Source organism: Heterodontus francisci, chromosome 34 (genome assembly GCF_036365525.1).
Source record: "Heterodontus francisci isolate sHetFra1 chromosome 34, sHetFra1.hap1, whole genome shotgun sequence".
NCBI classification, from domain to species: Eukaryota; Metazoa; Chordata; class Chondrichthyes; order Heterodontiformes; family Heterodontidae; genus Heterodontus; species Heterodontus francisci.
Genome location: NC_090404.1, coordinates 26,180,300 through 26,252,388, shown reverse-complemented (window position 1 = coordinate 26,252,388; position 72,089 = coordinate 26,180,300). Strand labels below are relative to the sequence as shown.

The 72,089-nt window shown below is 42.5% G+C and overlaps 2 protein-coding genes across 2 annotated transcripts in view; both read left to right on the top strand.

Annotated features, from left to right (window-relative positions):
- The window catches only part of LOC137348751 (probable G-protein coupled receptor 139), a 3,292-nt gene extending 1,234 nt beyond the window's left edge, over window positions 1-2,058 (top strand). The window contains exon 2 of the mRNA XM_068014004.1: window positions 1,145-2,058. Within this exon, the coding sequence (XP_067870105.1) occupies window positions 1,145-2,058 (914 nt within the window). The remainder of the gene's footprint in view (window positions 1-1,144) is intronic.
- A 29,753-nt stretch (window positions 2,059-31,811) lies between these two features.
- Window positions 31,812-55,618, top strand: LOC137348750 (neuropeptides capa receptor-like). Its single transcript, XM_068014003.1, has 2 exons — window positions 31,812-31,998; window positions 54,711-55,618. The coding sequence occupies exons 1-2, from the start codon at window positions 31,812-31,814 to the stop codon at window positions 55,616-55,618; spliced, it is 1,095 nt and encodes a 364-aa protein (XP_067870104.1).
- The last annotated feature ends 16,471 nt before the right edge of the window (window positions 55,619-72,089 follow it).

The following is a 72,089-nucleotide window of genomic DNA, read 5'->3' as shown; positions in this document are numbered from 1 at the left end:
CACAAACGACCAGTTCCAGCTTTCTCTGCTGCAAACTCCTCTCATCCAAAAATATTGTTCTGCTCCTCGCACTAGTCCCAGTTCTTGATGATTCCAATTCCAGATCTTTTTTTTTCTGATCCAGGGCGCAGGCTAAAACTGTCTGCATGACAGTTACACTTTTAATCAATTATTCATTTGGAAGGCCAAATCTGAATGGAGCCTGGACATTTGCCTGCCCAGGTCTGCACTGCAGTTCCATTTGCCATTTCTCCAGTGAGCCTGGATGTCCTTTCAGGCGCCGTTCTGTTGAATGCCATGCAATTATTTCCAGTTTTATGATTTTAGTTCAGTTAGTAACACCGTGTCCTCTTAGTCTGATTGCTATCGGTTTTACACCTCAGTCAACAAGCATAATGCATAGCTCAGTTTGGCTGGGAAGTATTGAGGGAGTACTACATTGCGGGACTTGTGGTTCACCCAGGAGGCAGGTATGGACACCCTAGTTCAGGATTATATCAGACTTAAAGAAGGACTGGCAGATCTTCTGGTACTCTGGCCAATCATATTTTTCAAGCAATGCCGCCATTCCTGAGCTAACTGGTTAATGGCTGCACTGTTGTTTGTGGTGCCTGGCTCATAAAAAAAAACTGGCTGCTGGATTTCTCAATGTGAAGTTGTTATGATATATTAAGAAACTATTCAGATTGTTACATCGATAACAGGCTTCACAATCTTGGAGTTTCATTTCATTTTATTTTTATTCCATTTGTTACTGTGCTGTTTGCACGATTTTTTAAATTATTGATCATCATTATGTGTTGCATACTGATTTATTTTCCTCTTGATTTATTTATCATTATACAATCAAATATTTTTAAGGTATTTGTATTTCCACATTTATTCAATGTATTTTGTTTTCCTGTGATTTAAAATGCATTTCAGTTCCCTGAAACTGTTCTATTCCAATGCATATATCAGCTGCCATCACTTCAAGTATCAAAGCTGTGAACTCCATATAATACTGGCCAATGTAATAATTTTCTGGAGCTTTATTCTGTAACTTCTCTTCTTTCTCTCTCTGTCCCTGACACCACAACCATCCCCACCCCCCCACCCCCCGGTCCCTCACCCCCACCCCCACCCATGTCTCTCTCTCCAACAGTTAACTTAATGGCGATTGTGATTCTCTCCCGAGGAAGATGTGGTCTCTCCAGATGTATAACTCGGTATCTGGTGTCCATGGCGGTGACGGATCTCCTGGTCATTATTACCTCAGTGGTAATAAACCGAATCAGCGGAATTTATTTCCCAGGGAGTTTCTTGTCCATTACTCCCGTCTGCAGTGTCAGCATTACGCTAACTTATGTAGCTAGAGTCTGGTCTGTCTGGCTAACAGTCACTTTCACCTTTGATCGATTTGTCTCCATTTGTTGTCAGAAGCTGAAAACAAAATATTGCACTGAGAAAATGGCGGTCGTGGTTATAGGAACGGTCTGTGTGCTGGGCTGCTTAACCAATATCCCCTGGTATTTTATACACGAGCCGATTTACATAATTGACAATGTACCGTGGTATTGCCGACTAAAGGATATCCGTTATACTTCACCCATATGGACAGCATTTGACTGGTTCGACAATATTTTGACCCCATGTATCCCATTCCTCATGATTCTGTTGTTCAATTCTCTGACCGTCAGACACATCCTAGCGGCCAGTAGAGCTCGCAGGAGACTCCGCATCCACAGCAATGGAGAGAGTCAGAGTGATCCAGAGATGGAGAGCCGGAGAAAGTCCATCATTTTGCTCTTTGCCATCTCAGGGAGCTTCATGCTTTTGTGGATGACGTATGTTGTACACTTCTTATATGTACGCATCACAAATGATTACAACATCAAAAGCTTCAGTGAACCCAAATTTATTCTCCAAGAAACTGGAAATATGCTTCAACTTCTGAGTTCTTGCACCAACACATTTATTTATGCAGCAATTCAGAGAAAGTTCAGAGTTGAGGTTAAGAATTTTGTCAAATTTCCATTTGATCTAATTGTAAAATTAATTATGCAGAGAAAAGAATAAATTAATTCTGCTTTATAAAATAATAACTGATCTCACTTGTTAACAATCTGGGAAACAACAATACTTTTTTTCCTAAACAGTGATAAATCAGAATGAAAATATATTCTTGTTTTTTTTTAATCTCTGCAAGCTAATCACCACGTACATACCTGTAAATATAAGAATCATACAGTAGTTTCAGAGGTGTCATGATGCACTGTGGGGGCCGTCACTTTGCTAGAACAGTAAGGCAAACATCCCAATTCAATGGAAGATGATTTTCCTGTACAGGGGCACAAACATCCCAATTTATTGACAGGTGAACTTCCTGCAACATTAAGACAAATATTTCAAATTACGGACAAGTGGCCTCCTGTACTAGTGAGACAAACATCTCAATTCACTGACAGGTGACTTTTCTGTACTAGAGACACATATTTCCCAATTTGCAGATGTTGTGCTGTGATTCATGAACTACCACTCGGAGACTCAGAAGTCAGATCAAACATTAGCTTTATTCTACAACACGCATGAAGGAGGACACGACTAAGAAGCAGGCTCTGAAGCCGACATCTCCCGGAAAAACAGATACAACCACTTTTTCTGTTTAGGTCACGTCACACGACATGATTCAATTTGAAACAAACAACAGCTGATCGTGACCGATTAGATATGTTCCAACGGAAGTGTTCTAGGCTTCGTTCGAACACATCCCCCAGTCTCTCTAAATCAGTTCCTAACCAGTTTCTGTTAACTCAATTAGCTGTTTCCTCAGTCTAATGCAATCAAGCTCCCTTTTCTTACAATTAGTTTAAAGCTAATCCCTGTAATGCATATTTTACAATGCAAAGCTTATTGAAGTTAACCTATTAGTTCCCACAGCAGTCCCTCCTTTAGCCATATCACACTCTAGTGATGGTCCACCCAGAGACCCCACTGATCAAGCGGAATCTCGGTGATTCCCATCCTATCCTCTCCTGCTTACCTCTCACTGTGCTGCTAGTCAGCATGTCCGAACTGGGGATTTGGGCGGTTGGCCCAAGGCATCCTGTTCCATAGCTATATTCATCCTACCTTTCCCATTTCTCATTGATGATGGTTTGATATACTCAACCCCAATGGCGACCTGTGTTCATTTGATTTTGTGGGTTTTCTTGAATCTGTACAAGAGTATAATAAGTATTAGTAACACCAGCAGTTGGACCACGACCAAGAAATAGGATATAATCTTGATCCATAGATGGACTGCATATCCAGTCCCCAGTTCCACAACTCATCCTACCACGATGTTTCCTGTATTTCTTCTACCTCCCTCATGATATTATATGCCCTTTGCATTAGGTGCATACATACCTTCTGTGCTCTCTCAAGCCTTTCCCTTTGTCTCCTTAGGTGCTTGGGGAGGAGCGGTATTGGATATATATATTTCTCGATGTACTCTGTCAAATGGCTTTGTGCTTGCTCTACCAGAGTGATGTTAGCAGAGCAAGTAAGATGTATGTGTACAATTTCTAGGCTATCTACCCGAAAGGGTCTACTGGCTCTCATGTACACCGTGGTATTGGTCAGGGGACACTGAAGATTTACATGTCTGAATGCTGGCAAGGTCGTGGTTAGGTCGTATACTCCGTTCCCCTTATATGTTACCCACAGATGTCAATTGAGGGTGGCAGAATTTCAAGGGTATAGTTCACGGCACTGGTAAAGTCACAGGTCACCTCTTGGGTCTCAGATACTAGGTGTGAGCATATTACTACAGGGTATCCTGTTCACATCCCTCAAGGGTCGTTCCTATTGTCCTCCCCTCCCTTTGTCTGGCAAATGGAGGGTTCTATTAATACTGGACATGGTATTCTTCCCTGACCACCCCAATATTTTCGACTCTATATACCTTACTTCGTACAATATGCTCAGTAATCATGGGATGGCTAGGACGAGCCTGAGTATTACACTGTTTATTTTTACATCACATAACGCTACAGCAAGGGATACTCACGTCAGTGCCTGGATCTGGCATCCCGTCACGTTCATCCCCTCCTGTTGGGAAATCACTGTTAGATTGGCATTCGTTATCCAAGTTGGTACCTCTCCTTCATGTATCTGCCGTAGGTTCTCCCTCATTTGTACTCTAATCCACCCACCTTATGTGGCGCATACTTCACCCCGACCTATTTTATCTATTGATAGTTGGAGATCCTTAATTACCTCTTTAATGGTTTTAGCATGAATTTCTAGAATGCCTACTACATCTAGGTCTCCTCGCACTAACTCCTGGTCATTGACCAACTGGTCTTCTGTTGCAAGCTGTTGTTACCTGAAGATGTTCTTCACTTGATGGGTCACAGTCCTGCCCTTCTCATCCAAGGCGACTAAATCTAGGATATTAACTATGCCTGCTCCTGCATTAAATACCGTGGCTATGTCACTCTCCAGACCTGTCGGCCTCACCGGGGTTGTTGCCCAACTGCTCCAGATGTTGTGGCCTGATCGAACACCTGCTTCATCAGTATACTGTGCAATACCCTTACTGGAGCTGAGCACCGTTCGGGTAGTCCCACGGCAGACACATTCAGGATTACACTCATAAGTTCATCTGGTATATTCTTGAAAACCTCCTTCCCTTCATCCGTTAATACTAGTCCATTTGCCAGTCCGGTTTGTTAAGCAGGGCATTCCAGGTCTGCCTCAATGCCTGTTGTGGCCCTCTTTGTCACGTTGGTAGGGTCTGAATCAAAATGAAAATACTGCAGATGCTGGAAATCTGATATAAAAACAAGAAATCCTAGAAATACTCAGCAAGTCTGGCAGCATCTGTGGAGAGAGAAGCAGAGTCAACGTTTCAGGTCAGTGACCTTTTATCAAAACTGGCAAATGTTAGAAGGGTCTTAAGTAAATAAAACAGGAGGTGGGGCAATAGTTAACAAAAGGGAAGGTGTTGCAAGGTCAGGGTCACAGACTCTGACAAGAAGGTCATGAAGCAAAGGCAAACGATATGTTAATGGCTGAAAGACAAAGCGTTAGTGCAGAGAGGGTGTTAATTGACAGAAAAATGAAGAGCCCTAGCTCAAAGCATAAAAATGAAAAAAATACAGTAGGCAGGCCGATGATAAAAAAAATGAATGATGAAACAAACTAAAGTAAAATAAAAAGAAAAAATGACTGAAAATAAAAGGATGTGCCCATCATGCTCTGAAATTATTGAAGCCAATCCGGCAGGCTGCAGCATGCCTAATCGATAAATGAGGTGCTGTTCCTCGAGCTTGTGTTGATGTTCACTGGAACACTGCAGCAAGCCCAGGACAGACATGCGGGCATGCGAGGAGGCGGGGCAGTGCGGGGGGTGGGGGGGTGGGAGGATGCTGAAGTGGCCAGCAACCGGAAGCACGGGGCTATGCTTCCTGACTGAATGGAGGTGCTCCAAAAAGCGGTCACCCAATCTGCGTTTCCTCCTTCCCAATGTAGAGGAGACTTCATTGTAAGCAGCGAATACAGTATACTAAATTGAAAGAAGCACAAGTTAATCGCTACTTCACCTGGAGGGAGTTTTTTAGGGCCTTGGATAGTGGGAGAGAGAAGGTAAAAGTGCAGGTATTACACCTCCTGCGATTGCATGAGAAGGTGCTGTGGGAAGTGGACGAGGTGTTGGGGGTAATGGAGGAGTGGACCAGGGTGTCGTGGAGGGAATGATCCCTTTGGAATACTGATGGTGATGAGAGGGGACGATGCATTTGGTAGTGGTATCACGCTGGATGTGGCGAAAATGGTGGAAGATGATTGTTTGGATGTGGAGGCTGGTGGGGTGGAAAGTGAGGACAAGAGGAACCCTGTCAGCCTATCCCCAGAGATGGAGACAGAGACGTCGAGGAAGGGAAGGGAAGTGCCTGTAAAGGTGAGGGAAGGGTAGAAATTGGAAGCAAAATTGATAAAGTTTTCCAGTTCGGGGTGGGAGCAGGAAAAGGCATCGATACAGTCATCAATATACTGGAGCAAGATTTTGGGAGGGGGCCTGAGTAGGACTGGAACAAGGAATGTTCGACATATCCCACAAAAAGACAGGCGTAACTAGAAACCATGCGGGTACCCATAGCAACACCTTTTACTCGAAGGAAGTGAGTGGAGTTGAAGGAGACACTGTTCAATGTGAGAACAAATTCAACCAGGCGAAGGAGTGTGGTAGTGGATGGGGACTGATTTGGCCTATGTTCAAGGAAGAAACAGAGAGCCTTCGAACCGTCGTGGTGGGGGAGGGAGAGATTGGACGTCCATAGTGATGAGGTCAGTGACAGTCCTTTGTACAGTTTCTTGATGTTCGGTGGTGTGGTCATGGTCCAGGGGAGGTAGGAAGAAGTGTCTGAGTGTTGGCCTGAGCCTCTACAAGGTGGAGTTCCCCCATACCCGGCAATGTAGGGTCCTGCTTTTCTATTTCTTTCTGGTCTTTGGCCTACCTGTCTTGTTGGTACCGTACTTCTTGTCTCATGTCACGTAACTGTCAGCATAAGACTTTAACATGTCTGCAGACTCTGTCCTTTGCTTGTCCGACATCATCACACCCTCCCACTATTCCTTCTGGCAGTCTCATGGCTGTCCCTGTATTTAACAGTTCTACCAAGGTATGTCTCAAATGTAACACGATTTGCCGTGTCATGACTTCAGGCTTGCAGACCCTAACTGCCCAGGCTGCGCAGTCGAGTGCTCATGTACGCCAGTCCATGCCGGCGGCCACGGCAGAATTTTTGGCGGCGTAATGTGCCACGGGATGCTTCCGATCCCCATGGTCTTGCATCACAACTGCGTTGTTGTATGGTCCATCCTGACTACAATACAGATGAAAGGGTTTCTCCTGATCCAGGAGCCCAAAGGCTGGTGCCTGTGACAGAACTTCATTTATATTTCAGTCTGTGTTTTCCTGTTTCGGCCCCAAAGTTGTAGTTTCTAGGGCTGCTGGTCTTTCTTTGACTAAGGCTTGGATTGGCTCTACGAGATTCACATGGTTAGGAATAAAATTTCTGCAATAGTTAAAATGTTCCAAAACCTTTCATACTCCACTAACGTTCTCAGGCCTTGGCAGATTTTGTGTGGCTGCTTTCCTGTCTGCAGATAGTGACCTCTTCTCTTGACTTGTCACAAGTCCCAGATAGTTTATTTCAGATATTCCAATCTGTACTTTCTTGGTGCACAGGTTAAGTCATCCTTTCTGGAGGATTTTCAGTACAGTTATTAGGGTTCCACCATGTCCTGCGTCTGTACGTGAGACTATCAATAGGTTGTCAATGTATTGTCGAACTGTGCTCTCAAATGGGCTCACGTCTATATCTTCTAATATTTCATTCATAACTCAGTGGAAATTCCGGGGCTATTTTGGAATCCTTGGGGTAATTGGGTCCAGGTATATTGTTTGTCTCATTTGACTCCCTGTCCAATGATATTGCCCAGAACGTTTTTGCTTTATCTAAGACACTAAAGATCTTATGTTCGGGGTTCAATCCATTAAGTCTCATGACAAGGCTAGCCACGATATGATCTTGCCAGGGAATAACTTAGTTCAGTTCTGTATATGGTGTGGTGGTAGGCTTTATCTGGCTTAGGTACTGGCCATATGGGGGAATTGGTGGTAGATTCTGTGCAGCTGATTACTCTCTGCTTTGGGAGATCTTGCACTATATCCCTGACTGCCTGCATTGTGGCCACTTTGACGGTGTACTGCCTCTTGGGAGTATGCTGTGAACATGGAACTTTACTGGGTGCCATGCTTACTCTTCCACTGCCAGTTTTGTCTGTGCCTTGATGCCTGTCGTTTGGGAACATATTAACCCAAAGACTCCCTCCTGTTTACAATTCCTGATAATAGCCTTTGCAGTGTCCACTTGGACTGTACAAGTTATTGGTTGTTGCACGCTCTCTTTCCTATCATGGATGGCCATATGACCTTTTTTTTAAATTCATTCATGGGATGTGGGCGTCGCTGGCAAGGTCAGCATTTATTGCCCGTCCCTAATTGCCCTTGAGAAGGTGGCAGTGAGCTGCCACAGTCCTTGTGGGCTAGGTACACCCACAGTGCTAGCGGTTGGATGCAACTGAGTGGCTTGCTAGGCCATTTCAGAGGGCATGTAACAGTCAACCACGTTGCTGTGGGTCTCGAGTCACCTGTAGGCGAGACAAGGTCAGGAAAGCAGATTTTGTTCCCTGAAGGACATTAGTGGACCAGATGGGTTTTGACAACAATTGACAATGGTTTCATCGTCATCATTAGACTAGCTTTTTAATTCCAGATATATTAATGGAATTCAAATTCCATCTTCTGCTGTGGTTGGATTTGAACCCATGTCCCTAGAGCAATACTCTGGGTCTCTCGAATTTTAGTCCAGTGACAATACCACTTCGCCACCGCCTCCCCTCACAGTCTGGAATCTACCAGGGCTCCTACCTCACATAATTTATCTGATGTCCCCTTCGTGTCACTGTCGCTATAGGAGCTGTAGATGCTTTGGTATTGCTCACATGTTGATCGAACTCACTTACCCAAGAGATGATTTGACTGAAAGAACTTTCCGATGTTTAGCACTGAGACCTTCCTTCAGCACCTTAAGAAAGACTTTATCATTTCTGTCCGGGTCCCCTACTCATACATATTTAACATAAGTATTATACTTCCTCTCTGCATATTCAATAAATGGTTCTCCTGGCTTCAGCACTATTCCCGTAACTGCACCACAGTTACATTGGCCTTCTCTGAACGCCACTCTAACTTATTTTTAAAATTATCTGTACTCTCGCATACCATTGTCTGTCCAACTCCCAGTCCTGTATTCAGTTGGGAGTTTCAGCTGTGCCCCCTTTGGCCTCGTAACTTATACGAGGGCGTTCTCATCCTTTATTTGCATGTCATGTATCTCATTTGTTTATTTTATATTTTTCCAAAATTCTAAGTTATTTTGATATAATTTTAGAACCCCTAAATCTTTCAAGATCATCTGTTTTTCTGCTGGTGTAAAGGGTCTGTAAACCGGTCTTATTACTGACTTGGAACCCGATACCCCTTCCTGTATCGAGGTCCCTTCCATTTCATTGCAGTATCTCTGCCCTTTTTTATTGTGTTGTGTCTTTTCTTCAGAGTCCCCTTCATTGGTATAAGTATATTCACTGTGAATTGGAGCCGCCGACGATGATGGATATAACGGGGGTGCCAATGGTCCCAAGAATTTCTTTATTTGTTTATTGATACCGTAAGTGGGTGGGTCGTCATTCCAGTCATCTTGTCATGTCCATAAAAAAGCAAAATACTGCGGATGCTGGAAATCTGAAATAAAAACAGAAAGTGCTGTAAGTACTCAGCAGGTCTGGCAGCATCTGGATAGAGAGTAGCAGGGTTCAAGTTTCAGGTCTGAGACCTTACATCCGAACTGTTCTGATGAAAAGTCACTGACCTGAAATGTTAACTCACCATCACACCCATATACTGCTGCCTCTTTTTCTAAATCATCCTGGGCAGATACGTCACTGTCCTTAGATGACTATCTCCATCTGAATACAGTACTTCCTGTTCTCCAAAGTTGTCGTTTACATAAACCTGACATAATATTTTAATTCCTTTCTCTTCCTTATCTTTATTTTGAATTACCCACCAATCTAACCGTGTCTTCTCATCCCACTTGGGAATCCACCCACTCTCTTTCATTTTTGTTTCCACTTTCTTACCTTTTCCTCGTAAATATTTAAATAGGGTTGGCCCCTCACTCGAGTCCTCACGTTTCTTACCACTTTACGCTTCCTTCTTTGACATATCTCTCACAACTACGACTCAAACTATCTAAACACTTCTTCTAACCTTTGTTGCAGACCTCTACAATTGCTTTGCCTTTTAGACCTTACGTAACCGCGTTACAGATCCCTGGAATCACTTTGCTTTATAGACATTTTACAATGTAACCGCGTTGCAGACCCGTGCAATCGCTTCGCCAGCTGGCCTCCTTATGCTACTTTAACCTCCTTAGCTAATACAGTCTCCCATTCGAATCCAACCAGGACGGTCTTACCCTCTTTTACTACAGAATAAAGAAGTACATGTACTTACCCGTCCGTGTCTTTGGAGCGCCATCTGTCGTATTGGATCCTGCTGACTAGGCTAATTGTTGTGGTGGATTTCATGACTTAGCACCCGGAGACTCAGAAGTCAGGTCAAACGTTAGCTGTGTGCAACAACATGCAAAAAGACCCAAACCCGAGACCTCCCGTGAAACAGATCCTCCACCTTTATATATTTAGGTCGTGTAACACTACATAATAAAAAAAAATCCAGGCTTTGTTCGAACACATCCCCCAGTCTCCTGACTGGTTTCAGCTAACTCAATTGGCTGTTTCCCCAGTCTAATGTAATCAAGGTCCCTTATCTGACTATTAGTTGAAATATACATATTTTGCAAGTCAAGCTTATTGAAGTTAAACTATTCGTTCCCACATCAGTACAATGTTAGCAGTCCTCCAATTCTCCAGCACCACACCTGTATCCAGTGAGGACAGGAAAATGATGGTCAGACCTTCGGCTATTTCATCCCTGGCTTCTTTTAATAGCCTGGGGTACATTTCATCTGGCCCTGGTGATTTATCCACTCTCAGGGATACTAATTCCATTAGGACTTCCTCTCTCCCTATGTGCATCACATCCAATACATCACACTCCTCCTCCATAACTACAATATCTGCATCGCCCCCTCTTTTATAAAGACAGACGCAAAGTATTCCTTCAAACTCACACCAACATCTTCCACTTCTACACAGAGGTTACCTTTTTGGTCTTTTATGGGCCCTAATCTTTCCTTAGTTATCCTCATTATTCTTGATGTATTCACAAAACATCTTTGGGTTCACATTGATTTTGCTTGCCAATATTTTTTCATGCCCTGTCTTTGCTTTCCTAATTTCCTCTTTAATTTCATCCCTCCACGTTCGATACTACTCTCAGTTTTCTGTAGTATTGAGTTCTCAGTGTCGGACATAAGCTTTCCTTTTCTGCCTTATCTTACCCTGTAAGCTTCTTGACATCCAGTCGGCTTAGACTTTGTCATCCCACCCTTGTTCTTTGTGGGAACGTGTTTACTCTGAACCCCATGAATCTCCCCTTTGAATGCCTCCCACTGCTCTGACACTGATTTACCTTCAGGCATCTGTTTCCAGTCCACTTTCACTGAATCACTCCTCAGTTTACTGTAGGAATTGGCCTTGCACCAATTGAGAACTCTAACTCCTTTCCTATCCTTTTCCCACGCGGGGCGATTTGTTCATGCTATTGGGGAAGGTTTAACCTAACTTGGCAGGGGTGTAGGGATAAGCAGGAAATATCAGAGAGGAATACCAAGGGGCACTGAACACTGGTCAAGCTGGATAACACCAGAGCAGAGAATAGTAAGTTATTTGGTGGGGGTCAAAATAAAGAAGAAAGTAATAAAGTCAAAATTAGTGCTAATATGCATATTTATGAATGCTCGAAGTGTTGTTAATAAGATTGGTGAGTTAGAGGCGCAGATATGTATGCAGAAATATGATGTTGTGGCTATAACAGAGACCTGACTTAAAGAAGGACAGTACTCCGTATTGAATGTTTCTGGATACAGGGTGTTCAGGAATTATAGGAAAGTATAAAAGAGGAGAGGTGGCAGTATTAATTTAGGAGAGTATTGCAATGCTGGTGAGAAAGGATGTCCCAGATGACCGAGGACAGAGTCAATTTGCCTAGAGCTAGGGAACAAAAAAGTTGCAGTTATCATTGCTCAGTGTTGTCTATAGGACACCAACAAGGAAATTACAGAGAACTGCAAAATTATAGGGTAGTTATAATGGGGGACTTTAATTGTCCAAACATAAACGTGAATAGTAGTAGTCTAACGGGCAGTGATGGGAAAAAAGTTCCTAGAGTGTATTCAGGAAAATTTTCAACAGCAGTATGTTTCTAGTCCAACAAGAAAGGAGGCACTGCTAGATCTGATTGTTGAGAATGAGGTGGGCCAAGTGGATCAAGTATTAGTAAGAGATCATTTTAGGGAACGTGATCGTTGTAACATAGATTTAGGCTGACTATGGAAAAGGACAAATAACAATCCAGTGTCACAAATAGATGAGAACCCACCTGCAAATTGTATTTTGTGAATTTAAGTATGAATGTCGACCGCCATTTTATACAGCATGTTTTAAGTCTTATTTTTATTTTCTACTTGTTACAATGGAGAAGGGAAATCATGTGATACAGTTTGTCCAAGGGACCACCTTTTTCAGCCTGCTGAATTTGAAACTGTAACAGTAGTTGAGGGAACATCTGGTTTGGAAGTCACAGCTGTCTAGCAGAGAAGACACAGCCTGCCTGCTGCTGCACAGCTCTCTCGAAGTCACAGGCTGCCAGAAGCCATTAAAATTAAAAGGAAACCACAGACCGCAAACAGTGAACAATAATTAAAGGCACAGTCTGTAAACATAACAAGAAAACCTGCCTTCTGCTAGCTTCCTCTCCACCTAAGTAAAAGGTGACATCAGCAAACATCGAGCTACCTCCATTTATATCAAAGAATGCAGAAAAGAATTCTGGAAGGGAAGAAATATTTGCAACAGCTTACCATATTCGGCATTTCTAATCTGTGATCTCCAATTTTTGAACGTATTCTGCTAATTTAACGGACACTAATTTTAACTGAAATTGATGGTAGTTTAAATTTCTATTTAGGAAATATCTTTGCCTTTTTTATGCCTTAACATTTTCCTGAATGTTTGGAAGTGTGTGTGGCGAAGTTAAAACTTTCCCGAGTTTAAGAGTGTATAAATAAATCCTACTTCATTGTTCTAACTTTAAAAACCGTGTTGTTGATGCTGTATATTATTATTAGGGTTAAACGGAGGGAAAGAATTAAAAAGTTAATATCTTTACGGTCAGGTGGTTGAAAAACGAATTAACTGCCTGGTCATAACAATACAGAGAGCGTAGCTTCCATTTATATAGTGTCTTTCATCACATCAGGACATCCTAAAGTGCTTTACAGCCAATGATTTACTTTTGAATGCAATCCCTGTTGTAAATTAAGAAACACAGCAGCCAAATTACGCACGGCAAGATCCCACAAACATCAATGTGATGACCCCATTTAAAGTGATGCTAATTCAGGGATAAATGACAAACCCCCACTTCTCAAAATTTCAGCAAGAGACAGACAATGAGACTGATTTTAGAAACTGGACTGAACAGGTAGATTACAGATACATTTTGACTCTGATGACACAGAATCGACCGATTCCTTTTCCTGTTCAGTAAAGAGAGACTGGCAGACGGCTCCCAGCCACAGCTCAGGCCGGGACTGAAAACTCTCATCTGGTAGTCGCTGGATTAGGGAGTAGGGATCGTTCAGTAAGGCAGCTCCCAGAAACAGCTCACATCTTGACCAACAGCGGCTTAATTCAGGAGTAGGAATCCTGAGTTGTTGTTGAAGCCAGACCCTATGTGATGCACTCTTAATTGCACTCTGAAATGGCCTAGCAAACCATTCACTTGTCAAGAACAATTAGGGAAGGACAACAAATGATGGCCTTGTTAGTGATGTTCACATCACATGAAAGAATAAAACAGGCTGGAGTACATTCGTAAATTGCATTGCATGCATTTTTCTGGCTTACCTCTGTTTGCTCAAATTAGCAAATAACTGATTGGTACCATCGAGAATTGAGGTTCTAAAATTTTCCCTATTGTATTCATTCATGGAAGTGAGCTTCACTGCCCCATCAGTAATTACTCTTGAGAAGGTGGTGGTAAGCCACTTTCTTGAACTGCTGCAGTCCATATGGTGTAGGTACACCCACACTGCTGTTAGGGAGGTAGTTGCAGGCTTGTGAACCAATGACTGTGAAAGGACGATGATATAATTACAAGTCAGGTTTGTACATGACGTGGAGGGGAACTTGCAAGCGGTGGTCTTCCCGTGAATCTGTTGCCCTTGTCCATCAAGGTGGCAGAGATCCCGAGTTTGGAAGGTGCTATCGATGGAGCCTTGGCCTTGTGGTTGCTAATGAACAAGAAAGTGTGGACCGCAGTAAAATATCAAGGGACAGATGGGCAGAACAGTTGCAAATAGAATTCGATCCAGAGAAGTGTGAGATCATACATTTGGTGGAAGAGTGACAAGCCAAGGAATATACAATAAGTGGTAGAAGGAGTGAAAAACAGAGGCACCTTGGAGTGCATGTCCACAGATCCCTGTTAGAATTAGAATTAGTACATTACAGTGCAGTACAGGCCCTTCGGCCCTCGATGTTGCGCCGAACTGTGAAACCATCTGACCTACACTATTCCATTTTCATCCATATGTCTATCCAATGACCACTTAAATGCCCTTAAAGTTGGCGAGTCTACTACAGCTGCAGGCAGGGCGTTCCACGCCCCTACTACTCTCTGAGTAAAGAAACTACCTCTGACATCTGTCCTATATCTATCACACCTCAACTTAAAGCTATGTCCCCTCGTGTTTGCCATCACCATCGAGGAAAAAGACTCTCACTACCCACCCTATCTAACCCTCTGATTATCTTAATTGTCTCTATTAAGTCACCTCTCCTCCTCCTTCTCTCCAACGAAATCAACCTCAAGTCCCTCAGCCTTTCCTCGTAAGACCTTCCCTCCATACCAGGCAACATCCTAGTAAATCTCCTCTGCACCCTTTCCAAAGCTTCCACATCTTTCCTATAATGTGGTGACCAGGACTGCACGCAATACTCCAGGTGCAGTCTCACCAGAGTTTTGTACAGCTGCAGCATGACCTCGTGGCTCCGAAACTCGATCCCCCTACTAATTGTTGTAGTACATCTTTAAATGGGCATGCCCATAATTTGTATACAACATTAGATACAATATGATGTCGTACACCACGTGACACAGTAGTTAGATTGTGTTAGTTGACCAAGCAAGATGCACTAGTAAGAACTGTCCAGCAATATTTATATACTACTGTCATCTTCGAATAAAGAACTCATAATATAGGTTACCAGTCCTAGCTGAATGATTGGTAAGTTTGCGTTTGAAGGATAGAAGGAAATAAAATGTGGTGGCTGTGAATGAGTTTTTGAATATTTCGAGCTTTTAAGGAACATCGGGAAAACATCAGATTCAACTTGGGACTACAGCAGCATTCTACAAGGGAAGCTGAAGCTAACAACAGTGCTCTGAGAGGTGAAGCACTATCAGCAGGTAGTACTCCATGTGAACAGTGAATAACTGTACTAAGGGACAACTAGTTTGGTAGCAAAGTTGATTTGAATTAGGACAGTGCAGGTTGATTCAAAGGCAGTTTTAAAAAAGGCTAAAAGACGCCAGTGCAGGTCGATTCAAAGGTAGGCTGCAATGTCAGAGGTCCCACCTTTCTGATGACACCTTCAACCAAGACCCCATTTGTCCTCTCAACTAGATGCAAATGAGCTGATAAAGTTATTTTTCATCAAGATATGAAGGCGGGATGTGAGGAAGAACTTTTTGTTTCGCAGTGATTTTTAATGACCTTGAACTTGCCTACGAGGGTGGTGGAAGCAGAGACAATCAATAATTTCAGAAGGAACTTGTACCGGCACTTGAGGGAAATAAACCTGCACAACGACAGAGTGGGGGAATGGGGCTGACTTGATTGCTCTACAGAGAGCTGGCGTCAACACAATTAACCGAATGGCCTCCTTTTGTTCCATAATACCTCTTTGACTCTATGACTATGAAATATAGAAGAACGTTTTCTTCTGATTGTGGAGTCCAGGACAAGGGGACTTAATGTGCAATTAAAACTAGGCTGTTCAAGGGTGATTTCAAAAAGCATTCCTTCACACGAAAGTCGGTGGAAATCTGGGATTATCTCTCCACACAGCTGTTGAATCTGAAAATTTGATTATTGGAGTTGATGAATCTTTGGTTAGGCAAAGATATGAAGGATTATAAATGGAGATAATAGACAGATCATCCATGATCTAATTAAATATGCAACAGTCTCTAAGGGCTAAAGCTCTCCTTCCATGTAGAAATGCAGCAAGACCTGGACAATATCCAGGCTGATAAGTGGCAAGTAACATTTGCGCCACACAAGTGCCAGACAATGACCATCTCCAATAAGAGAGAATCTAACCATCTCCCCTTGACATTCAATGGCATTACCATCGCTGAATCCCCCACTATCAACATTTTAGGGGCTACCATTGACCAGAAAATGAATTGGAGTCGCCTATAAATACCGTGGCTACAAGAGCAGGTCAGAGGTTAGGAATCCTGCGGCGAGTAACTCACCTCTTGACTCCGCAAAGCCTGTCCACCATCTACAAGGCACAAGTTAGGAGTGTGATGGAATACTATCCACTTGCCTGGATGGGCGCAGCTCCAACAACACTCAAGAAGCTCGACACCATCCAGAACAAAGTAGCCCGCTTGATTGGCACACTGTCTACAAACATTCACTCCCTCCACCACCGCCGCACAGTGGCAGCACTGTGTACCATCTACAAGATTCACTGCAGCAACGCACCAAGACTGCTTAGACAGCACCTTCCAAACCCGCGAACTCTACCACCTGGAAGGACAAGAGCAACAGATGCATGGGAACATCACCACCTGCAAGTTCCCGTCCAAGTCACACACCATCCTGACTTGGAACTATAACGCCGTTCTTTCACTGTCGCTGTGTCAAAATCTTGGAACTCCCTTCCTAACAGCACTGTGGGTGTACCTACCACACATGGACTGCAGAGGTTTAAGAAGGCAGCTCACCACCACCTTCTCAAGGGCAATTAGGGATGGGCAATAAATTCTGGCATAGCCAATGACGCCCACATCCCATGAATGAATAAAAAATTTCAGATGTTCCTTCATAACAGTACCTTCAGGGAAAGGCGAGGGAGGGTATTCCTGAATGTACTACTGAACCGAGCAAAGAAGGAAGCAGTGTGTCTGTTATGCCTGTGGGAAAATACTTCAAACATCACTGTGGCAGGAAATGCACCAGAATGACAGTGTTCCAGTGCACTGAAGGCGAAAAGAGCTTTAACCAGTTAAATTGTCTGAAAAAAACATACCATTCTGCGTGTCGACAAGGATTCAACTGGTCATCCAACCACATCCGTACCATGGAGAAACCATGAAAATGTGGGGACTGTGGAAAGGGATTCAATTGCTCAATGGAGCTGGACTCTCATCAACGTCGTCATACTGTAGAGAGGCCATTCACTTGCTCCCCAGTATATTCACAAGACAGTGAGGGAATTTAAACATTCCATGGGTAGGGAGGGATTCAATGCTTTGTACCAATTGCAGAGTTTACCTGTGACTGCATGGGTTGGATTTTGCTATCATTAACGATGTTAATCGTATCCAGGACTCTTTAACATTCTGGATAATTATCAGATAAAGTAAATGGCAATGGGACAGGCTCAAGCTTTGAAAGGCCGAACCCATGATAGATGTAAGTTTAACATAACTTCCATGCTTTTGCTCTTTATGCCTCTATTTATAAAGCCCAGGTCCTGGTATTTCTTAACAACCTTATCAATTTGTGCTGCCTCCGTCAAAGATTTGTGTACACGCACCTCAGATCTCTTTGTTCCAACATCCCTTTTAAAACTGTACGATTTAGCTAATATTGTCTCTGCTAATTCTTCTTACCAAAATTCCTCAGTTCACGCTTCTCTGCATTAAATTCCTTCTGTCATGTCTTTGCTCTTTTCGCCAGTCTATCTAAATCCTCCTGAAGCCTGCTGGTATCCTCCTCACAGTTTACTACATTTCCAAGTGTTGTGCATCCGCAAAGTTGTACACAGTGCACCCAAATACAGAAGTTATAAATATACATCAAAAAGGGCTAGTGGTCTTAATGTCAGCCCCTTAGTGACAGAACCGTATACTTCACCAGCGTCTGAAAATAAAAATTCAGCACTACTCTCTGCTGTCTCTCATTGGTCAATTTTGTATCCACGCGGCCAGTGCCTCTTTAAGCCCATTAGCGTCAGCTTTTCCAGCAAGTCTATTTCAGGTCACTTTATCAAACACCCTTTGGAAGTCCATACTGATATTAAACATCATCAAGCCTTTTTATTACTTCATGAATGTACTAATTCAAGTTTCCCGAACACAATTTGCCTTTTATAAATCCGTGTTTGTTGTCATTTATTAACCCATGATCTTCTGAGTGGGAATTAACTTTGTATAGGATGTTGCTCACTCGAACATTTCCTTCCACTGATGTCAGGTTGGTGGCCAATAATAACTGATTTATCCCTCTCCGTTTTTGTTGAACATCCGAGTAACATTTTCAGCCCTCCAATCCTCTGGCACCTCTGTTATATCCACAGAAGGTTGAAATATTGTGATCAGAGTCTCCGCTATTTTCATCCTTACTCCCTGCAATGGTCAAAGATCCATCCCATCAAGACCCGGTGACTTTTCTATGTTGATCACTGCCAAGCTATTTAGCTATTTTTATCTTATCCAATTCGATGTCCTTCTTTTCTTACCATGACATTGGTAGGTTTCTCCTCTTTTGTGAAGACAATTTCAAACTAATCACGTATTATCTGAATTTAATTTAAGTATTTAAAGATTTTACATGATAAGTCAATGTGTAGTTGACAACAATTTACTATCAATTATTTAATTATCTGGTATTATTAATGAATTTCTGTTTCCATCAACCAATGTACAACTCCAGAACGTCTGTGCCTTGATGTGCTGGGAAGGCTTGTCTGCTACCATGACCCTGAAAGCTGTGCTGCCATGAGTACAATGAACGAAATAATAAGTTCATTTGGTAAAATAACACAGAATTAAGATGGATTCAATACCTAAAGGCATGCCCGGAGATAAGTGAACAGAGAGCCGCATATCCAAATTTGCTGATGAATTTATTAGGTGGCACTGTAAGCAGTGTAGATGGATGCAATGCCAAAGGCATGTCTAAAGTAGAAAAAGGCATAACGATGGCAATGAAAAATTTCGATTTGAATATGACAAGAGGTTAGAAGGCAAATGTTATTTTTAGTTACATTAAGAGAAAAATTAACAACGAAGGATGCAGTGTGGCAACAGATGTTACATAGGCTGCAAAAACATTAAACACTTTTTTGCCTCAGCTTTGATCAAGGAGGGTAAAAGGTAATAGATTTGATCTAGAAATGGTAACTAGAGGGTGTTTCAGAAGGATGTTGTGACACTATTCACATCACCACCAGCATGGTTGAGGAACAGCTGTGCAAACTAAAGATGAATCAGGGGGTCGATGTAATCTATCTGATGATCAATATGGAAATAAACAAAACATAGAAGCACGTTAGGCATAAATCTAGAAAAAAATGAACACTGGAGAGGTGTCTGTGGATTAGAGAAAGGCAGATGCCACGACTATATTTATTTTTCAAAGTTTGGAAAAGTAGCCCAGGAAACTACAGACCAGTGAGTTAGACATCCATTGTGGGAAAAGGTGGGGAATAGCTTATTAAAGATTGCATCATGCAGCATCTGGATATAAATAGAATCTTAAAGTATAATCACTTTGTGTTCAGGAAGGGGAAGCCTTTTCCAAACTGGTTCACTATTTTTTTTTGAGCATGTGACAGAGGAGCTTGATAGGGACCAGCTGGTGACGTGGAGTGTTTGGACTTCTGTAAGCCTTTTACACACTTCCTGTTGAAAAGATGGGACTGAAAAGAAATATAACAGAAATCAAAGACAATATTTTAAAATGGATTTGTAACTGTTTGTTCGGAGAACCCAAAGGATGATACAGGGGTTGTCATCGCCCTAGGAAAATGTTTCCATTTTCTTCTATGGAGATCTATTTTGGACTGCTTTTGTATAGTATCTTTACAAATGATCTGGAACTATGGTTCACAAGAACACAGACTCCGTTTATGAAACAAATTTATTTATTTAGAAACAGGTCCTTCGGCCCACCAAGTCTGTGCCAACCATCAACCACCCATTTATACTAATCCTACACTAATCCCATATTCCTACCACATCCCCACCTTCCCTATATTCCCCTACCACCTACCTATACTAGGGGCAATTTATAATGGCCAATTTACCTATCAACCTGCAAGTCTTCAGTGCAGGTGGTAGACTGCAAAGCTGAAGAGAATAAGCTGCTGGAGGATTAAATTACTAGAAAATTGGGCAGACAGGCGACAGATGACATTCAATGAAGAGAAATGCAAAGTACGTCACATGGAGATAAAAATTCAATACGGGACTCTTACTTGATTGAAAAGAAATTCATTTGCATGGAAAATAAAGTAGATCTTGGTTTCTGATTTACAATTAATTGAAGCAATTGCAAGAAAGAGGACAGCAGATAAGACATTGAGGTGTATTAACAGGTCATTATAAATCCCAGATATTGAGGTAATCATGCCAATTTATAAATCACTGGTGTCCAATTCTGGACCTTTGAGGAGATTGGAGCTATTGAATCAACGCAGAAGAGAGTACACAGAATGATTGATTGGCTGGATTAGATTTTATTCTGAACTTTCTAAACTCTCAGCAAGACATAGCTTGGCTGGCTGTGAGAAGGGTCCTTCAGATCCTCCTCCACGCCCGGAGTCTCACGGCCTTCACACGTTGCCCTCGAGGTGGCTGTGGTGGGGAAGAGACCATCGTTCCACCTCCTTCTGGAATGTGTAAAGCAGGTCTGGAAAGCGATGCAGTGCTCCTTGTCGAGGCTCATCCTGAACAGCTCTGTAACTCAGGATTCTGTGCTCTTTCTCAAATGTCCTATTTAGATTAGATTAGATTAGATTAGAGATACAGCACTGAAACAGGCCCTTCGGCCCACCGAGTCTGTGCCGAACATCAACCACCCATTTGAATTGTTTTGTAATGTATTTTTTGTTTTGCAAATTTTATGAATAAAATATCATTATGGAAAAATGATTGGAATTTCAGGAACGATTATCTAAATTGAGCATGTTTTTTATTGTAAAAGTGAAGTGCTATACTTTCCGTTTTTGCTTAGATTGAGATCGACATGTTAACTCACTTTGTCCAGAGCAGTACAAAGAGAGATCACAGGCTGCAATTAAAGGGAGTAAATTCAGAACCAATCTGCTTAAACAATATTTCACTGAGTGCACGATCTATGGAGAAGACTCTCTAACTATATGATGAAAGCAGTTAATGTTGATTTCTGCAAAGCAAATCAGATAGATTTCATTCACATATTATCGTTTTGGGATACAGTACCTTAGTAATTTGAGATATGACATGTGGCAAGTGCAGCATTGCTTGGGTGGAACAAGTGACAGTGGTCCGATGGATCTTAAAGTTGTCTACCAGTGTGGCTGTTCTCACCTCATGCCCCGGTCTATTGTACCTAATTGATAGAGATCAATTGTTGTGATTAGTCAACAACTTCACTATAATGGGACTGCCAGGATGGTCTAAGGCAAATTGACTAGATTGCATAGTCAATAGTAAAGAGAGTATCCACATTTAGTTTTCTAAGTTTGTTTTTTATTTTCTTCATTGTTGTGACCTTTAAAAAGGGTATGTTTTTGTTAGTTTTTTTTAGTTCGATGACACTGTTGGTGTTGTCCTATTTAGCCAATGGAAAGTGTGTAAGGTGAGCTAGATAGTGTTTTGCCTTTTTCCTCCAGCAACATCCTGTTGCGATGTTTATGGACACAAGAGTGTGGCTGCGGCATAACACCTAGTAGCGGAGAACAATGCATGGGGACAGTGTGTGTTTGCATTTCGGAGATTATTCAACCTTAAATCCAAACCATTCCCAGCAGGGATATTGCGATTCCTTCACTAAACAGTTAAAAATTGATATCCAATAACTGATCGGAAGTAGGACTCTCTGTCAACCATATGAATGTGCAGATACACCGAGGTCCTCTGGGTTGGTCGGAACGTACCAGGCCTGAGTCAGCAGCAGCAACAGAACTGGAAACTACCTGACAACAGGTTACAACACTGAACTGTACGCAGATGCAGTGTTCCTTATATATTCTTAAATTCATATGCAGGGAAAGGATCTCAAAGCGAGTGACTGCGAGTATGGGAGGGAAGGTCGTGTATAACATGGACTAGAATACAATGCGTACTTCATGGTGGATTTTGTTGCTTTCATTATTTGACTGATTTAACAATTAGAGTCAGTGAATATTTTACTGCATTCTTTAACTCCTCTCTGAATTTACTCTGGGCCCCTGCATAAATAAATGGATTGTTGCAGCGACTCAAAAGCTGAAGCATATATCCGTTTTCCTCCAGAATAAATGCTGATTCACTGAAATCGGAACCTGAAAAATAAGTAGGATTCGCAATTCGGACAAAGAGGATCGTTATAAAATATAACAAATACAACAGGATGAAACTGCCCGAGATACAGAAGAGTAAAACGATGGACCTTCTCCTCTTCTCCTTCTCTGGGTCACTCTAACTTTCTCCATTGCTGTGGGTCCGGAGTCTCCTACGGACTCCATTCAGCACTAGAATGTAGCTGATGGTCAGAGCATTGAGCAGTAAAATCAAAATGCATGGAGACAAGGAGTTGAAATGTGGTAAATCCAATCAAATGCGGCCCATGCAGGTGACGTATAAAATATTAATTTTAAGCCACAGAATCAAGGTATATTGTTCATCATGTACAAAGGCTCAAGTGCAAAATACCAGAAGGTATTTTTAGACCACTGAGTATGGACACTATTCCTATAAGCCGCACCACTGTCTTCTCAGTGCAATATTTTATTTTCAGCTTCTGGCAACAAATGGCCATAAATCGATCAAAGGTGAAAGCCACCGTTAACCAGATAGAACTGTCCATGGCTACAAAGACCAGGACAGAACGGAGACTGCATACCAGTGTGATGGACAGGAAACTGAATGGATAGTAAATACCAGAAATCCCTTTTAATATCACAAGCAGTGATAATGAGCAGGAGATCAGTCACTGCCATGGACACCAGGTAGTAAGTGATACATCTGGAGAGGCCGCATCTTCCTCGGGACATGATCGTAATCACTACCAATTTAGCTGTAACAGCGAGAGACTGATGCGAGAAAAAGGGAGAATGTCTTTTTTTAAGTGAGCAAGAAGAGGAGGGTTACAGGTCCAAATCCCAGCAATATCCGTTTTACAGGATTCGTTGTGAAATTTACAGCTTTGACATGAATTGGAAATGATCGTTTATCCTTCGGACTTTTGTTACTGTGTTTAAATTATTATCTGGATTAAAAATAAAACCGATCCAATGACACCTAAATGTGAACTAATACAATGAAACGTAATTGAGAACAAGAAGACTGGAAACCCATTGAAACCAACATGGTAACATCAAATAAAGAAGAAAATAACATCAGTAAAGGTATCCTGCTGAGGACCTGAACTGCCCACATCGGATTAATTACAGGAAAACTATTCACTGTTGGAAAATTCGTAAGCCAATTTGGTCAAAAAGATCCTCAAACAGTGAGGAGTGAACGGACAATTAACTTTTTCTGACTTTGTGAAGAGGATGTTGTTGAGGATACAGTCATAACTCCGGTGTCTTCACCTGATAGTCACGAGGGATATTCAGTATCGATCTGAACGACCGGAACTGGCAGATGATGAGGTCTCATTCGGGAAAGGTCCCTCTTATAATTCAGCACTTCCTCGGTACTGTGCTGTGCTGTTGGGATAAATTATCAGCTTCGTTCTACAGAGGATATTGAAATTAAAACTTAGTGGCTAAGATGTGAGATACACCGCCAGGTATGTGGTCTCACTCAAAGTGAAGAAAATGGTGAAGACGAAATAGTCTGGGATATTGTCAGGTGCTCGGAGCAGAAGGAAAACCCCGGACTCAGCAGCAGTCATTGAGAACTGTCGGCAGCAGCTAATCTGGAAGAGGACAGTCGGGCTGAACCAGTGAGAGTTGGAGACTGACAGCAGAAACACTGTGCTCTGAAGTTTTGGGGCCAATGCAGATCATTAATGAAATGACCACTGTTACATTGCTTACATTTCTGTCACCAACTTGATGGGGAATATCATCCTTTCAAGAAATTCAATCTTAACTTGAGTCAGCAATTAGTCAATGTTTCAATACTCTAAATCAATGAACTATTTGTGGGAATTATTCTGTCACTGTAAAGTCAATGACACAACATTTACACCATGATAACAGTCTGACAATTCAACCACCGTAACATTGTGAATAAAAGAACAGAACTACATTTACACATTGATAATAATGAGATAATGTGATCTTCCCTCTATCAAAAGATCAGAAGTGGGGATGTTCGCTGATGATTGCTCAATGTTCAACACCATTCACAACTGCTCAGATATTGAAGCAGTCCGTGTTCAGATGCAACAAGACCCAGGCAACATCCAGGCTTTGGCTTATAAGTGTCAAGTAACATTCACGCCACACTTGTGCCATGCAATGACCATCTCAAACAAGAGAGAAGCTAACCATCTCCCCTTGATGTTCAATGGCATTACCATCGCTGAATCCCCAATATCAACATCCTGGGGGTTACCATTGACCAGAAACTGAACTGGAGTAGCCATATAAATACCGTAGCTATAAGAGCAGGCCAGAGGCTAGGAATCCTACGGCGAGTAACTCACCTCATAACTCCCCAAAGCCTGTCCACGATCTACAAGTCACAAGTCAGGAATGTGATGGAATACCTGGCTGGGGTGCAGCTCCAATAACACTCAAAAATGCTGGCCTACCCAGCGACTCACACTTCCCATTAAAAAAAATCCTCCACATTAACAGTGTCCAAAAAACAATGTATCTACATTTACATCGTGAGATGGTAGCAGTAACTCGATGAAATTATATAATTAATGGGATGAAATGGTACTGGTAAAGGAAATGTAGTGTAACATTAAAGGAGAGAAATTATACCAGTAATGATGAGAAATTATGCTAATAAAAGGAATAATTTATGTCGTTAACATGGAGGATTATTTGTGATAAAATGGAAAAAACGGATACCACAAAAGCGAAAATCTACACCAGTTGAAAGGGACAAATTGTCCTGTTTAAAGGAGAAAGGACATCAGTAACATAGAGAAGTAATATTTGCCAATGGCAGTGATACAATAAACAATGATTCTCGTAATTAATAACTAACTGCAATATTTTACCAGGAACTCCAATAGCTGCAGGCATGGTATAGCAAATGGCACACAGCAAACCTTTTCGTGATCAATGCATTTCAGAGCGTGTTCTTCACTACACTGAAAGATTGTCACATACTTGATGTTAGGTTCCAGGGAGGACATTTTGATGGTTTGATCTTTTACATTCATTACACGATTTCAAACAAGCACAATGGTGAAGCCGACGTCAGTCGATATGTTTTGATGGAATGGAATGTTTTTCAAGGGCACTCACACGGCTCTAATGTGAAATATCCAGATACCACAGTATGATCCTAGTTCCAAATCTCCCTAAGGCTGTAAACCCACTTTAATGCAACTTTCTGTGTATTCAGTGTGGACAGGTCCAGTTAGTGCAGTTACATGCGGTGTGCACAGGTCCAGTTCTTTGCGATTGCCTTCAGTGTCAACTTGTACAGGTCACGGCCTTTATATTCAATGTGGGCATATCCAGTTCAGCATTAACCAACCAGTTCAGCACAGTTATATTCGGTTTGAACATGTCCAGCCTCAGCACCATTGCATTCGGTGTAGATAGGTCTTATTCAGAATTTTTAAATTCAGTGTAAACTGTTCAAGTTGAATGTAGTTAAAGTCTGTGTGTACAGGTTCCTATCAGCGCGGTTACATTCACTGTTGCAGGAAGGGTACATGCAGGAAAGGACAGGTCCATGCAGCATAGTTAAATTCAGTGTGGACAGGCCCAATACAATGCAGACATAACCAGTATGGGCAGATCCATATTCAGGTCAGGGTGATTATAGTCAGCATGGAAAGTCATTTTAGCACCGTTAATTACAGTGGGAACCAATCTGGTTTAGCAAGATTAAAGTCAGTGCAGACATCTCCAGATCAGAGCAGTTATAACTCTGGTGAACAGGACCAGTTCAGTAAACTAACATTCAGTGTTGACATGTCCTCTTCAATTCAGCACAGTATCATTGGCCTGAATTTTACCAGTGCGCTGCACTCGGTAGTGGTGATATTATGCGCGGGGGCTCATTTAACTGGAGGGGATGGAGCGGCTGCCCCCGATGATGAAGAGGGGGCGGCCTCTGCGTCCCCAGTAGCAGTGTCTGGCGACACCGCGCAGACACCAGCACCATTTTTAAAGGGATCGAAGCCCTTCAGAAGATATTTGCATTTTGAACATGACACGATTTTAATCCAATTAAAATACATTTTTATTGAAACTTTGTTACAGGGAGTTCAATCACTCCCCTTTGTGTTTCTACCGTAGGGGAGTTCAAACGCCCTCCCAGACTGCTAGTCCCCTGGTACCTGCGGGAGTTCAATCACCCTTCCTGTAGCAATTTCTAGGAGTTTAATCACCCTCGCAGTTTTTGCTACCTGTGAGAGTTCGCTCTCCCTCTTCACTTACAAGTATTTACCAGGCAAAACTCAAAACTCCAGTTACTTTGTTTGAATACCGGTTTATTCAAGCATGCAATCAAGTCTAAACGTGCAAGCACGCCGAAACACAATGGTCATACATTTGTATAGGGTCACTTATCAGACATTTATTACATACACCAATCAGATTATACAGAGTGCTTTAAATAAACCAAACAAGACTCGTACGTTCCTGTGCCATATTTAATATAATCATTATAAAGTAGTTAGTTGTTAGTAGTTAGAGGGGCCACTCGGTGGTCATCATGGCAGCCTATCCGAGGGGCTACACATACACATTGATAACAAAACTCCAATTAACAATTAACACACACACATCTTATGAGCACCAGTTTATTTTCAGAAAGCCAGACCTCCTCGTGTTCATCCGATTCTGCCTGTCTCAGTAATTTCGCACATCCAAGGTCCTTTTAAAGCCTATCCTTTGTATCTTTTAGCTTATTCTTTGTGTCATATCTTTTTAGCATATTTTTCTTCTTATTTTCCCTTTTCAATCTTCAAATCCCCGCTCCCACTCCAATGCATAAGTAATTAGTTTTATGCCCTATCCCCCGCCCCTGAAAAAAGTAAGTTCTCAATCACAATCTTGCCCCCCCCCCCAACGTTTATTCCCTTTGACCCAAAACTCCTTCCCACCATCCCCACAGCCAATAAGCATTGTTTTATCCGCTCCCCCCACCCCACCCCCCGCTGCTCCAGCCCTCATAATTTTATCCCTCCCCCTCCCCACCAGTGTCTCGCCTCGGAACTCCGTATATTTTCACAATATGTCTAAGCAGGAAACAGCGGGTGCTGGAAATTTGACTATTTGCAGCATTTTATGTTTCCCTATGGCGTTCCAAAGGCGCGCGAATTCTGGCCGGCAGCTATGAAATCGGCATGGGACCACCGCCAGCAGCAGCTTAAGTTCATTTGCATGTTAAGTGAGCTCATTGCAATATTTTAATGACGGCCACGCCGCCAAGCAGGGGGTGGGTTGAGGGGATAGGGAGGGGGACCGCACCGAGACCTCGCCGCCACCACTAATATCCGGCGGGGCCTTTTCAGCATCGTGGGTTATAGCGGGTTGTTCCCACAAGCATTTTACGGGCCTCCCTGCCATGATTCACGATGATAAAATCCAGCCCATTCAGTGTGCATTGGTACAGTTCAGTATGCTTACATTGAGTGTTGACAAGTCTGCACAGTTTACATTCTGAATTGACGAGATCGCATTCAGCAAGATTACTTGCAGTGTACACAGGTCCAGCTCAACATGGTTACTGCCAGAGTGGGCTGGACCACGTTCGAGAGGTTATATTTCATCTGAAATGAAAACATAAAATGCTGCAAATAGTCAGTAGATCTGGCAGCATCTGTTGCCAGTTCAAATTTCCAGCACCCACTGTTTCCTCTTCAGACAAATTGTGCAAATATCTCATTTGTTCTCTTCTCACCTTCATCCATGACTCTTCTGATTCCCTTCGTAACTTTGACAGTTTCCAATGTCCTGACACTAATCCTCGCCTTTCCAACATGAACACCCATTCTCTCTACCCCTCCATCCATTATCAGGGTTAGGTTTAGGGTTAGGGCTCTCTCTGTCTTTCTTGAACAAAGCCACAATCAGTCCCCATCCAGCACCACAGCACTCCACCTGGGAGAACATGTTCACAAATTGAACAAATTCTCCTTTAACTCCACTCACTTCCTTCAACTGGAAGTTATTGTTGTATGTAGGTTCATGGCTTCAGACCCCCATCCTCACCGCTATTCCAGTGCATTGATGACGGTATCAGCCTGCTGTCACCCTGAAATCGGAAATGTCATTAACTTTTCCTCCATTTCCAGCCTACACAAGACTTCAGATGGTCCATCCCTGACTTTTCCCTTCTATTCCGTAATTTCATTGTGTCCAATCCCGGGTGTCGGTTATGGAGCAATATTCACAAGAAACACAATAACTCCGACAACTAACTTGACTGTACTTTGTCAAACCCAGTTCCTGCAAGGACTCGATTCCATCTCCTAGTTTTCCATCTCCATAGCATCCGTTCTGATGATGCAATCTTCCATACTCGCTCCTTCAATACCCAGCTAGTGGCACATTACCGCTCTGCCTTGAGGGCATGCTCTTAATCCAAAGGCTAGGAGAAGGACACTTCAATATCATACCTACAGCTTTGCAGTTGGTGCAATCATCTCAGCCTTCTGAGCCACGGTGAAGGAACATTAACTTAAAGAGTGTGATTAGTCTGCGCTACTGATCTCCACTTTAAGCAGACTTAGCGCAGGTGGAAATAGAATTCCTACAGCGATAGGGGAGAGGCAAAAACGGCAGGTGCAAAATGGCACTGGCGGCCGCAGCTTCAATCCCGCATGTAGGTCACTCAATAAGTATGGGTCGTTTGATTGCTGACCTAAGACAACAACGTCATTCAGCAGGAGACATCCATCACAAAGTTCTCCCAGAGGGCAGTGATGTCTGAACTGGATGAACCACCAACTCGTGAAGAGATGAAAACTACTACAACACATTTAAAATTACACAAATCCCCAGGAATAGATGGGATTCCAGCTGAGGTCTATAAACAGTAATGAGATGTGATTCTTGATTGGCTTACAGATCTGTTTACAGCATGCTGAGAAAAAAGAGACATTGTCTCAGGACCTTGGAGATGCCCCGATTGTCTCCCTCAACAACAACAAGGGCGAGAAGTCTGACTGTTCAAACTACAAATTAATTACCTCATTCTCCATTTCAGGTAAAATCTTGGCCAGAATACTTCTGAATAGACTTGTTCCAACAATAGCTGAAGAAGCCTCCCTGAAATCAGCACGGATATAGATCCAATAGGGAAACTACAGACATGACCTTTGTGCTCAGACAGTTCCAGCAGAAGTGTAGACGATGAAATGTGGATATGCACGCTACTTTTATAGATCTCACCAAGACGTTTGATACAGTCAGCTGGAATGGACTTTGGAAGATAATATCCAGAACGGGTTTCTCTCCAAGTGTCCTTATTATTTTCCATCAAGTACATGGAGGACAGAATATTGAGGTCAACCAGAATGGAGTCTTCTCAGACAGCTTCCCTATCTCCAATGGTGCTAAGTAAGGTTGTGTTTTAGCACCAATCCTATTCACTATGATGCTACAAGAGGTAAAGGCAGGCTTGACAGAGGCATATACATCTGCTTCTGAACAGATGACACTCTCTTCAACCTACAATGACAACAAGGGCGTACCAAAACCCAGCAGAGCATATCGTGGAACTACTGTTGCTGATGAATGCGCCCTTCTGGCTCATATGCAGAAGGAAGTACAGCTCATTGTGGACTGTTTCTCTGAGACAGCAAATGTCTTTGGAATTACTCTTAGCCCAAATAAAACAGAAATGCTGTAAAACACAGCCCCGAAGAAATTATAATCCATAGAAAAACAGCATTGACAGCGACAACCTCAATGCAGGAGAGCAGTTTACGTACCTAGGCAGCATTATCTCAAATGATGCCACTGTCAACATGGACATGGACAATTGACTGTCCAAGGCCAACATCTCCTTTGGCTGCTTCTCAAAGCTTGTCTGGTAAGCCATTCACTACACATCTCTACAAAAATTCAAGCAGACAGAGTGGTTGCCAGAACAACTCTCTTTTATGGGTTGGAATCATGGGCTCCGCACAGGAAACAAATGTGACTTCTGGTCCACTTCCATCAACGCTGTCTTCGATCCATCATGAACATCAAATAACAGGACTACATCACAAATAATGAAGTCCTCAACAGAGAAAATCTATCCAGCATTAAATGCATTCTCTTAAAAAGTCAATTGCCCTGGGCAGGACATGTGTCACGCATACAGGATTCCAGTAGTGCTTTATGATGACCTATGCTCGACAGAGAGCTGAAAAGAAAGCTCTTTCTGGCTGACATTGCCCAGACGGTGTGGGAGCAAGAGGCTGCCCACAGCGACAGCTGGCGCACAAAAAACAGATAAAGAGCCTACAAGTTTGAAACAAACAGAAAAGGGGCTGCTGAAGAAAGGAGCAGAAAACAGAACGAGTCTGCTTTATCCAGAGCCCCTCCAAAACAGGAGTTCTTGTGCTCCAACTGCTGAAGACTTGCAGATCAATATTCGCCTCTTCAGTCACAAACGATCATGTAAATTACCACAGAGACAAGCCATCCCATGATCGTTACCTGAGAAGAATCTGATATCATCATCACACTGCTGGAGAATGAGGATGTCCGAGAGTGACCAAGGACAGAATCTATTTGATTAGAGCTACGAAACAACGCAGGTATCATTACATTGCTGGTTGTATTCTATAGGCCACCAACTAGTGGGAAAGATATCTATGAACAAATTTACAAGGAAATTAGAGAGAGGTGCAAGAACTATAGAGTAGTTATATTGGGGGATTTTAATTATCATAATATAGACTGAGATAGTAATAGCGTAAAAGCCAGGGACGGGCAAGAGTATCTAGTGTGGCTCAGAAGTATTTTATATTTCAGTACATATCCAATCCAATCAAAAAAAAAAGGCAATGCTGGATGAGGTGGGTCAGGTGAATCAAGTGTCAGTCGGGGAACATTTAGGGGGCAGTGATCATAACACCATAAGATTTAGGTTGACCATCGGAAAGGACAAGGTACAATCCAGAGTAAAAATAATCAATTGGGGAAGGGCCAACTCCAATGGGTTGAGAACGGATCTGGCACAGGTAAAGAAGAATCAACAATTGACAGACAACGATGTAATGGAAACTGGTCTGCCTTTAAATAGGAGAAAGTTCAGGTGCAGTCAAGGTACAATACCACGAAGGAGAAAGGTAGGGCAAGCACGTAGGCGGTGCAGTGGTTAGCACCGCAACCTCACATCTCCAGCGACCCGGGTTTGATTCTGGTTACTGCCTGTGTGGGGATTGCAAGTTCTCCCTATGACCCTGTGGGTTTTCGCTGGGTGCTCCTCCCACAGCCAAAGACTTGCAGGTTGATAGGTAAATTGGCCGTTATAAATTGCCCATAGTATAGGTAGGGGAAAGGTGGGGATGAGGTAGGAATATGGGATTAATGTAGGATTAGTATAAATGGGTGGTTGTTGGTCGGCACAGACTCGGTGGGCCGAAGGGATTGTTTCAGTGCTGTATCTCTAAATAAAATAAATAAGTAAAAATAAGTCCAGAGCTCCCTGGATGACGAAAGCGATAGCAAGTACGATGAAGCAGAAAAAAGTTGCATACGAAAGATTTCAGGTGGATAATACAATTGAGGACCACGCTGAATATCGAAGGTTCAGAGGAGAAGTGGAAAAAAAACAGATAAGCGAAATAAAACGACAGTATGAGAAGAGATTGGCAGTTGACATAAAAGGGAATCCAAAAGTCTTCTACAGGTATATAAACAGTAAAACGGTGGTAAAAGGAGCAGTGAGGACGATTAGGGGCCCAAAAAGAGATGTTCACTTGAAGGTAGGGGACGTGGCAGAGGTACTGAATAATTAGGATTTGTCTTCACCAAGGAAGATGATGGTGCCCAAATCATAGTGAAAGGGGAGGCATTTGGGGCACTGGATGTGCAACGAAATGGTAATGAGGAGGTATTAGATAGGCTTGCTCTGCCTAAAGTTGATAAATCACCAGGGCCGGTGAGATGCATCCAAGGATAAGGGTGGAAATTGTGGAGGCAGTGGCCATAATTTTCCAATCCTTCTTAGGTACGGGGGTTGTGCCAGAGGACAGATTTGTAAATGTTACACCCTTATTCAAAAAAGCAAGAAAGGAGAGTCCCTCAAGTACAGGCCAGTCAGTTTAACCTCGGTGGCGGGACAGCATTGAGATATGTTAATTCGGGACAAAATTAACAGTAACTTGGACGAATTGGATTAATTAAGGAAAAGCACCATAGATTTGTAAATGGCAAATCGTGTTTAACTAATTTGTTTGAGTTTTTTGGTGAGGCAACAGAGAGGGTAGAGGAGGGTGGTGCAATTGATGTGGTGTACATGGACTTCCAAAAGACATTTGATGAACTGTCACATCGTAGGCTTGTCAGCAAACTTACAGCCCATGGAATAAAAGGGACAGTAGCAGGATGGATACGAAATTGGCTGACTGACAGGAAACAGAAAGTAGCGGAGAAGGATCGTTTGTTTGGACTGGGGGAAGGTATATACTGCCCCAGGTGTCGGTGTTGAGACGCCTGCTTCTCTCTCTCCCTCTCTCTTATATATGTGTGCATATACATATTGTTAAGTAACTAATTATTTTCTCCACTGATTAAAACAGACTCTGTTCAAAAACAGTGTGCCTTTAAAAGCTAAGAGGCACAGTGTGTCACAGCTGCACCTGTTACCTAGGCAACAGTAGGAGAGCGAGACCACATGGTATGCTGTAACAATTTAACTGTGTGTTAAAAACCCCCAGCTAAAACCAGTTTTGAGAGACACCAGTGAAGCGTGCTAGCTTTGAAAGAAGAGAATTCTCTCAGCTGAAATTCTACAATGAAGCACGGACTGTGTTCATTGCCAAAGGAGAAAAAAAATCCCTTTTTAAGAGAATATTCGTATTGCTGGAGGTAGCAAAATTTCTTTTTTGTTACTTCCAATCTAACAGTCTTTGCTTCAAGTTTTGACTGTCTCTTGACTGATTGTGTTTTCTGGAATTTGCAGTCAAGCTTCGACTGAAATCTACCAATTTTCAAATCCAAAACATAGGCCCATCGCACTGTCCCATGTTGAAAGAACTGTTTGACGCCTGCTGCAGCCGAAGTGCTTTGAATGCCGATCAAGAAAAGACTGTTTCGTCAAATTCACGGGGAGACTTCGAGTGTCATCTGATTATTTTTACATTAGGATACCTCATCCATTAGTAACATAACCCAGAAAGACTTATAACACAGTTACAAATTTATTATTAAGGAACAGCTAATTTTTAAAGCATCATTTTTTAATACAGTGAATAGTTGATTTTTGAGTGTATGTGTGTGAATGGGAGAGTTAGGGTCAAATAATAAGTTATAAGGTCTTTAGAAAGAGGAGCGGAACTGCTGGAATAACACAGAGTGGGGAGCCAATAAGTACAGCCTGAGGATTGCGGCGTAGAGCACTTACCTTCTGGGAGAGCAACGACAGAACTCCAGATATGCTGGAGGTTGAAGAAACAAGTGTAAAGTGACATCACAGGAAAGCTGTAAGATGATTGGTTGGTGAGTAACTGCTGTTGAGAGTGTCAGTAGATAGCTGGGTTAGTGCATGACTGATAGGGTGCATATGTAAATAGTGGGTTATAGTGTCTCAACAACTGGCACACTAATAAAGAATAAAGCATTAAATATTAATAATAAGGAACAAGTGATTACCTGGTGAGTATTTGTTTTGCGCAAGGTTTATATTCACTAGTGAACTGTATTGATTTTTTAGTAGGATTTATCACTACTAGTAAGGTAATATTCATAATTCTAAGGTGTTGTAGTATTGGTAAAGGTTTTTTTTAGCAGTAGCAAAGGGTCAACTAATAAATAAAGGAATGGCAGGGGTGTTTCAACCTCGAGAGTGCACCTCTTGTGCTATGTGGGAGCTCCAGGCTGCTTCCTGTATCCTAGAGGACCGTTTGTGCAGCACGTGTTGTCAATTGTGGCAGCTTCAGCTCCGGGTTTTGGAACTTGAGGCCTAAATGAGCATTGGTGTGAATGGAACATGTGCAACCTAGAAACAGTGGTGGAACAGTAGGCTAAGCTACAGTAAAATGAAATTGAAGCAAGTCAGTGTTAAAAGTGGAAGGAATAATCTGAGAGAAGAGCTGGGTTTGAATGTTGAAGAGTGAAGCACAGGCATGTGTAAGTGCATCGGAGTAAAATGTCAATAGTTTTTCTCCATTAAGAAGAAATACATAATCATGGTGTAAAGATTGGTTATTTGCTGCGTTCTCTTCGCAGGTGCAGTTGTGTATTGATTGTAGTGCAGGTCCAGCACAATTTAAAGATTCTCAGGAGCCTTTGCAAGGCTAAAGAATAACTCATTTATTATATACATATAACTATTTACCCTCTGCACAAGACTATCCATCCAGCACACCTGGTAATGCTTCAACCTTCTTCCAAACCGAACACCCAAGTGGCTATAACATCATTAACACTAAAGTGGGAGGTGTTTACTCTCACTTTCTCAACATTAGCCCTTTCAGGCCCTTATACTACAGGTGCACCAGCAGGTTTTTTCTTTACTCATTCATGGGAAGTGGTCATCGCTGGCTATGCCAGCATTTATTGTCCATTCCTATTGCTCTTGAGAAGGTGGTGGTGAGCCGCCTTCTTGGCCCGCTGCAATCCGTGTGGGGTAGGGACACCCACAGTACTATTAGGAAGGCAGTTCCAGGAACTTGACCCAGCGACAGTGAAGGACCGGTTATATAGTTCGAAGTCAGGATGGTGTGTGGCTTGGACTGGAACCTGAAGGTAGTAGTGTTCCCATGCATGTGCTGCCCTTGTCCTTCTAGGTGGTTGACGTCGTGGGTTTGGAAGGTGCCGTCTAAGGAGCCTTGGTGCGTTGCTGCAGTGCATCTTGTAGATGGTACACACTGCTGCCTCTGTGCGTTGGTGGTAGAGGTAGTGAATGTTGAAGGTTTTGGATAGGGTGCCAATCAAGTGAGCTGCGTTATGCTGCATGGTGTCGAACTTCTTGAAGTTGTTGAAGCTGCACCCATCCAGGCAAGTGGAGAGTATGCCATCACACTCCTGACTTGTGCCTTGTAGATTGTGGACAGGCTTTGGCGAGTCAGGAGGTGAGTTACTCGCCGCAGGATTCACAGCCTCTGACCTGCCCTCGTAGCCACAGTATTTATATGGCTCCTCCAGCTCAGTTTCTGGTCAATGGTAAACCCCAGGATGTTGATAGTGGGGGCTTCAGCGATGTTAATGCCATTTGAGATAGTCATTACCTGGCACCTGTGTGGCGCGAATGTTACTTACCACTTATCAGCCCAAGCCTGGATATTGTCCAGGTCTTGCTGCATTTCTACACGGACAGCTTCAGTGTCTGAGGGGTCGCAAATGGTGCTGAACATTGTGCAATCACCAGCGATCATCCTTGTATCTGACCTTATGATTGAAGGAAGGTCATTGATGAAGTAGCTGAAGATGGTTGGGCCTAGGATACAACCTTATGTAATTCCTACAGTGATGTCCTGGAGATGAGCTGATTGACCTCCAACAACCACATTAGTCTTCCTTTTCATTAAGTATGACTCCAACCAGCGTAGAGTTTGTCCCCTGATTCCCATTGACTCCAGTTTGCTGGGGCTGCTTGATGCCATATTCGGTAAAATGCAGGGAGGGTGGTCGAGGCAGGTTGCCTCACATCCTTTAAAAAGTACCTGGATGAGCACTTGGCAAGACATAACTTTCAAGGCTATGGGCCAAGTGCTGGCAAATGGGATTAGGTAGACAGGTCAGGTGTTTTAATGCATCGGTTGAGACTCGATGGGCCGAAGGGCCTCTTCTGCACTGTATTATTCTGTGATTCTGTGAAATGCTGCCTTGATGTCAACGGCAATGACTCTCACCTCATCCTTTGAGTTCACCTCCTTTGTCGATGTTTGAACCAAGGTTGCAACGAGGTCAGGAGCTGAGTGGCCCTGGCAGAACCCAAAATGAACTTCATTGAGTAGGTTATTGCTAAGCAAGTGCCCCTTGATAACACAGTCTATGACAACATCTATTTCTTGACAGATTATCGAGAGTAGAGTTATGGGGCGGTAATTGGCTGGATTGGATTTATTTTGATTTTTGTGTAGAAAACATACCTGTGCAATTTTCCACATTGCAGGGTAGATGCCAGTGTTGCAGCTGTGTACTGGAGGAGTTTGTCTCAGGGCTTGGAAAGTTCTGGAGCACATTCCATGTAGAAATGCAGCAAAACCTTAACAATATCCAGGCTTGGGCTGATAAGTGACAAGTAACATTCGTGCCACACAGGTGGAATACTGCTGTCATATTGTCAGGGCCCATAGCCTTCATTAATTTCTTGATATCACGCGGAGTGAAGCTGAAAACTGGCATCTGTGAAGTTGGGGACTTCAGGAGAAGGGCGGGATCCACTCGGGACTTCTGACTGAAGTGTGTTGCAAATGCTTCAACCTTATCTTTTGCTCTGATGTGCTGGGCTCCCCCATCATTGAGGATGGGGATATTTGTGGAACCACCTCCTTGTTTTGTTTGTTTAATTGTCCACCACCATTCACGACTGGATGTGGCAGGGCTGCAGAGCTTAGATCTGATCCGTTGGTTGAGGAATCACTTTGCTCTGTCTATCGGATGCTGCTTATGCTGTTTGGCACGCAAGTAGTCCTGTGTTGTAGCTTCACCATGTTGACACATCATTTTGAGGTATGCCTGGTACTGCTTCTGACATACTCTCCTGAACTCTACATTGAACCAAGGTTGATCCGCTGGGCTGATGGTAATTGTCGAGTGGTGGATATGCCTGGCCATGTGGTTACAGATTGTGGTTGAATATAATTTTGCTGTTGATGATGGCCCACAGCACCTCATGGATGCCCGGTTTTGCATTGTTAGATCTGTTCGAAGTCTTTCCACTTAGCAGGCTGGTAGTGCCACACAACATGATGGAGGGTATCCTCAATGTGAGGACGGGACGTTGACTCCAAAAGGACTGTGTGGTAGTCACTCCTTCCAATACTGTCATGGACAGATGCATCTGTGACTAGCCAATTTGTGAGACAAGGTCAATTATGTTGCTTCCCTCTTGTTGGTTCCTTCACCACCTGCCGCAGACCCAGTCTAATAGCTATGCCTTTTAGGACTCGGCCAGATCGGTCAGTAGTGGTGCTGTCGAGCCATTCTTGGCAGTGGACTTTGAAATTCCCCACCCAGAGTACATTCGGTGCCATTGCCACCCTCAGTGCTTCCATGCGGTGTTCAACATAGAGGAGTACAAATTTATCAGCTGAGGAGGGAGGCGGTAAGTGGTAATCAGCAGGATGTTTCATTGTCAATGTTTGACCTGGTGCCATGAGACTTCATGGGGTCCAGAGTCAATGGTGAGGACTCCCTGGGAAACTCCCTCTCGACTTTATACCACCTCTGCTGAGTCTGTCCTGCCCATGGGACAGGACATACCTCAGGATGGTGATGGAACTATCTGGGACACTGTCTGTAAACTATGATTCCGTGAGAATGACTATGTCAGGCTGCTGCTTGACTAGTCTCTGGAATAGCTCTCCCAACTTTGACAAAAGCCCCCAATGTTTGTTCAGACTTTGCAGGGTCGACAGGGCTGGATTTACCTTTGTTGTATCCGGTACCTAGGTCGATGCTGGGTGGTCCGTCTGTTTGCATTACTTGTTGTGGTTAGATACAACAGAGTGGCTTGCAAGGCCATTTCAGAGGGCATTAAGATCAATAGCATTACTGTGGGTCTGGAGTCACAGGTACGCCAGACCAGGTAAGGACAGCAGATATCCTTCCGTAAAGGGCATTAGTGAACCAGGTGGGTTTTTACAACAATCGATATGGCCATCATTAGACTAGCTTTTAATTTATTAGTTCAATTTAAATTCTGCCTTCTGCAGCGGTAGGATTCAAACCCATGTACCCAGAGCAATTCCCTGGGTCTCGGGGTACTAGTCCATTGACAACACCATGATACCACCGCCTCCCCTTTAAGGTCGATGGCAAGCTGTGCCTTGATTCGATTTGAATTGGTGTTGCTGTGACCATAACACAGAGTATTTGCCATTATATGGTCAAAGTCCCACAAAATCAATTGCATTAGTGTTACGACCAAAGCGGGAGGAGTGCACCGTTAACTCAGTCCCACTTCTCTACAGGTCACAATATAGTCCTTATTTTTTTCTGCTTGTTGAAACAGTTAATCAGATGCATTATTTTTCCACATAATAGAACACCCTAACCAGGTTTCTTTACAGAACAACAAAATTAACAGTTTATTATAGAACACGTCTTAACTAGTAATGAAGTAAACCAATATCACATAGAACATTTTAAAAAAATGTAACATTACATTTTAAAAAGTCCCCTTTACCTAGTCCCTTCACACGTAAAACACACACAAACATATATATTGAAGTTAACTGGGAAAAAAAGTAAAACAGGATTTTAAAGTCGGAGCTCTATTACAGACAAAAAGATACCCTCAGGCAGATCACTTGCCCACCCGTGAAAAAATAGCAGACAAAATACAGTGACACACTGTACCAAACTGACACACGGTCCAACTTCCAAGCACACACAAGTAGCATGTTTTGGAATCTTTCAGAAATAGCTCTCTCTTCAGGCGGCATTGAAAGGTAATTTAGCAGGCCTTCTTGAAATACAAGAAACAAGACAAATTTACACATTGAACTTCACAGAGTCTTTTAGGGAATTGTGAAAAAGCAAGCTAGGTTGTATTCTTCTGTTCTTCTTTGGAAAGCACTCCATTATCTTTCCTTTCTTAAAAATATTTTAACAGCAGGACTTTATTAACTTCTTTTAAACATTCAGCAAGCATTCGGTCTCTTCTTCCAGAAGGTAAAACCCACCAGAAAACTTGTCAGTTTCTGCCCACTCGGATGTTCTGTTATGACTGGACTTCTCCAAACAAAAGAGTGCTTGTCACTTTCTGCCCCTGTTGTCAGGGTTTCTGCTCATCTTTAGAATCATAGTAAGAATCAAGCAATGTTTAAGGCACAGAAAAGCACAGAAAGAGGCTACTTGGCCCATTGTGTCTCTGTTGGCCAAAAAACTATCCACCTATTCTAATCCTACATTCCAGCACTTGGTCCATAACCCTGCAGATTACAGCACTTGAGGTGCATATCCAGACTTGTTTTGAATGAGTTGACGGTCTCTGCCTCAACTAGTCATTCAGGCAGTGAGTTGCAGACCCCCATCACCCTCTGGGTGAAAACATTTTCCCTCATTTCTCCTCTATTTTTTCTACCAATTACTTTAAATCTATGCCCCGCCCCCTTCGTCACTGACCTCTCTGCGAAGTTGAATAGACCCTTCACCTCCACTTTATCCAGGCCGCTCAAAATTTTGTACATTTCAATCAGGTCTCCACTCAACGTGGACCTCATGATACAGCAGTAGCGCATTTAACTCTTAATGGAGAAACCATGCGTTAAAATCATGTTGGGAGTCATAGAGTTTCCACAGGGACTGGTTCCTGGATTTGATGCCAGGTATCAGGAGATGAACTCTAAGTGCACGACTGAGAAAGGAAGGGATTTGGTGACAGCTCAAAAGGGCACCCAACTCAAATTATGACCGCTCAGTCATACTACCACAAAATTCAGCCTTGGCTGTGAAACTGTTAATTGCCGAATGAAAGGTGCCTTTCTTCCGAATTATCCTGTGAATTGAAGATTTTGCATTGGAAGATGGAAGTGAAACGAATATCCAAGCACAATTCATTCAAACAGGAGGCCGAGTGGTTGCACTGTTGAATTGATAACCCAGGGATCCTGGATAAATCGACTTTGACAAGCCCATTCTAACATAAAGGCTGGTTAGATCAGTTGGTTAGAGCATGGCGCTAATTACACCAAGAAGGCATGTGGAATCCTTTCCTTTATTCGTCGAGGTGTATAATATAAGAGCAGGCAGGTTATGCTGGAATTTCATGAATCATCGGTTAGGCCTGTACTGTGTGCAGTTCTGGTCACCTCGTTACAGAAAGGACGTAATTGCACTAGAGAGAGTATAGATGAGATTTTCAGAAGATATTGTCAGGACGGGAAAAATGCAGCTTTGAAAAAGATTGGATGGACTGGGGCTATTCTCCTTGGAACAGAGAAGGCTGAGGGGAGATTTGATTGAAATTATAAAATTTTGAGGAGCTTGGATAGAGTGGAGGTGAAGGGCCTATTCACCTTAGCAGAAAGATCAGTGACCAGTGGGCGTAGATTTAAAGTGATTGGTAGAAAGATTAGAGGGGAGATGAGGAGCAGTTTTTCCATCCAGAGGGTGGAGCAGGTCTGGAACTCACTGTCTGAAAGGGTAGTTGAGGCAGAAATCCTAAACTCATTCAAAAGAAGTCTGGATATACACCTCGAGTGCCGTAAACTGCAAGGCTATGGACCAAATGCGGGAAGGTGGGATTGGAATGGGGAGATCATTCTTTGATCGACACAGACACGATGGGCCAAATAGCCCTTTCTGTTCTGTGAACTTTCTGTGATTTCATGATTCTATGAATCTGCAAAGATTAGTGGTAGGTCAGCGGGTTGGACAGATTTTAAGAGGCAACAAATAATGATGAAAAAATTAGGGAGAAAATATTGTATGAGAGAAAACTAACTCGTACTATAAAGACAGATTGTAAAAGTTTCTACAAGTATTTGAATAGGAAAAGAATAACGAAAGTGAATGTTGCTCCTATAGTGAGTGAGTGTAGAGAATTGATAATGGAGAACAAGGAAATGGCAAAGGCATTGAACAGGTATGTTGCGTCTGCTTGTGTAGGTTAGCTCATCCACACTACTTTTCCCATTTTATTTTACAGCTCAAAACACTTGGGTCACAGATTTGTTTCTCGCACAAAATAGCATATTTAGTTAGATTATAGAAGTTTTGTTCGACCAACGTCAGCGCCGACTGTTGTAGGCATGAACACGAAATGGGCACATAGCTGAAATAGTACCACAAGCTGAAAATGTACACGTTTACATTCCCAAAACATACAAACCTAATCAATGCAGCTCCTATGAAATGTGCAACAGAACACACAGCCGTCATACATCAATAGAAAAAACTAGCACACATCAAATTCTGCCAATTTCATGTGGCATCTCCTTCTGCTTCTGGCGTTGCTTTTCCTCCAGCTCCCTTTGTTCTTCCAGCTCCACGTGAATTAGCTGCTTGAATAAAACAGATGGAATCGGTGAAACCCAGCTTTACCTGGAAAGCAGGGAGTGGGAATGAAAGGTGCAGGACATTGAGAAGCAATGGGTTTTGCAGTTAACGGGTTAAATAAGCACTGAGAGATCCTCCTCCTGCTTCTTCAAGATACTGAATAAATGAATGTGCAATAGTTATTCCCATTAGCAATTGCCCACAGTTACACTCTCCTTTTAATCTTCTACACATTGCCTCCGCTTTGAAACTGTACATATTTTCGTATTGATTTTCAATGTGAAGAAAGCAGAACTATGAGAAACTAATGTTTTTCAGCAGATGTAACTCAAGGAGATACATGAAATTCCGACGATAACAGTGAATATTTTGATTAGCTGAGCTGCAGTGAGTGATTGGCCCCATTTAAACTGTCAATCAGCAGGTCTGGTTCCAAATTATATAATAGAAATGCCAAGAAGACCTCTCACTTAATCTCCTCAGTGTCATTAGCTGTAGTACGTGGTTAGATGTCAGAATAAGGAAGTTGAGGGTTGTATCAAATTAAAAGAAACACTGTGCAAATCTGCAAATATTAGTGGTAGGTCAGTAGATTAGACCGATTTTAAGCAACGAATGACGAAAAAAATAAGAGGGAGAATGTAGAGCATGATGTCATAATGCAAAGATAGATCGCAAAAGTTTCTACAAATATTTAAATAGGAAAATAGTAACCAGTGCGAGTGTTGGTCCTCCAGAGAGTGAGTCTCGGAAATTGATAGTGGAGAACAAGAAAATGGCAGAGGCATTGAACAGATATTTTGTGCCTGTTCTCACTGTAGAAAAGTGAGTTAGAAAACCTGCCAAAGGTACTTGAAAATCATTATGTGAAATGGAGGGAGTAACTTAAAACAATCACCATCATCAGGCAAAAGCTGCTGGGAAACTATTATACTTAAAGGCTGACAAGACTTCAGGACCAGATGGCCTGCATCTAGGGTCTCAGAAGAAGTTGTTGCAGAGATATTAGAGGCTTTGGTGAAAATCTTCCAAAATTTCTTAGATTCTGAAGGGTTCCAGTGGATTGGAAAACTGAAAATGTAACTCCTTTATTCAAGAACTGAGGGAGACAGAAGGTAGGAAACTGAAGGCCAGTTAGCATAACATCTGTCAAAGGTTAATATTAGACTTGATTATTCAGGGGGTTATAGCAAGATACTTAGAAAATCACAATGGGATCCGATAGAGTGAACATGGTTTTGTGTAAGGGTGCTTAACTTATTGATAAGAATTCTTCGAGGAATTAACAAGCATGGTGGGTAAAAGGGAAAGTGTAGATATAGTGTACTTAGCTTTACAAAAAACAGTTGACAAGATGCCACTTCAAAAGTTACTACGCAAGATAAGAGCACGTGATGTAGGAGATAACTGGATAAAGGCCTGGTTGGATAACAGGAAGCAGAGAGTATGGAAAAATGGTTTTTTGGCAGGCAAGCTATCACTAGTGGAGTGTCGGGCGTCAACTATTTTCAATTTATAACACTGACGTGGAGCAGCCCAATGTATGATAGCTAAATTTGCTGATGACACCAAGATAGGTAGGAAATAAAGTTGCTAAGAGGAGGTAAAGAGTCTACAAAATTGACAAATGTGGAAAGATGTGAACTTGTCCACTTTGGCTGGAAGAATATAAAAGCAGTATACCATTTAAATGGAGAGAGATTGAGGAACTCGATGGGACTTAGGGATCTGGGTGTCCTGGTACATGAATCAAAAAGGTTAGTATGCAGGTACAACAAGTGATCAGGAAAGCAAATGGGATGTTGGCATTTATTGCAAGGGGAAGTAATGAGGTTTCACTGAAGCTGTATAGGGCCTTGGTGAGACCACATTGGAGTATTGTATACATTTTTGTTTTCCTTTTAAAGGAAAAAAATATATAATTGCATTAGAAGCATTTCAGAGAAGGTTCACCCGACTGATTCCTGGATTGAGGAGCTTATCCTGTGAAGTAAGGTTGAACATGTTGGTCCGATACCCATTGGAGTTTAGAAGAATGATAGGTGACCTTATTGAAACCTATAAGATCCAGAGTGGACTTGACAGAATGCTTATTGGGAGGATGTTTCCTCTTGTCGAAGACTAGAACTAGGGGACACAGTTTAAGAATAAGAGATCGCCCTTTTAAGCCAGAGAAGAGGAAATATTTTCCCCCTCAAAGGTGTGCTTGTCTGAGGAATGCTCTTCCCCATAAAGCAATGGAGGTTGGGTCTTTGAGTGTTTTCAAGGCTGAGTTAGATAAACAAAGCAGTCAAGCGTTCTGGGAGTCAGAGAGGAAAGTGGAGCTGAGACCACAAACGGATGAGCCATCATCTGATCAAATGGTGAAGCAGCCTTGAAGGACTGAAGGCCTACTCCTGTTCCTAAGTGCTGTGTTCCCAGAATGTCTGCCAAGGCAGCAGCAGTGGTGTTGAGAAACATACAATTATAGAAAGGTACAGCATAGCAAGAGGCCATTCCTCCAGGCATGCTTCTTTGACAGAGCAGTTGTGATTGATTGATCAGGGGTGCTAACAGTGCCGCATTGAACAGCAGGCAAAAAAAGTTGCCATATTATTACCCACATTTTCCTTGCACCATCATCCCTTTCATCAGTATATCTCTCTGTCTTGAACCTTTCACAGCCCTTCACTTGTTTTTTTTTCATTCCCTAGCCGCGCCATTGTAATTATTGTTACCTGTTAAATCTCTGACTTCTTCATATCAGATGATTAATTACCAACCTGGAACTTTAATTGTGTTTCCTAGTTCACAGATATTGCCAGATGTGCTGAACATTGTCTGTTTTCATTCAGCAAATAAGTCATCGTTGTGAATGCCCCATAGCATTCAGCCCCTGGCTGGGAATCAAACCAAGGAAGCAGCAGTGAAAACACTGAATCCTAACCACTAGCCCACCAGGAACACAGCAGGAAGCCACAGATTTGTTTCTCACACACAATGGCATACTTCAGTAAAAACAGAACGTGTTGGAAATGCTCAACAGCATCTGTGGAGAGGAAAGCAGAGTTAATGTTTCAGGTCAGCGACCTTTCATCAGAACTGCCAATGTTAGAAATGTAATAGTTTTAAGCAAATAAACTGGAGCTGGGAGAAAGAGAACAAAAGGGAGGATGTGTGATAGGACAGAGGGCTGGAGTGATGAACTGACAAGGAGGTCGTGGTGCAAAGGCAAAGAAAGTATCTTAATGGTGTGGTGAAAGACAAAGCATTAGTGCAGAGGGAGTGTTAATGACAGAATGATGAGCAGTCCTAGTCAAAAACACAAACATGAAGAAAACAGTATGCTGGCACATGGAACAAAACAAAGTAAAATAAAAATAGCAAAGCGCCAGTCATGCTCTGAAATTATTGAACTCAGTGTTCAGTCTGGTAGGCTGTAGCGTGCCTAATCAGAAAATGAGGTGCTGTTCTTCGAGCTTCCGTTGTTGTTTACTGGAAAATTGTAGCAGGCCCAGGACAGAATTATGGGTATGAGAGCAGGGGGGAGTGTTGCAATGGCAAGTGACCAGAAGCTCGGGGTCATATTTTCGGCCTGCACAGAGATGTTCAGCAAAGCGGTCACCCAGTCTGCCTTTGGTGTCCCCAATGTAGAGGAGACTGCATTGTGAGCAGTGAATACAGTAAACTACATTGAAAGAAGTACAAGAAATCTCAGCTTCACCTGAAAGGAGTGTTTTGGGCCTTGGATAGTAAGGAGAGAGGAGGTAACAGGACTGGTATTACACCTCCTGTGATTGCATGGGAATGTGTCGTAGGAGGGGATGAGGTGTCAGGTGTAATGGAGAAGTGGACAAGGGTATCGTGGAAGGAATGATTCCTTCGGAATGCTGACAGGGGAGGGGAAGATACATTTGTTAGTGGCATCACACTGGAGGTGACGAATATGGCAGAGGATGATCCTTTTGATGTGTACGCTGGTGGGGTGGAAAGTGAGGACAAGGGGAACCCTGTATCGGTTCTTGGAGGGAGGGGAAGGGGTGAGGGCAGAAGTGCGGGAAATGGGTCAGACACAGTTGAGGGTTCTGTCAAACACAGTGGGGTGGAATCCTCGCTTGAGGAAAAAGGAAGACAATCAGAAGCGCTGTTGTGGAAGATTGCATCATCAGAACAGATGCATCGGAGACAGATAAACTGGGAGATTGGAATGGAGTCCTTAGAGGAGACAGGGTGTGAGGAAGTGTAATAGAGGTAGATGTGGGAGTTGGTGGGCTTATAATGAATATTAGTGGGCAGTCTATCCCCAGAAATGGAGACAGAGAAGTCGAGGAAGGGAAGGGAAATATCGGAGAGGGGCCCTGTAAAGGTCAGAGAAAGGTAGAGATTGGAAGCAAAGTTGATGAAGTTTTCAAGTTTGGGGCAGGAGCAGGAAATGGCACCGATACAGTCATCAATGCACAAGAAAAATAATTGGGGGAGGGGGCCTGAGTAGGACTGGAAAAAGGAATGTTTGACATACCCCACAAAAAGACAGGCGTAATTAGGACTCATGTGGGTACCCATAGCAACATCTTTTATTTGAAGGAAGTGAGTGGAATTTAAGGAAAAGTTGTTCACTGTGAAAACAAGTTTAGCCAGGTGGAAGAGAGTTGCAGTTGATGGGAACTGGTTTGGCCTCTGTTCACGGAAGAAACAGAGAGCCCTCAGACTGTCCTGGTTAGAGATAGAGGTGTAGAGAGGAGGCAGATAGGGCCAGGCAACTGGAAATCGTCGAAATGATGCATGGCGTCACAAGAGTCACACATGTAGGTGGGAAGCAATTGGACCGGGGAGAAAAGCTAGAGTCAAGCTCAGAAGAAATATGCTCAGTGGGGCAGGAACAGGCTAAAGCGATGGGTCTACCAGGAGAGTCCTGCTTGTGGATTTTAGGAAGGAGCCACATATGAACCTACAAACATACGAATTAGGAGCAGGAGTAGGCCACTCGGCCCCTCGAGCCTGCTCCACCTTTCAATATATTCATGGCTGAACTGATTATTCCACATTCACACCTTTCATCCCTTTGCTTATCAACAATCTAACTACCTCTGCCTTAAATATATTCAAAGACTCTGCTTCCACTGCCTCTTGAGGAAGAGAGTTCCAAAGACTCACGACCCTCCGAGGGAAAATAATTCTCCTCATCTCTGTCTTAAATGGGTGACCCCTTATTTTTAAACAGTGACCCCTGGTTCCAGATTCTCCCACAAGGGGAAACACCGTTTCCATATTCAGCCTGTCAAGATCCCTCAGGATCTTATATGTTTCAATCAAATCGCCCCTTACTCTTCTAAATTCCAGTGGATACAAGTCTAGCCTCTCCAATCTTTCCTCATAAGATAGGCCGCTCATTCCAGGTATCACTCTCGTAGATGCAGGATGTCCGGGTTAGCAGGACTATGAAGTTGGAAGCTGCAGAGAGATCTCTGGAGGAGATGAGATCAGTGACAGTCCTGTAGACAGCAGCTTGATGTTCGGTGAGCGGGCCGTGGTCCAGGGGGAGGTAGGAAGAAGTGTCTGAGAGTTTGAGCTCTACAAGGTAGAGGTTGGTACGCCAGACAACAACAGCACCACTCTTGTCAGCAGGATGGATCAGAATGTTGGGGTTAGACCTGAGAGAGCGAAGTGCAGCAATTTCACAGGGGGACAGGTTAGACTGAAAGAGGGAAGCACAGAAATTGAGATGGCTGATGTCTCACTGACAGTTCTCAATGAAAATATCAAGAGCGGGACTAGGCCAGAGGGAGGAGTCCAGGTGGAAGGAGAATACTGGAGGCGGGGAATGGGTCTGCTGGTCGGGGGTAGGATTCCTAGTCAAAGAAGTGAGCCTGGAGGCAAAGGTGACAGAAAAAGAGCTCAACATCATGATGTGTGCGAAATTCATTGAAGTAGGGACATAAGGGTATAAAACTGAAACCTTTGTTCAATACAGATAGTTCAGCGCCAGAGAGGGGAATGTCAACTGGTACAGTGAATAAACGGCAAGGGGTCAGATCAGAAGGGATAGGGTCAGAGGAAGTGAAGGGAAGAATTATTTCGAGGGGCATTCGTCCCCATCAGTCTCTGAAGCTTGCGTTCCATAATGCCTGAAAGGAAGAAAAAACGCTTTTGTTTTTATGTTAATGCATCGGATAAGACAAACGATAAAATGAGACTGCGGAGTAGAACTTAGTTAGAATACCGAAATCGTGTTCAGCCAATGTCAGCGCCAAGTGCTGTAGGCAAGAACATGAAATGGGCACTGAGATGAAATAGTAACAGAAGCTGCGGATGTACATGTTTCAATTTCAAAAAGGTACAAACCTACTCAATGTGGCTCCTGTGAAACGTTCAAGACAATGCATGGAGATCATACATCAATAGAAAAAACTGGCACACATCAAATTCTGCCAGTTTCATGTGGGATCTCCCTTTGCTTTTGGCACTGATTTTCCTCCAGCTCCCTCTGCTCTTCCAGTTCCCAAGAGAATTAGCTGCTTGATGCAAACACACCAAATTTGTGAAACCCAGCTTTCCCTGGAAAGCAGGGAGTGGGAATGAAAGATGCAGGGCATTGAGAAGCAATGGATTTTGCAGATAACGGGATAAATACACAGTGGGAGTTTTTCTCCTGCTTCTTCCAGATACTGAATACATGAATGTGCAAGAGTTATTCCCATTAACAATTATCCACAGTTTCAATCTTTTACATATTGCCTCAGCTTTGAAATTGTGCATATTTTCGGACTGGTTCCAATGTGAAGAAAGCAGAGCTCCGCGGAATTAATGTTTTTCAGCAGTTGTAACTCATCGAGAACCATAACAGGCTGATGATAACAGTGAATGCTTTGATCAACTGAGCTGAAATGAAGGGTTGGCACCACTTAAAATGTCATTCAGCAGGTCTGGTTCCAAACCTCATAATACAAATGACAAGAAAACTGCTCGCTGAAGGTCCTCAATGTCATGTTGTCAACAAGCAAGGACATAAGACAAGACAATGTATTTAGCTGCAGTACGTTGTAAGATGTCAGAGTAAGGAAGTTATGGATAGTAATAAATTAAAAGCAACAATGTATAAATCTGTAAAGACTAGTGGTAGGTCAGTAGATTGGACAGACTTAAGAACCAGCAAAGATGAGGAAAAAAATAAGAGACAGAAAGTGGCATATGAGAGAAAACAAGCGAGTAATAAAAAGACAGATAATAAAAGTCTCTACTAGTGTTTAAATAGGATAACCAATCCGAGTGCTGATCCTCTAGAGAGTGAGACTGAGAAATTAACCATGGAGAACAAGGAAATGGTATGCACCTCAAGAATTTTGCTCCCTCAATTCCTTTCACACTAAAACTACTCCAGTTAATATTGTGGTAGTTAAAATCCCCTAATATTACTGCCATATTGTTTTTGCACTTCCCAGAGATTTGTCTATATAACTGCCACTCTATCTCCCTCTGGATGTGTGGGGGTCCAGAGTGCACTCCCATCAGTGCGGTTGCCCCTTTTTTGTTTCTTAGCTCAATCCATATGGCCTCATTTGATGAATCGTCCAACATATCATCCACCCCTCCCAACTCACAGTTGTCACAGTTTCCTTGATGAAACTTGCCACTCCCTCTCCTTTCTGATCCCCCTCCCTATTGCATCTGAAAACCGTGTAACCAGGAACACTGAGCTGCCATTCCTATCCCACCTTAAGCAATGTTTCTGCAATAGCTATGATATCATACAGCCATGTGTCTATCTGTGTCCTCAGCTCAGCTTTTGTAACAAAGGTTGACATTCAACGGCCGAAACGTAATTGCACCGGCCATATAAAGGCTGTGGCTACAATAGCAGGTCAGAGTCTGGGAGTTCTGCCTCGAGTAACTCACCTCCTGACTCCCCAAAGCCTGTCCAGACTGAATGTAACCTCACTTAACTGGATCTCTGCTCACTAAATCCAAGCATGCTAAACTGCTCTTGCCCACACTGAATGCAGTTGTGCAAAACTGGATGTTTCTACAATAAATGTAATCCTAATGAACTAGAACTCTCCATACTGATAGTATTTGTGCAGCACCAGACTTGTGCACACTGGCAGTAACTATGCACAATTAGCCATCTACACACCAGGTATAAGTACGCTAAGCCTGGGCAAGATCATGTTGGCAATAACCAACCTGAAGTGGGCCTATGTACATTCAGTGGAACCAGGAAGAAATGAAGCTGCCCTCACTGAAAGTAACAATACAGAATTGGATCTTTCCATTCTGAATGTGAGTGTGCTGAACTGGAACTTGCGACTGAATATTATCATGCAGACATGGACCAGTACATATTTATTATCACCCTGATAATTGTGCCTGCCTCTACTGAACGCAACCATACTGTACTGAACCTGGCCAGTCAACACTGAATGCAACTGTGTCGCATTGGTCTTTTCAACAATGAGACTTACCATGCACAACTGGACCTGTGCACCTCGAATGTAACTGGACTGAACGCTTTAAGCCCGAGAGTAACTGTGTTGAACTAAACATGTGCACACAGATTGTGATCGTGCTGAACTTGGCCTCTCTACACTGAACATAACCGCGCCAACCTCGACCAGTTCACACTAAATGTATATGTGCTCAACGGACATGTCTCCACTGAATATAACAATACTGAACTCGACCATCAATACTGGAACCAACCCTGCTGAACTGGATGTTTCCACACAAACCACTGCACCTATGGACACTGAAAGTATCATGCTGACCGAAACCAGTCCACACTGAATACACTTAGCTGCGTTTTAGTGGATGCCCTGTCTCCGAGGGATTTGGGGTCAGGTGCATATGACACAACATCACACGGACTGGATCTGAATAGTGATCAGGAGAAAGAACTTGGCTGCAATTTCCTTTAGGACCAGAATATCTCTGGTCAGTTATACCTTGTGCTGATGGCACTTAACTCAGCGTTAAAGGGTTTAAACCTTGGCATTCCTCGTATACAAGATTCACTTTCACTATTATATCGCCTGTTAAACTTACATTATCAGAACTGTAACTAGGATCATACTATAATCTCTGGGTATTTCAATTTAGAGCCGTGTCAAATCCCTTGAAAAATATTCCATTCCAGCAAAACAAAAACACTAGTCTGGCAGGTGCTGCACTAACCTGTTTGTTTCAATTAGTGTAATTAATGCAAAAATATCAAACAATCTAATTATCTCCGTGGAGCCTGACATCAGGTATAAATGCAACAATCTTTGATGGTTGTTCAGTGTGTTCTTAGAGCTTCTGATAGATATGCATGGATTAGCAAAAGGTCTGGTATTTGCCATTTACTACCCAATTCTTGCAGTTATCGGAGTTCCAGGTAAAGTATTGTGCTTAGATATTCATTATGGAAGTCATCAATAAGCTTTTTCCCTGGTCTTATTTACCACTTGCGTTGCTCCATGTTTGGGATATCCTTTTACACATTTAATGGGGAAACCTTTCCACTTGAATGAGCTGATTTCTTCCCTTCAATTGTTATAATTTCTCCGATTATACAGTATATTTTTTAATGTTATTATTTCTACATCTTAATGATATAATTTCTTCCATTTACTGATATAAAATTTATGGTCATTAACAATATAATGTATCCCCTTTAGAATTGTCATTTCCCCCTTTACTAATATAATTTCTTTACATTTCCAATGTAATTTCTCCCGTTTTCCAATAACAGTTTCCACTTCGACAGCACAAATTCTCTTTTTCAGCTGTATCATTTTCCATTAAATCATATAATATATCCGATGGGAAAGTATAATTTAGTTCTTCTAACTGTATGTTCTCCCTTTACTTGTGCCATTTCACAGTATAAATGTAGATCCGTTGTGTTATTGACACTGTCACTGTGGATGAATTGCCACACTTTTATCATGCTGTAAATGCATTTCCATTGTCTTGCTTGAAATATACTGTTGTGTGAATTATCACACTGTTATCACGTATAAATGCAGTGCTGTTGCATTGCTGACACTATTGCTGTGGGTGAATTATCACTCTGTTATCATGGTGTAAATGCAGTTTTACTTTGTTGCTGGCACTGTTACTGTGGTCAATTATCACACAGTTATCACGGTGTACCTACAGTTCTATTGCGTCATTGGCACGGTTACTGTGGAGAATGTGTCACAATGTTATCACGACACTGTTACAGTGGATGAATTATCACTGCTACAATTTTATACATGGAGCTCTAATGTGAAAATGACAGACAACAGTTGTCTATTTTTGTAAATGTAGTTCTGTTGTGTGATTGACATTGTTATTGTGGGTGAATTATCACACTGCTATAACAATGAAAATGTCGTTCTATTGTCTTATTGCAACTATTACTGGGAGTGAAATATCCCAATGTTATCACTATGTAAATACTGTTCTATTGTATTATTGACACTGATTCTGCGGGTGCATCATCACTTGCTATCACAGGGTAAATGTAGTTGAAATGTGCTATTTACACTGTTACTGTGGGAGCATTGTCACTGCTATCTTTTTATATCTGGAGCTCTACTGTGCTAATGACATCGGCAGCAGTTCCCTACTTTTTTCACAGATGATTCACTGACTGAAATTACTCAACAATTAAACAATTCCTGACTAAATTTAATGAGTGAATTCATTTCAGGGGCAGTATTAGGCATCGAGTCAGAAACATAAATATAAACATTGTAACAAGTGGCCATTTTATGAATGAATTATTCTACAGTGACCACTACTGAGCATGAATGTTCCTTCTGTTCCAGGCCCCAGATGTCCCAGATTTTTCCCATCCTCGCTGTTTCCTCCATATTTTGAATAACTGGTGTCATCTTCGCATCTGAGCCAAAAGGTTTTAATTTCAATACCAACTATAGGACTAAGCTGATCTTCTATGCCGACAACGCAGCACAGTACTGACGATGTGCTGCATTGTAGGAGGGCCATTTCCTCGAATAAGACTTCATAATCCACCACTTCCACTGGTACAGAACGACAACAGAGTTTCCAGCTGAGGAACGGGAAAAGTGCTGGAATTATCACTGCAACTTCAACAAAAGGGGCCATGAGATTTCCCTGGTAGATATGATAAAGGAGAATCCTAAAAGATTCTATAAGTACATTAAGAGTAAAATGGTAGCTAGGGAGAGAGTAGGTCCCCTTAAGGATCAGTGTGGCAATCTATGTGTGGAGCCACGGGAAATGGGCGAGGTCTTAAATGAATATATCTCGTCCGTATTTACCGTGGAGAAGGTGATGGAAGCTAGTGAGTTCAAGGGAGGGAACGCCGATATCCTGGAGCATATCAACATTACAAAGGAGGAGGTTTTGGAGGTCATGAAGTGCATTAAGGTGGATAAATCCCCAGGGCCTGACCACGTGTATCTTAGGATGCTATGGAAAGCAAGGGAGGAGATTGCTGCGGCCCTGGCAGAGATTTTGTAACATCATTACCCACGGGTGAGGTACCGGAAGACTGGAGGATAGCTAATGTTGTGCCTTTATATAAGAAGGGCAGCAGATATAAGCCAGGGAACTACAGGCCGGTGAGCCTTACATCAGTGGTGGAAGGGATTCTGAGAGACAGGATTTATATGCATCTTGAAAGGCATGGTCTGATTAGCGATAGTCAGCATGGCTTTGTGCGTGGGTAATTATGTCTCGCGAATTTGATTTAGTTTTTCGAGGAGGTGACCAAGCGGATTGACGAGGGCAGGGCATGGACTTTAGCAAATCCTTTGACAAGGTCCCACATGGTAGGCTGGTCCGGAAGGTTCAAACATATGGGATCCAGGTTGAGCTAGCAAATTGGCTTGGTGATAGGAGGCAGAGGGTGGTAGTGGAGGATTGTTTTTTAGATTGGAGATCAGTGACCAGTGGTGTGCCACAGGGATCGGTGCTGGGCCCTCTGTTGTTTGTCATATATATTAATGACTTGGAGGTGAATGTAGGGGGCGTGATTAGTAAGTTTGCAGATGACACCAAAACTGTTGGTATATTGGACAGTGAAGAAGATTGTCTAAGGTTACAACAGGATATAGATCAACTGGGAAAGTGAGCAAGGGATTGGCAAATGGAATTTAACGCAGACAAGTGTGAAGTGATGCATTTTGGGAAGTTAAACCAGGGCAGGACATATACAGTGAATGGCAGGGCCCTGGAGAGTGTTCTTGAGCAGAGAGACCTTCGGGTGCAAGTACATAGTTCCCTGAAAGTGGCAACACAGGTAGACAGGGTGGGGAAGAAGGCATATGGCATGCTTGCCTTCATCAGCCGAGGCATTGAGTACAAGAGTTGGGACGTCATGTTACAGTTGTACATATGTTGGTTAGGCCGCATTTGGAGTGCTGTGTGCAGTTCTGGTCGCCGCACTGCAGGAAAGATGCAATTAAGCTAGAGAGGGTGCATAAAAGTTTTACAAGGATGTTGCCTGGTTTGGAGGGCTTGAGTTATAAAGGGAGATTGGATAGGCTGGATCTGTTTTCCCTGGAGCGAAGGAGGCTGAGAGGGGACATGATAGAGGTATATAAAATTATGAGAGGCATAAATAGGATAGATAGCCAGAGTCTGTTTCCCATGGTAGGGGTGACTAAAACTAGAGGGCATAGATTTAAGTTGAGAGGGAGGAGGTTTAAAGGGGATCAAAGGGGCAAAGTTTTCACACAAAGTATAGTGGGTATCTGGAATGAGCTGCCTGACGAGGTGGTGGAGGCAGGAACAGTAGACACATTTAAGAGGCACGTACAGGTACTTGAATGTGCAAGGCATAGAGGGATATGGAATTAATGCAGGCAGGTGGGATTAGTATAGATAGGCATTATGGTCGGCGTGGACACAGTGGGCCGAAGGGCCTGTTTCTATGTTGTATGACTCTATGACTCTGTGACATGTTACTGATGTTATGTTTCTTGTCTATTTGATGTTCCCATTTTGGTTTCACTGGGTTTCCAATGCCTTCTTGTTTTCCAATATGTCTGATTGTATTATTTTACATTCCAATGTTATTGACCTGCATGATTTTTAATCTAGGTGATATTTTAAACACAGAAATATGTACCCAGATGTTAAGCGATGGTTTTCCAGTCAGGAGCAGGAGTCGAAACTGTGAATTTTACATAGAATTCTTGTAAAATGGCTGATTTATTGGGGAATCGGGCCAATAACGTTCCTGTTCCCGCTCACTCATACACATAACTCTCCCTCTTTTTCTGAGTCTCTCTCTCTTTTTCTTACAGCTAACTTGGCAGTGATTGTGATCCTGTCCCGAGGAAGATGTGGTCTCTCCAGATGTATCACTTACTACCTGGTGTCCATGGCCGTGATGGATCTGTTGGTCATTATCACCATTGTGATATTAAACCGGATAGCTGGGATTTATTTCCCACTCAGTTTCCTGTCCATCACACCCGTGTGCAGGCTCCATATTGCCCTAAACTTTGCGATCATAGACAGTTCTGTCTGGTTAACGGTCGCTTTCACCTTTGATCGATTTATGGCCATTTGTTGCCAGAAGCTGAAAATAAAATATTGCACTGAGAAAACGGCGGCGCGGGTTATCGGATTGTTCTGTATCCTGAGCTTTTTAAAAAATATTTTCCGGTATTTTATACTTGAACCTTTGTATATAATTAACAATATACCATGGTTCTGCAGCATAAAATTAACATTTTATACGTCACCTGCATGGGTCGCATATGACTGGATTCATTACATTTTAACCCCTTGTCTCTCATTCATTCTGATATTACTGCTCAATGCTCTGACAGTCAGGCACATTCTCGCAGCCAGTAGAGGCCGCAGGAGACTCCGGACCCACATAAATAGAGAGACCCAGAGTGACCCAGAGATGGAGAAGCGGAGAAAATCCATCATTTTACTCTTCGCTATCTCGGGCAGTTTCATCCTGTCATGTTTGCTACTTCTTATTAATTTCCTTTATGTCCGAATTGCAAAACTTAGTTACTTCTCTGGATCTAATTTCAATGATTCAAATTTTATTCTGGACCAAAGCGGATATATGCTTCAACTTTTGAGTTCCTGCATCAATCCGTTTATTTATGCAGGGACCCAAAGAAAATTCAGAGAGGAGTTAAAGAATGGAGTGAAATATCCACTGAGTCTAATTGTTAAATTGTTTATATAATGAAAATATACAATTCAACATGAATTGGTTGTTATATTCCATCTATTGCTGTTCTTGTCCATGTCACACACAGCCTCACCTCCCTGGAAAATAATCACTCGCTTTGAGATACTTTTCAATTGTGTGAATTTGAGAATGTATAGGCAACGCCACATCACTGCAGAATTCAGTGTTGTAACATGCTTTTGTTTAGTTTCCAGTCTATTCCCCATGCTGACTCTAGCTGATTGAATTCCCGTCAGTCCCAAGGGCCCTGGAATATCGTTACATTCATGTGGGAGGCAGAGATTCCGACATGTTATTAGATATCTAGGTTAACTGTACAAAGAACATATCAATATCCCTGCTGGGAATGATATGGATCTTAAGGGTAGTATAGGCTCTGAAATGGAATCGTGTAATGCCCTATGCATTGGTCTCCAATCCATAGGCACCACCTCACAGCCGCACTCTTGTGTCCATAAACACAGGGAGAGAGGAAATGCTGGAGGAAAAAGACAAAATATCATCTCGTTCACCTTCTATGCTTTTCATTGATCTATTAGGACAACATCCCTGTGTCATCAAACAAAATGCAATTATTGAAACCAAAGTGTCCTCATTTTAAAAGGAATATAGCAACAAACACCTAAAACATATCAGTAAACCTATCAAATTAAATGAGGATATAATCATTACTATCGATTATGAACTCCAGTCACTTTGTCTTCTACCATCCTGATAGTCCCATGTTGCAATGTTAATAGAGGTTTTGACTAATTACAGAAATCACTATAAAGTAGTTTACAACAGACCAAAACTTGAGGCGAGGAAGACCCCAGTGGTGGAGAGCGTTCAGTACCATATTCACAAAGTCACCTGTTCCTCACAAGCAGTACTACACTTATCACATATCATGTCTCAAATTTCTTTCATACCGTATCCTAAAATGGCATTCTATGAATGAAATCAGCCTCATTTGCACTGTAAGAATCAATATTAACTGCTTCTACCTTAGCTTTAGGGAACCCGCTCCATAGATCGACCAGTTAGTGATATGTTGTTTCAGTAGCTTGGCATTAAATTTACCCTCTTCACTCCAGCCTGTAACCTGTGGTTCTACTGCTCTGGAAAACTTGTCGAGCACTACATCATTTAGTCCATTTAGAACCTGGAAAACGGAAAGCATACCACCCCTCCAGCTTCCCTTTACCAATGAGAACGTCAAAGTACATGATGGTTCCACATAATCCAATGTAAACCAGCCCCTTAAAGATTCTGATTACTCTTTTTCGTGTCTGTTTAATTGTTGCAACATCCTGTGGTTTCCAGACTGTACACAACAATCTAAGTGAGGTTGCAGAAATGATTCATGAGGTTGCAGGAATACCTCACTCCCTCAGCTCAATATCGTCCCTTTTATATATCCCAATGTCTGATTTGCTTTGCTCATCGTTTTGATAGCTTCAGTTTATTGTTAATTAAAAAACACAGAGAGACTTTATTTTCCATGCAAATTATTTTTTTTCCATTTCAGTGTTAGACCGTTTTTGAGTTTCTTCTCTCCATGAGATGGACTTTGCATTTCTCCACATTTAATGTCATCTGTCGCTTGTTTGCCCAAATTCCAAGTAGTTTAATCGTCCTGTAGCTTATCCTCTTCAGCTTTGCAGTCGACCACCTGCATCAACTTGTTTCGCCTGCAGATTTAGTCATTGTCTTGTTACTCCTCGTTCCTGTTCACTTGAAAAGCTATTAAGATAAAGAGGTCCAAAGCAGATCTCTGTGGGACCCGCTGGCAACATTTTCCCAGGGCGATAGCAATCCCTGTATCACCAGCCTTTCTATCGATCAATCAATCACAAATCCCTTTTAACATATTTTGACTGATTCACACATTATTTCTTTTCCATCCCATCTTTTCTAGAGGAAGTTTACAAAAGGCCTGCACAAGTCCAATTGCACCACATCCACTGCCTTAACCCTATCAAGCTCCTGTGTCACAGACCCGAAGAAAACTAGTAAACTAGGTTATCTCCCATTCATGAACACATATGTAGCCCTGAGGCCTGCAGACACTACTTTCGTACTTTGATGTTTTTGTATTTTACTTCTACTTTGCTCTTGATTTTTTAAAATATAAAAGCCTGCATGAAATCGCTTTGACAGTGCGGTAGCATAGCTGAGTGGTAAAAGGCGTTGCATTAAGATTGCATTCTCTGTGCAAATGTGGGTTCAAGTTCCACTGTTGTCACAATTTAATTACAGCTATTGTTTTGAGCACTGGGAGGCTGAACAGCTTCTTGCTGTTTGACGAAGTCCACATCTTCCACACGGCGTGTTCAGTTTTACCATCTTGGCTACTCTGTCAATATTTCAAGCCGCACCTAGTGCTTGGAAAATCTGTTAGCCTGCAAGGATTGCTTTGTATTCATGCTCGTCTTTCAATAAAGCTTCAATGTCACAACCTTTGGCTTTTCTAGGAGGGCATTTTGAAGAGCATCAGTGGGTGTCAAGGCTATTGGTAGCTCTGCAATTCTGTCAGCTCACTCAGCTTCAGAAATTCTCAGTCCTTACCATTGTCTCTACAACAACTGACAAATTGGTCGACTGACTCTTTTCTCTACTGTCTCTATGACATAAATTCCATCCGATGTCTCCTGAAACTGAGTTTCACATGAATTTGATCTTCTAGCGTGGTCTGTATTTTCTTAAGGTCTTTCTGATCATCTTCCAATAGGCCTGAGATGAACCTATGAAGACATACGAAGGTACAAATTTGGAGCAGGAGTCAGCCACTCGACCTTTCGAGCCTGCTCCGCCATTCAGTAAGTTCATGTCTGAACTGGTTACTCCACATTTCCACCTACCCCCGATAACCTTCCACCCCCTTGCTTATCAAGAATCTATCGACCTCTGTCTTAGAAATATTCAAAGACTCGGCTTCCACTGCCTTTTGAGGAAGAGAATTCCAAAGACTCACGACCCTCTGAGAAAACATTTCTCTTCATCTCTATCTTAAATAGGCGACCTCTTATTTTTAAACAATGACGCCTAGTTCTACATTCTCCCACAAGGTGAAACATTCTTCCAACATCCACCCTGTCAAGACCCCTCAGGATTTTACATGTTGCTATCTAGTCGCCTCTTATGCTTCTAAATTCCAGCGGATACAAGCCTAGCCTGTCCAATATTTCCTCATAAGACAGGCCGCCCATTCCAGCTGTTAGTCTAGCAATCCTTCTCTGTATTGCCTCAAATGTATTTACATCCTTCCTCAAATAATGAGACCAGTACTGTACACTGTACTCCAGATGTGATCTCACCAATACCCTGTATAGCTGAAGCATAACCTCCCTACTTTTGTATTCAATCCCCCTCGCGATAAACAATAACATTCTATTAGCTTTCCTAATGACTTTCTGTACCTGCATACTAACCTTTTGAGATTCATGCACTAGGACACCCAGATCCCTCTGCATCTCAGAGCTCTGTAATCTCTTGCCATTTAGCTAATATGCTTCTTTTTTATTCTTCTTGCCAAAGTGGACAATTTCACACTTTCCCACATTATACTCCATTTGCCAGTCTTGGCCCACTCGCTTAACCTGGCTATATCTCTTTGTAACAAAAACAAGAAATGCTGGAATCACTCAGCAGTTCTGGCAGCATCTGTGGAAAGAGAAGCAGAGTTAACGTTTCGGGTCAGCGACCCTTCTTCGGAACTGACAAATATTAGAAAAGTCACAGATTATAAACAAGTGAGGTGGGGGTTGGGCAAGAGATAACAAAGGAGAAGGTGCAGATTGGACCAGGCCACATAGCTGACCAAAAGGTCACGGAGCAAAGGCAAACAATATGTTAATGGTGTGTTGAAAGACAAAGCATTAGTACAGATTAGGTGTGAATATACTGAATATTGAACAGCAGCAAGTGCAAACCTGAAGAAAAACAACCTGAAAAAAACAGTGGGTAAGCAAACTGAACAAACTCTGATGAAATGAAATAAATGCAAAAAAAGATTGTAAAAAATGTAAAAAGGAATGTAAAAAAAAGGAAGAAAAAATAACTAAAAATGAAAGTAAAGTGGGGGCTGTCATGCTCTGAAATTATTGAACTCAATGTTCAGTCCGGCAGGCTGTAGTGTGCCTAATCGGTAGATGAGATGCTGTTCCTCGAGCTTGCGTTGATGTTCACTGGAACACTGCAGCAATCCCAGGACAGAGATGTGAGCATGAGAGCAGTATCCTCCTTATGTCATCTTCACAAGTTACTTTCCTAATGATCTTTGTGTCATCAGCAAATTTATCAACCATACCTTCAGTCTTTTCATCTAAGTCATTTATATAATTGCAAAACGTTGAGGCCTCAGCACAGATCCCTGTGGCACACCACTCATTACATTTGCCAACCATAAAATGACCCATTTATGCCTCCTCTCTGTTTCCTGCTAGCTAACCAATCTTCTATCCATGTCAATATTTTACCCCTTACACCATGAGCTTTTATTTTCTGCAATAAGCTTTGATGTGGCCCTTATCAAATGCCTTCTGGAAATCGAAATACAATACATCCACCAGTTCCCCTTTATCCAGAGCACATGTAACTCCCTCAAAGAACTCCAATCAATTGGTTAAACATGATTTCCCTTTCACAAAACGATGTTGACTTTGCCTGATTACCTTCATTTTTTCTAAATGCCCTGCTATAACGTCTTTAATAATAGCTTCTAACATTTTCCCTCAAGCAAATGTTAACCTAACTGGCCTGTAGTTTCCTGTTTTCTGTTTCCCTCCCTTTTTGAATAAAGGAGTTACATTCGCTATTTTCCAATCTAATGAAACCTACCCCGAATCTAGGGAATTTTGGAAAATTAAAACTAACGTATCAACTATCTCACTAGTCACTTCTTTTAACACTCTAGGATGAAGTCCATCAAGACCCTGGGACTTGTCAGCCTGCAGCTCCAACAATCGGTTCAGTACCAATTCCTTGGTGATTGAAATTTTCTTGAGTTCCTCCCTCCCTTCCATTTCCTGAGGTACAGCTAATACTGGGAATGTTACTTATATCCTCAATAGTGAAGACAGATGCAAAATATTTGTTCAATTCATCTGCCATCTCCTTATTATCCATTATTAATTCACCAGACTCACTTTTTATAGGACCAACGCTCACTTTGTTAACTATTTTCTTTTTTTTTTAATATCTATAGAAACTCTTACTATCCATCGTTATATTTCTAGCCATCTTTCTCTCATACTCTAATTTTACCTTCCTTATCAATCTTTTAGTTAGTCTTCGCTGTTTTTTATATTCTGTCCAATCTTCTGATCTGCCTCCCACCTTTGCACAATTATAGGTTTTTATTTCAATTTGATAATATCTTTAACTGTTTTAGTTAACCACTGAGGGTGGTTCCCACCCTTGGAATTTTTCTTTCCCGTTGAAAGGTATCTATTCTGTGTATTCTGAAATATCCCCTTAAATGTTTGCCACTGCAACTCCATTGACCTAACCCTTAACCTTATTTGCTAGTTCACTTAAGCTAGCTCTGCTTTCATGCCCTCATAATTGCCCTTACTTAAGTTTACAATACTAGTCTTGGACCCACTCTTCTCTCCCTCAAACTGAATGTAAAATGCAATCATATTATGATTGCTGCTACCTAGGGACGCCTTAACTATGAGGCATTAATTAATCCTATCTCGTTGCACAAGACCAGGTCTAGTACAGCCAGCTCTCTGGTGGGCTCCAGAACGTATTGTTCCAAGAAATTTTCCAGAAAACATTTGATGTACTCCTCATCTAGGCTGTCTCTGCCCATCTGGTTTTTCCAGTCTATACGCCAGTTAAATTCCCCCATAATTACCGCTGTACCTTTTTAACAAGCTACCATTATTTCTTCATTGATACCCCATCCTACAGTGTGGTTAATGTTCGGTGGCCTGTACACCACTCGCACAAGTGATTCTTGCCTTTCTGATTTCTCATCGCTACCCAAACTGCTTCTACATCCTGGACTCCTGAACTTAGGCCCTCCCTCTGTATTGCGTTAATACCATAATTAATTAACAGCGCTATGCCTCCACCTTTTCCTAGCTTCCTCTTCTTCCTAAATGTCATGTACCCTTCAATATTCTGCTCTCAATATATCGTCCTGCAGCCATGCCTCTGTAACGTCTATCAGATCGTACTTATTTATTACTATTTGCACTGTCAGTTCATCTATTTTATTTCGAATGCTACGTGCATTCAGATCCAGAGCCTTTACTTGTGTAATTTTAATATTTTTGTCACCTCTAGCCTTATCTGTTGATTTACATTTAGATTTTCATGCTTTGTCCCTTCCTGACACAGTCTATCATTTTCCATCTTAATACCTTTCTCTCTTGACTTGTCTCTACTCCTTGATTTACCATATATTCCCAAATTTGATCCCTTGACCCCACTGTTCGGTTAAAACCCTGTCTACCTACCTAGTTATGTGGCTCGCTAGAGCACCGGCCCCAGGAAGGTTCAGATGCAGACTGTCCCAACGGTATAACCACCACTTTCCCCAGTATTGGTGCCAGTATCCCACGAACCGGAACCCAGTTCAAATACACCAGTCTTTGATTCATGCGTTAATTTCTATAATCTTATTTGCCCAAATGCCAGTTTGCACGTGGCAATAATCCAGAGATTATTACCTTTGAGGTTGTGCTTCTTAATTTGGTGCCTAGTTCCTCATACTGACTATGCATTATTCTGAACGGAGTATTATCTGCTGATAGTGCTTCAACTATTGGAGCTCTGTTGGCAGCTTGTGCGTCCCTTGCAGAATGCTGCTGTAGTCCCAAGCTGAACTTGGTGCTCTCCCAATGTGCCTTAAAAACTCAAAATCTTCAACAACTTATTCACTGCGACCATATTGTGTTTCCTCTATTCTTCAAACACAAACTCACCATTCACACAGGTAAGACTGGTAAACTATATTGTCAGTTCTATATTTGAAGATTACGGTAGTATATGAATATTGCTGGAGAGCTCTTACTAGTCCTTTTTGCTTGGTCAACTATCACATTCCAACTACTGTATTACGTGACGACATCATATCCTCACCGTTGTGTACAGATTGTGAACATACCCATTTAAAGACGTATTACATCAACAGACAACGTCACAGATCTGTGAAGATTCACTCCAAGGTCCCTCTGTTCCTCTATATTTCTTCCATGTATTGTGCATTCCCTTGCCTTCCACAAACGCATTACCTCACATCTCTACAGATTGAATTCCAGTAGCCACTAGTCTGCCCATGTGACTAGTCCATTGATATCTTCCTGCAGTCTACAGCTTTCGCTTCACTATCACCCACAAGGTGAAGCCTCCTTTGAAAGCACCTTCCAAACCTGTGACCTCTACCACCTTAATCAAAGCAAAGTGGATGCTGGAAATCTGAAATAAAAACAAGAAGTGTTGGAACCACTCAGCAGGTCTCGCAGCATCTGTGGAAAGAGAAGCAGGGTTCTGAAGAAGGGTCACTGATGTGAAACGTTAACTCTGCTTCTCCTTCCACAGATGCTGCCAGACCTGCTGAGTGGTTCCAGCATTTCTTGTTTTTATTACCTCTACCACCTTGTAGGACAAGGGCAACAGACGCAAAGGAAAACCACCATCTACAAGTTCCCCCCCAAACCGCACACATCCTGACTTGGAACTGTATCACCGTTCTTTCACTGTCACTGGGTTACAAGCCAGGAACGCACTCCCTAATAATACTGTGGGTGCATCTACACCACATGGACTGCAGCAATTCAAGAAGGTGGCTCACCACCACCTGCTCAGGAGCAATTATTGATGGGCCAGCTATGCTCACATCCCATGAACGAACACAACAGGGAACAACTTAGAACCTAGACTTCTGTTGCTTGGGTGACTATCACAAAGACATTACCACTGCCCCACGGCCTCTCCATTAGATGAACTGATGGATTTCGGTTTGTTTTTTTCTTTATTTATTCATTCTCTCGCTGTGTCCATTGCCCTACCCAATCGACCATGACTACTGTCTGTTTGAATGATGCTCAGTTAAAATTTCAATCATTCTCTGCTTTGTAGCACACGGGCACTTTTCTGCTAAACAGTCTCCACTCAAGAAAATACAGAAAGAGACAATCTCCTCTTGCATTTTTTGACTCTGCTGTTTTCATCAGGAACATTTTAATATGAAACTACACAACGAAAAGAAAGAAAGTTGTTGATGGTAAAAATGGAGTCACCTACTCTGGGAATTGAACCACATTGACATGATTTAAAGATGATTCCTAAAAGTCACCTCGTGATAATTTAAAATGATGATTGCAATTTGTTTCAGTGCAAACGAGGTAAATTGAAAAGGAAAATAAAATGCCAGTCCATGCTGTCGGTGGGTTAGATTTGTGTTTCTGATGAAGTTGATGTTACAAAGTAACCACTGAGCTGAAACTGACACTGATCAAATGAAGAGAAACCGCTAAATATGAAGGATGGGCTCAGAAATATTAGGCACAGTGCAGGTTGGGTCAGTGTCAAACCTCTCCTTTCTTATTCAATAGTGGAAGAAGAGTCATGAACGGCATTACAACGCCAGAAAGTTTCCTAAGTAGAATAAAGGCACAGACACAAGTTACATCTTCTTCTAAATCTCATCAATGCAAATTTATTTCACTTTATCTGAGAACTGACTGTGATGAATCTGAAAATAAGCATCATGGCATTGTGATAAACACGGACTTGTTTTTCCTTGTTTGTCCATCAGGTTTACAATTAATTTATTTTGGATAGTGAAAAGAATCTCATTTCAAGATGAGAGCACAATGCAGCACTTTCAATAGAACAAACATGTAAATTGGGAGGTAGAGATTTTTCAATACCTGTGCTCTGAAACCCTCTCAATGTCTTTCAACAGGCAGATTGATGAGAGAATGTGTACAATGGGATAACAGGAATGCTCCAACGCCATTTAAAGTTATCAAGCATTTTACTAAGTAATCTTCCTGTCCGCAATGATCAAGTGAAAATGATGCTTCTCTCTATTTACCCTATTAATTAATATGTAATCCAAAAATACTCATTGAAATGGCCCATTAACCTCCTATATTCCAAGGAATAAAGCCTACGTTATTAAATCACACTTCATAATTTAACCATTAGAGCCTTTATTGCATTCTGGTGAATGTTCATTCTCCTGTTTCCAAGGCCAATGTGTATCCTTTATAAAGTGGCGAGAACTGCAGGAGTGTTCTAAACAGCATATTGTGTAGTTGGAGCAAAACGCCCCCTTTATATAACATAATAGAATAGAATCATAAAGTGGTTGCAGGACAGAAGGAGGCCCTTCGGCGCTCTCTGCAAGAGCAGCTCACCTAGTCCAACACACCCGCCTTTTCCACATAGCTCTGCAAATTTTGCTGTTCAGATAATTACCCATTTTGTTGGTATTAGTTATTCGGATATGAGTGTCCCTGGTAATGCTGACATTTATTGCTCATTCTGAATTGCCCTTGGGAAGGTGTTGGTACGCTGCCTTCTTGAACCACTGTGGTCCATGTAGTGTAGGTACATCCACAATGCTGTTAGGGCGGGGTTTCCAGGAATTTGACCCAGCAATCACAGAATCGCAGAATTGGTACAGTGCAGAAGGAGGCCATTCGGCCTATCGTGTCTCACTGGCTCTCCGAAAGAGCAGCGCCCTCAGTTCCATTCCCCTGACCTCTCCCCATAACCCTGCACACTCTTCTTTTTAATATAACTGTCTAATTCCCTTTTGAATGCTTCAATTGAACCTCCGCCACGTTCTCAGGCAGCGCATTCCAGACCTTAATCACTCGCTGCATGAAAAAGTTTTCCTCATGTCACTTTTGCTTCTCTTACCAAAACTTTTAAATCTGTGCCCTCTTGTTCTCGATCCTTTCACAAGTGGGAGCAGTTTCTCTCTATCTGTTCTCATGATTTTAAATACCTCCATCAAATCAGCTCTCAGCCTTCTCTTCTCCAAGGAAAACAGTCCTAACTTCTCCAATCTATCTTCATAACTAAAATTCCTCAAAATAGTTCCGAGTCAGGATGTTGTGTGACTTGGAGAGAGGCATGCAGGTGGTGGTGTTCCCATTCATCTACTGCTCTTGTCCTTCTGGGTGATACTGGTTGAGGGTTTAGAAGGAGCTGTCAAGGGACGCTTGGTGAGTTGCTGCAGTACATCATGTATGTGGTACACACTGCTGCCATTGTACATCGTAGTGGAGGGAGTGAATGTTTAAGGTGATGGGTATGGTGCTGATCTAGTTGACTGTTTTCTCCAGGATGGTATCGAGCTTCTTGAGTGTTGTTTGACTTGCAGCCATCCAGGCAAGTGGAGCGTATTCTATTACACTTCTGACTTGTGCCTTGTAGATGGTGGAAAGGCTTTGGGAAGTTAGGAGGTGAGTTGATCACTGCACCGTTTCCAGCCCCTGACCTACTCTTGCAGCCACAATATGTATATCGCTGTTCCAGTTAGGTTACTTGTCAAGGCTGACCTCAGGCAGTTGTTGGTGGGGCATTTAGTGATGATAATGCCATTGAACGTCAAGGGGAGATGCTTGGATTCTCTCATGTCGGAGGTGATAATTGCCTGGCACTTGTGTGGTGAGAACGTACTTCTGAAATGCAAATTTCTCGTCTGTTTGAAAAGCATGTGTTTAGATTATTCCATAGTTCGTGGATTGTCCTGTCTTCATAGAGAAAGGGGTGGTGACAACATCACTAATCCATTACTAATCATGTTCGCCCACCCCCTTTCAGACTAGAAGAACGTTAGCAGCTGAAGCTGACTGTACAATTTTCAAACTTTATTGCAAGAGGATTGCTGACAGCTTCAGATATATGCAATGAATTGAAGATGATGTTTTAAATTACATTAATTTGAGTTGGTATTCTAACCGGAAATTTAAAGAGATTTTAGGAAATCAATAAAACCACACACATGGTCTTGGTGGTTTCTGTTTGGACAACAGTAAATATTGGACTAAATATGAAAATAACATCATTATGTGTCAGCTCAGAGGTTTGGTTCAGGTAATTCCTGTCCAGCTAGATTACAAAAGGAAAAATCTTAATGTGATGGGATTGATATTTTATTTTCCAGGAATGTCGCACGGGTGACACCACTCCCAATTCTCTCAAATCAAACGACATGACACACATTCTGTTTCTGCCAACAGGACGGCCAGCAGCAGATCTCTTAATTATTTTGTTTCAGGTAAACCACTAGAACAATGGCGGCCCGGTGGGTAGCAGCAAAGCTGATCACCCTCCTGGGAACTGCAGCAACATGAGAGGCACCCACCGTAAATATCATCAGAACCACTTGCCTGCATCCAGGAGAGTATGCATAACTACCAAAAGAATATGGTGGCTAACACCGGAGTGAACATCGTGGCGGGATGGACTAATCTGCCTTCAAGAGTGGCAGATAGTGAAGGGGACTGTCAGAGAATACAGCAGAATATAAATAGATTGGAGAGTTGGGCAGAGAAATGGCAGATGGAGTTCAATCAGGGCAAATGCGAGGTGATGCATTTTGGAAGATCCAATTCAAGAGTGAATTATACAGTAAATGGAAAAGTCCTGGGGAAAATTGATGTACAGAGAGATTTGGGTGTTCAGGTCCATTGTTCCCTGAAGGTGGCAACGCAGGTCAATAGAGTGGTCAAGAAGGCATACGGCATGCTTTCCTTCATCGGACGGGGTATTGAGTACAAGAGTTGGCAGGTCATGGTAGAGTTGTATAAGACTTTGGTTCAGCCAAATTTGGAATACTGCATGCAGTTCTGGTCGCCACATTACCAAAAGGATGTAGATGCTTTGGAGAGGGTGCAGAGGAGGTTCACCAGGATGTTGCCTGGTCTGGAGGGCGCTAGCTATGAAGAGAGGTTGAACAGATTAGGATTGTTGTCATTATAAAGATGAAGGTTGAGGGGGGACCTGTTTGAGGTGTACAAAATCATGAGAGGTATAGACAGGGTGGATAGCAAGAAGCTTTTTCCCAGAGTGGGGGATTCAATTACTGGGGGTCACGAGTTCAAAGTGAGAGGGGTAAAGTTTAGGAAGGATATGCGTGGAAAGTTCTTTACACAGAGGGTGGTGGGTGCTTGGAATGTGTTGCCAGTGGAGGTGGTAGACGCGGGCACGAAAGCATCTTTTAAGATGTATCTAGACAGATACATGAATGGGCAGGAAGCAAAGAGATACAGACCCTTAGAAAATAGGCGACATGTTTAGATAGAGGATCTGGATCGGCGCAGGCTTGGAGGGCCTGTGCTGTAATTTTCTTTGTTCTTTGTTCTTTGTTCAATTGTTTGAAAAGTCAAAGTGAAAGGCTGTTATATGTTGGTTCGGGACTTGGTGGATAAAGTTTTTTCAGATATTGAAGACATCTGATTTGGTACGCTGGCCCCCTCCACCCACCACCCCGCCCCCCCCCCCACCCCACACACACACACACACCCCGACACATACATCAGGCTGTGATTTGCACGAGCAAAGTCAGGAACTGGTAGTTACACGACTTATAAAGAGGGGAGTGGAAAACATAATCAAATTCCTTATGGACATGCTAATGGAAGTTATTCAGGGGATACAAATTCATATCCACTGGAATGGTGAGAGAACAGTTCGTGTATCAGGTCGAATCCCTGGGGAATATAGCTACAGGTTGAGATGGTACTCTTTTGATGACAACACAAGAATGTTGTACTGAGCCGCAGTATTACATCATCTGCTCTTGCAACAGTCAGTGACCCAAAAGTAATGATTCTATCATTATGGTATCGGTCAGTCATAGAAACATAGAAAATAGGAGCAGCAGTAGGCCATTCGGCCCTTCGGGCCTGCTCCATCCTTCAAGAAACGTCTAATTCAGTACCCTGTTCCCGCTTTCTCCCCATATCACTTGATCCCTTTGGCATTAAGAAATATATCTATCTCCTTCTTGGATATATTTATTGACTTGGTCTCCATTGCTTTCTGCAGTCGAGAAATCCACAGGTTCACCACCCTCTGAGTGAAGAAATTTCTCCTCGTCTAAATGGCATAACCCATATCTTGAGACTGTAAACCCTGGTTCTGGACCCCCCAGCCATCGGGAACATCCTCCCTACATCTAGCTTGTCTAGTCCAACTAGAATTTTATAGGTTTATATGTGATCCCCTCTCATTCTTCTAAACTCCAGTGAATATAGGCCTAGTCGATCCAATCTCCCTTCATACGTCAATTCCGCCATCCCAGGAATCAGTCTAGTAAATATTTTTTGCACTCCCTCCTTGGCAAGAGCATCCTTCCTCAGATAAGGAGACCAAAGCTGAACAAAATACTCCAGATGTGGACTTACCAAGGCTCTGTATAACTGCAGTAACACATCCTTGCTGCTGTACTCAAATCCTCTTACAATGAATGCCAACATACCATTCGCCTTCCTAACTGCTTGCTGCACCTGAATGCTTGCTTTCAGCGTTTGGTGTACAAAGACACCCAGGTCTCGTTGCACCTCCCCCTTTCCCAATCTATCACCATTCTTTTAATAATCTGCATTTCTGTTTTTACAATCAAAGTGGATAACCTTACATTTGTCCCTATTATACTACATCTGCATTTGCCCACTCACCCAACTTGTCCAAAACACATTGGAGCCTCTTTGCATCCTCCTCACAGCTCACATTCCGCCCCTCCCAGCTTTGTGTCATCTGCAAATTTGGAAATGTTACATTTAGCTCCCTCACCCAAGTCATTAATATATATTGTGAATAGCTGGAGTCCAAGCACTGACCCCTGTGGTACCCCACTAGTCACTGCCTGCCACCTGGAAAAAGACTCGCTTACTCTGACTCTGTTTCCTGTCTGCCAACCAATTCTCAATCCATGCCAGCATATTACCCCCATGTGCTTTAATTTTGCACATTAACGGCTTATGTGGGACCTTATCAAAGGCCTTCTGAAAATCCAAATACACCACATCCACTGGTTCTCCGTTCTCCATTCTACTAGTTACATCTTCAAAAATCTCCAGTAGATTTGTTAAGCATCATTTCCGTTTCGCAAACCCATGCTGACTTTATCCAATCCCGTTTATGCTTTCCAGGTGTTCTGCTATTACATCCTTTATAATAGACTTTACCATTTTCCCCACTAGTGATGTAGGCTAACTGGTCTGTGAGTCCCTGTTGTTTTTTTCTCTCCCTCCTTTTTTAAATAGTGGGTTTGCATTTGCCACCTTCCAATCTGTAGGAACTGCTTCCGAGTCTGTAGAATTTTGGAAGATGACCACCAATGTATCCATTATTTCCAGGGCCACCTACTTCAGTACTGGGGTGTAGATTATTAGGCCCTGGGGATTTCTCAGTCTTTAACCCGATTAATTTCCCTTGCACTTTTTTTTTACTAATACTGATTTTCAGTTTCTCCTTCTCGTTAGACCATTGGTTCCCTAACATTTCTGGGAGGTTATTTGTGTCCTCCTTTGTGAAGACAGAACCAAAGTATGTGTTTAATTGTTCTGCCATTTCTTTGTTTCCCATTATAATTTCCCCCGTTTCTGACTGTAAGGAACCTACAGTTGTCTTCACTAATCTTTTTCTCTTCACATATTTATAGAAGCTTTTACAGTCAGTTTTTATGTTCCTGGCAAGTTTACTCTCATACTCTATTTTACCCCACTTAATCAACCTCTTTGTCTTCCTTTGCTGAATTCTACACTGCTCCTAATCCTCAGACTTGCTGTTTTTTTCGGGCAGTTTTATATGCCTCCTCTTTGGATCCAATAATATCCCGAATTTTTTATGTTAGACAGTTTTTGAGCCTGTTGAGCCACCTTTCCGGTTTTATTCTTGCACCAGACAGGAATGAATAATTGGTGTAATTCATGCACACGTTATTTAAATATTATCCATTGCCTGTCCACCATCAACCCTTTTAAAAAAGGTCCCTGATGTACCAAAGTCAACTCGCTGCTCATACTTTCGTAGTTTCACTTATTTAGATTCAGGTCCCTAGTTTCGGATTCAACGACCTCACTCTCCATCTGAATGATGAACTTTATCATGTTATGATCGCTCCTCCCCAAGGTACCGCGCACAGCAAGATTGTTAATTAATTCTTACTCATTGCACAATACCCATTCCTGGATAACCTGTTCTCTAGTTAGTTCCTCAACGTATAGGTCTAAAAAGCCGTCACGTACACATTCCAGGGAATCCTTCTCCACAGTATTTTGCTAATTTGGTTTGACCAATCTACATGTAGATTAAAGTCACTCATGATTACGGTTGTACCCTTATTACATGTGTCTGTAATTTCCTGTTTAATGCCATCCCTTACCTCTCCACTACAGTTTGGGGGCCTATAGACAACTCCCACCAACTTTTTCTGCCCCTTAGTGTTTCTTAGCTTCACCCATACAAATTCTACATCATGGTTTTCTGAGCCAATATCCTTTCTCCTTTACTTACAACGCTATCCCACTTCCTTTCCTTTTTTGCTCGTCCTTCCTAAATATTGATTACCCCTGGATGTTCAGTTCCCATCCTTGGTCACCCTGCAGCCATGCCTCCATAATCACAACTATATCATAGCATTTTATATCTATTTATGCTGTTAATTTATATACCTTATTGCAAATGCTCTGCACATTAAGACACAATGTCTTTAGACTTGTCTTTTTAACATTGTTATTCATCTTAGCTTTATTTTGCACTTTGGCCCGTTTGCTTCTCGCCCTTGTTTTTTCTGCCTTCCACTTTTCTTCTTAACTTTCTGTATTTCATTTCTATTCTTGTTTCCCCCTCTTCTGTCTCCCTGCTCATATTCAAATCCCCCTGCCATTCTAGCTTAAAGCCTCCCGACAGCACGAGCAAACATCACCACCACCACCCTCAACCCCGCCCCCCGACCCGAGGAAATTGGTCCAGGTCCTGCCCAGATGCAACCCGTCCAGCTTGTACTGGTCCCACTATCCCCAGGACCGGTCCCATTGTCCCAGGAATCTGAATCCCTCTCCCCAGCACCATTTCTCTCGCCACGTAGTCATCTGATATATCCTGCTATTTCTGCTTTCGGCATCCTGAGATTACTACCTTTGAGGTCCTACTTTTGCATTTACGTCCTAACTCCCTACATTCAGCTTGTAGGATCTCATCCCTTCTTTTACCTATGTCGTTGGTACTGATATGTGCCACGACAACTGGCTGCCCGCCCTCCCCCCTCAGAATGCCCTGCAGCCGCTCAGAGACATTTTTGATCCTAGCACCAAGGCGGCAACATACTATCCTGGAATCTCTTTTGCAGCCGCAGAAAAGCCAGTCTGTTTCCCTTACGATTGAATCCCCTATCACTATAGTCCTGCCACTCTTTTTTTCCCCTCCTGTGTAGCAGAGCCACCCATGATGCCATGAACCTTTCTCTTGTTGCTTTCCTCTGAGCCATCTCCCCCAACAG

What these genes read in the sequence shown, in the direction of transcription:
- LOC137348750 (XM_068014003.1), top strand. Translation starts at nt 31,812, where the DNA reads ATGAAGCAGAAAAAAGTTGCATACGAAAGATTTCAGGTGGATAATACA. An exon ending in CTTCTACAGGTATATAAACA is followed by an intron (nt 31,999 to 54,710) that starts GTAAAACGGTGG and finishes TTTTTCTTACAG; the next exon opens with CTAACTTGGCAGTGATTGTG.